This window comes from Malus sylvestris, chromosome 9, assembly GCF_916048215.2.
Source record: "Malus sylvestris chromosome 9, drMalSylv7.2, whole genome shotgun sequence".
Lineage (NCBI taxonomy): Eukaryota > Viridiplantae > Streptophyta > Magnoliopsida > Rosales > Rosaceae > Malus > Malus sylvestris.
Genome location: NC_062268.1, coordinates 28,720,904 through 28,792,992, shown reverse-complemented (window position 1 = coordinate 28,792,992; position 72,089 = coordinate 28,720,904). Strand labels below are relative to the sequence as shown.

The following is a 72,089-nucleotide window of genomic DNA, read 5'->3' as shown; positions in this document are numbered from 1 at the left end:
ATAATGATAGTACTCAGTAAGGCAATTTATATCATCCATTGGTATTGAGTACATATTTTATGTTTTACCCTTCAGAGGCTTACTTCAAGCAATTTGAATCCTTCAAGGGTTTTCTACATTTCATGACACATTTTCCTTTGGAATTTATACAGAGCAATTTGCTCCCATGTATACTTGAGGGATTTACTTATGGAGATATAATGTGGGCGACTCACAACCCTTCGTATATAATTCTTCATTTATATGAACTCGTTTACAACCTTGTGTCATATCATGTGAGTGTATTTCACTGTATTACAAATGCCCAATGTAACCTTCTTGGTTCAACATCCTTTGGCTATTTGTATTACATTCAAATATATAGGTCCATTTTCCCACGTTCTTACAAAATTGTAATGGAATTGCCTTTCTCCATCTTTGTTTTTCGTTGAAAAGAACGAGACTCAATATCAACACAGCTCATTGATGATTTTTAGTAGCTACTTGTAAAAACCAAAATTACCATTGGTTATCATCAATCCGTGATCCCATATTCTTATGTGCATGCGCATGCATAAAAGCTTTTTATTTCTTTAGATATCCATTGCCTCTTCAAGGGCATGACGCTATCTCTTCCAGGATAGTCATAATTTAGAGAATGTGGATCATAACCTCCTCTTGAGCGTTATAGAGCTTGGATTTTAATCTCCACTTCCGGGAGTTGAGTCATTGGAACCTATATGTCTATTATGCTCTATGTATGAGACATCAACATTCCCATGTCTGTGGATTGTCCTATCTGGGACGTGTATCCATGCGGCGACTGTCATGCTTCTGGCATGCAACAGTTATGCTTCGAGAATGCAATAGTTCAGTAGTGCCATATTATTCTTCTTTCGAATAACTGAACCTTTTGAGTCTAAAAATCTGCCACGCTTCAGGCGTGCAACAGATAAATCATTTACTGTCTCATTATTTTATCCAACAGAGACATCAATTCTTATAGGCACATTTGCAGTAAGTATATATGATTTCATCACTTTCGTTGCATCATTCAATTATTCATATTTCATTTTCTCATTGATTGCTTCGTGAATCAAAATAAGACAAATTCTCTTCGTTCTTCTGGAACGGTCTTTTCTCATCATTCTTTTGGAATGATATTTTCTCATTGTTCTATTGGAACGATATTTTCTCCCCCTAACAGCGGAAAAATTGTCTTATCAAAATGACAGTCCGCAAACCAAGCGGTAAATATATCCCCAGTCAAGGGTTCTAAATATTGAATGATAGATGATGTTCAACATCAATGCCCATTTCAGTACGTTGTGGCAGTGCAATAGGCACATAGATAACACAACCAAAAACTCATAAATGTATAATGTTTGGCTAGTTCCCAAACACGAGTTGTACTGAGCAATATTGATGGTTGGAAACTGGTCTCATCCGAACTTAATAATGCGTCATGTAAAATGACATGTCCCCATGTAGAAAACTGGTAATTTCGTTTTCATGAGCAGAGCGCGGGTAATCAATTTCATCCGCTTAATAAATACTTCTGCTAAACCATTTTAAGTATGGACATAAGGAACTTCTGGTCCTTATTAAATAGTCTATGGACTGAGACTTTTATGACCTTTATTATAATTAAGTTGAGGCACTGTGGCACTTCAAACTTAAGGTACTTATCAAGAAACTTCATGTCCGATCTTGAGGATCTAGGGACTTCATGTTTGATCCTTTTGCATGATGGAACTTCGGGTCCTATCATTTTATGTGATGAGGATCAAGAAACTGCATGTTCTGATCTAATCAAGGAACTCTGGGTCCTTGTTATACTCATCGTAACAAAAGATAAGTACAATAAATAAATTAAAGCAATAGGCGGTAATTCCAGCCATAGTAAATAAATTGAACAATAAATAAATTAAAGCTTGTGACAAGGGCTTTAATTCAGCACCATTCACATAAATCAAAACTTAAAGCAGTAGGCGGTAAAACCGTCCATGATAAATAAATTGCTGTAAAGTAAATAAAGCTTGTGACAAGGGCTTTAATTCAGCACCATTCACATAAATATCAAAGCTTTAAAGCAAAAGGGTAATAATTCTACCCACTGTAAATAAATTACTTTAAATAAATAGAACTTGTGAAAGTGTTTTAAGCCAACACCATTCATATAAATAAATATATATATATTTTCTTCTTTCGTTTCAGATGGTGTAACACCATCCAAAAAACTTTACCTTTATTTTATTTTTATTATTTTCTTATTCAATCACATTCTACACCATTCCAAAAAAACATTGCCTTTTCTTTCATTTTACATGGTGCAACGCACCTTTCCAAATCATTGGCCCCATTTCCCCTTTTCTTTGTCTATCTCTACCAGTCTCGAAACCCAGTACCAGCTGGGTTGTTGTGGGGGTTACACAAAACCAATTCAATCCAAAAAGGCTACCAGAGACTGGCGTTGTTCTTGCATGGCCCAAAGAACATGGCATCGCAAAGCAAGAACCTCTCCATATAGACATAGATGACAGTGAGGTTGACGAAGGCACAAGAGAGGGAGGCCTGTGTGGAGTCAGTCATGCCATCACCATCTCAGACAACTAAGGATTCATGGAGGTCCTCGAGATCCATTGAGAACGATACGATCTGGGTTTCCAAGTCTAATGAGATTCTTCTGGATCTCTGGAAACCAGTTGTCAGGTACGAGTTTTCTTATCTCGTGACGACTTCAGGTCGTTGGAAATTTCAATTCGCACCGGAATTCGGTGGGGCGCTTCTGGCGCGGTGGGAGAAATGAAAAATGGACATACCTTTGCTTGTTTTGCTGCACCTTTGTTTGTCTGTAAGATCTCTCCATCTTTCTTGTCCACAAGAGAAAAATAGATTGCAGGTCTAGCAGGGATAAGGATTAGCACATCAATAGTTAGAGTGATAAAAGAAAAAGTGATAAAAGAAAGGTTGATGGATTTTTGGGACAAGATGATCTTCCCTGTTTGTCGTGTCTGGCTTGCCGTCTCTACTCTGTGTTTATCCGAATTTATGGCGTTATGCTTTCCACTGACATGAGAGCTTCTCGTGCTGATAACGTGTTGTGAAATCGACTGTGGGTGCAGTGGAATAAATGAAACAAGACACAAAATTTACGAGGTTCCTTTACAGTCAGTGTGACTGAAGTACGTCCTCGGGGCAGCAGTGGTATTTTCATTATAATTTGAAATAATAGGAGTACAAAGATAACTCTCTTTAAATCTCCCCCTCATCTTCCTCTTCTTCCTCTCTTCCTCTTCTTTCCTCTCTCTCTCTCTTCCTTTCTTCCTTTTCTCTTTTTCTCTTTCTTTCTTTTCTTTCCTCTTTCCCGTGAACTTCTAACTCTCTTGGTGTTGTGTGGGCTTTGTATATATATAGAAAATAGGAATCGTATGAAGCAAGTTTTGGTAGACAATGGAAAGGCCACTTGCCCATTATTTAATTCTCATGAGTAGACATCCACTGTTCTACAACAAAATTAAATTTCTTCCTAATTTTCTCTTTAATTATTTCTTCTTATTTCATTTTTTTTGTTTGTTTATTATTTCTTGTTCTTCTTCTTCCTGCTCTAAACCTCATGTATACATGGTGCAACAATTTTGTCCAGAGTTAAAACGTTTAATCTTAAAACATTGATTGAACGTCAAGGGACTTGGGACGAAGAAGTGGTCCAAATGTGCTTGCTTTTTGAGAAGCAATTGGAAATAGAGAAAGAAATGTTCGATTTTGATATAATGAGGGAGGACCTCAACAAATACACTCCATGACACACCCCGACCTGGAAAGGTCGAAGCATGATGGCCATCATCGTGAGGTGACGTAACCATAATAATATAATCATGTGATAAACAAGTATAACTAAGTGCTCATCCATCAAAGCTGACACACGAGTTCGAACAGATAATTTCTGACATGAACATGACGGGGTGTAATCAATATGCTCTAGTACTACGATCACGTGAAGACTGGTGCAGAAGCACGTCACATACAAGTCGGATTGCCTAATGCAATCTACCCGACAGGACTGGCACCTAACTTGGATGTGTGATGTGAACATACACGTGAAGGACTGGCCCTAGACCTGGGGCGAGTACTAACACCAGTGCAGCAAGATGAGCATGTACAAATATGTATGAATGTCATGACAGTAATATCTCAACCATATAGCAGCATTTATCACAATTATATCGCACTTATCAATTATTTGGCAATATGAGCGTAAAAGTGAAGTAAATACGCATTTATGGAAACTATAATTATGTATAAGTATAAAAACAAACTGCCTACTCACAAGTACGTCGCTAGGTCGTAACCCCCGAGCCTAGCTTGGCCTCAAACGTCCTTAGGATACGTTTCCCCTATATGTGAAGTAACTAAAATAGAATTAATTAAAGCACATATACAGAAACCTAAATAAAACCCCCATAGTTTGCTCAAACATAGGGTTTAAATATACCATCGTGACCTACTCGACGTCACGAACATCCCCAAATTTTTAAAATAATTTTTGGACTGCTCACGCGCCCCCACACGCAGGCCAGTGCTGTCAGTTAGCCTGACGCAGTCAAAATATTCCACTAAATATTCTGTTAAAAGCTAACAGAAGTTAACGGCGTTACCTAACGCCGTCAGGAATATTCCGTCAGCTCTGACGAAATATTCTGTCTCCTTCTTCGGTTCTCCTCGCCGTCACCGCCATCCGCAGCCGTCTGCAACTTGGTTTTTTGCCAGATTTCTGGAAAATTTTCAAACTCACTGTTCTCATTCATTTCTCAACCATTTTTGACGTACTTTATATGGATATGAAGCCCGTGAAGAGTAGAATCGCGTTATACCTGTTTGGAGTCCAAAAAGTGGACAGAGGTCGTCGGAAAAAGCCTCGAAAGTTCCGCCCAAAAGTGAATTCTTCGAAACTCGGTCGTTTCACCTCCAAATTTCTCCCAAATTGCTGTAGGAGCCTTAAGGAGTTGCGTAGAAGCTTCCCTCAGCTTCAAAACTTCCTAAATCGCTCGAAAACACGTCGAACTCAATTTGCCCGAGTTCGGACCTCACGAGTTCGACGTTGAAAACTCATCCATTGTTTTAAGAACATGGTTATGTTCGTGAGGATGAGATGAACACGAAAATGAGATTCTTGGGTTCAATCCGTGAGCTTTGAAGCTCGTTTGAGGGTTTGCAGAGAAGAAAAGAGTATACGGGAGAGAGAAAAAGAAGAGAGAGAGAGTTCATTTTCTCTTTTTTCTGATTGGGGTACAGAAATGAGGGAATGGATGAGATTGGTGAGAAAGTGTAATAATAGAGGAGGGTGCACGGGATGGGCTAAATAAAAGTTAAGGATACGGTTTTGGATTTTGTATAGAAAAGAGTATCGAAAATCTATCCTGAATAGTGTTTTCACACTGATAAAGTTTACGTACACTCGCAACAACGTGTACAATTTAAATACGATAACGAGAAATAAAATAAAAGTGATATGAATACGCCCACGTCACTTGCCAATAAGGGCATATCCGTCAATACACATACTAGGGGAGAAATTACATAGGAGAATTAGGGACGAGTCGTCACAACCTACCCCTTTATAAAAATTTCATCCCCGAAATTTCAATACTGACTACAAATCAAACCCATAAAATAGACCTGGATACATATCTCGCATAGGCTCTTCGGTCTCCCAAGTAGCTTCCTCGACCGAGTGGTTCCTCCACAAAACTTTCACCATCCGCACGGTCTTGTTCCTAAGAACTTTATCCTTCCAATCAAGGATAGTCACTGGAACCTCATCATAGGTCAAATCTGGATTGGTCTCTAATGGCTGAGGAGGGATCACGTGTGACGGATCAGAGACGTACCTTCATAACTGTAGACATCGAAATTTCAGTGAAATAAATGTTGACCAATGCATTAAAATTACTACCTTTATTCATTTCACCAACATCATACACTCACTTCACCTACAACCTTCACTCATTTCACCAACATCATACACTCACTTCACCTACAACATCCACTCACTTCACCAAAAAAATGGATGGTGGTGATTCCTTCCCAAAGCCTATAAATAGGTTTCTCCATCAAGAGATAAAAAAAAAAAAAAAAAAGACCAATTCACATCACACCAAAATCTTGAAGCTTTGAAACTCCAAAGCTCCCAAGCAAATCCTGAAGGATCAAGAAAGCTCTCTTCGTTCTTTGTCAAATATTCCTTCAAGATCAAGCTCCAACGGTCCTCGAGGAACTTCGTCAAATCTTTCTTCAAGATCAAGCCCCAACGGCCTTTGAGGAACTTCCACCAAATCATCCTTCAAGATCAAGCCCCAACGGCCCTTGAAGAACTTCCACCAATTCAAGATCAAGCCCCGACAGCCCCTTGAAGAAAGCATTCATCGTTCATCACCTGTTCATCCTAAGATCAAGCCTCGAATGCCCTTTGGACCAACAGCACAATCCATAAATCTACACATTACGAAGATCAAATATTATTTTGTACACATGTCTCATTTATCGCAGAGAATGTAACCCCTAAATCATTAATACAAATATTATTTTGTACACGTGTTCTTGTCTCATTTATCGCAGGAATTCCTGTGTTTACAAATTTGGCACGGCCAGTGGGACAATCTCTACCTCTCATCTCTATCTTCGAATCCGTAAAAAGCACAAATGGCATAAAAAAAGGTTCAAGCTGTTCTCGCAACCAATGCAAAGAACAAGAGCGTCATCACCGCATGTGGTGTTACTTCGGGCGTCACAACTCAAGGCAAGGCAAGAGCTCTTTTTACCGCCACTTCCATCCTTGCATCAAACCTGCTGAAGGAACAAGAGCACCCGAGGCACGAGTCCGTGATCACCCTGGCCTCGCTAAAGGCGCCAAGAGAGGAAAGCCTGAGGAAGTACTCAGAGCCCTTACTTTCCGATGCCGACTCAAGCAGCAGCATAGCCATGCAAGTCATGACTACCGGAGCAACTTTAATCGAGGAGCAGCTGGCTCAAATGAATGAAGTGATCGTAAAACTCACACAGACTATGGAGGAGAAAGACTTGCAAATCGTCGCACTCGTTAACCAACTAGATGTGAAGCCCGACGTGAAAGTCGAGCTAGAGGTTAACCCACTAAAGAAGGAAAACGACGAGGATAAGGAGCCTCCGGTGGAGAAAGTCGATGTGAAGCCGGAGCCAGACCAAGCAGCGGCACTCATGAGATTTCTTTCTATCCAGCAACTGCAGGAGATGATCGCTAGCACCATCAAGGCGCAGTAGCCCACATGACTCCGTACTATACTCAAAGCCTTACTCCAAGAAGATTGACACTTTGAAAATGCCGAGGGGCTATCAGCCGCCAAAATTCATGCAGTTCGATGGAAAGGGAAACCCAAAACAACATGTCACCCATTTCATTGAAACCTGCAACAATGCCCGGACGGATGGAGACTACCTCGTTAAGCAGTTTGTGCACTCACTAAAAGGTAACGCATTTGACTGGTACACTGACCTTGAGCCCGAGTCTATCAACAGTTAGGATCAGCTAGAAAAAGAATTCCTCAACCACTTCTACAGCATGTGTCGCACCGTAATCATACTAAAGCTGACCAGTACAAAACAGTGGAAGGATGAACCTGTCGTCGACTACATCAATAAATGGCGTTCGTTAAGTCTGGATTGCAAAGATTAGCTTTCCGAAACCTCCGCCATTGAGATGTGCGTTCAAGGCATTCACTGGGGGTTACATTACATCATTCAAGGCATAAAACCGAGAACATTTGAAGAGCTAGCAACTCATTCCCACAACATGGAGTTGAGTATCGCCAACCACGGGAAAAGGGAGCCGATCACCGATTTCAAGAAGGATAAGGTGTTCTCCCCAAATGTAGACAAGACTGGGAAGAAGCCCCCCAAAGAAGCGTTTATCGTCAACATTGCACCCATCAAGACCTCCTCTGAGCCTATCAAGATCTCTTCCAAGACCAAAGTAAAGGAGATAAAGAGAGGTGAGCCTTCTCATACCCAAGACAGGTACAAAAATACCTTGAGGGAATTGGAGTAGAAGGTGTACCCTTTTCCTGACCAGACATGGATGCAATGTTAGACGACTTACTAAAAAAAAAGGTGATCGAGTTACTGGAATGCAATCTCCCTGAAAAGATGAATCGCGTAAACATTCCTAGGTACTGCAAGTACCATCGTATTGTGAGCCATCTTGTTGGCAAGTGCTTCGTCCTCAAAGAACTCATTATGAAGCTAGCGCAACAAGGGAAAATCGAGCTCAACCTTGAAGACACGACAGCAACACATACTACTACAATTGCATTTGGATCATTCGATCCCGTGCCTTTCTAAGTGACACCTGACCATTTCTGTCGATGCTCAAGCTGCACTGCACCTTCTGCACAACCATCACCAGAGGCAAGCGACCAAGATGCACATACCGATAATGAAGAATAATGGACATTGGTGACCTACAAAAAAAAAAAAGGAAACCAAAACCACAAGTTAAAAGGCCAAAGGTGGAATAAGGGAGAAAGCACCGTCGCCGCAACAGTAGGAAGCCCAAAAGAAACGCAAAAGCTGCTAAGCCAACGTATGCTGGGAACCTATGGAGCAAGAGCCATGCATTCCTGTCTTCTTGCATGAGTACTTCCCGAATGACTTCTTCCAACAGTGCAATATCGCTGAATGTCACATGGTTGAAGTAGAAATGGAAGAACCTTCAAAAGGCAAAGCCATCGCCATCGAGGGAGAAATTGCCCTCACACCCAAAGAAGGCCTGCCGATACACTTTAGCATCGAGGAAGCGCTAGAAGCGGTCTTGGCGAGTCCCAATGACCACGAAGCGCAAGAAAGCAAGGACGAAGGCTTGAAACTTTGACCACATGAGTATGCCACTTGTTGTGCTGCCCAGAACGTAATTCACATCACCGACGAAGACTTGCTGCTAGGATCCAAGCCCCACAACCGTCCTCTCTTCGTCTCTGGGTACATAAGGGAACATAAATTCAACCGCATGCTTGTGGATGGTAGATCAGCCATAAACATCGTGCCAAAGTCAACAATGACCATAATTGGCATCAAGGTGGATGAACTATCCCTAAGCCGTCTGCTGATCCAGGGTTTTAACCAAGGAACACAAAAGGCGATGGGCATGATCCTATTGGAAATGACCATTGGTGAACTCAAATCAAGAACAATATTCCACGTGATTGATGCAAGAACCTCCTACAGCTTGCTCCTATGAAGGCCTTGGATCCACGAGAATGGAGTAATGCCATCCACCCTCCACCAATGCTTAAAATTCTACTGGGAAGGAGTAAAAGTGATCCAAGGTGATACCAAGTCATTCACCTAAGCCGAATCACACTTCGCAGATGCCAAGTTCTACATGGACGAAGACATAGTGCCCGAAGCTCTTCCAGAAGAGATCAAATCCACGGGCAAAGCAACACCTAAAAAGCAGAAGTGGCAAGCCATGCCCAAAAAGCAAGAAGGAGAAGCCACGCCATCTTCAAGCAAAAATAATGATGAGCCTGCTAAACCTGCAACAACCAAAGGGAATAGGACGTCCTCAAATGGACCAAGCACACCCGTCTTCCGATACATCCCGATATCGAGAAGAAAGAATGGTTAATCCTTATTTGAACTGGAGTAAGCAAAGCCGATGCACAACGGCACAAGGATAACGTAAAGTTGCTCAAGACGAATGCAATTTTTCCTCTGACACAACTAAACAACGCTAAGGTGCAGGATTACCACAAGGCTTCATAAAAGCTCCGCCAAAAGGGGTGGAAACAAGCTTTCTTCCAACCAAGAGGACCGAAGAAGGTTTTGATCCAAACGCCTACAAACTCATGTCTAAGGCTGGGTACGACTTCACCTTCTCGTCAAATCCTGGAAAGAAATTTTCAGACACCGTCAACGGTAAAGAACGTAACCTCACCAAGACTCAAAAGAAGTTGAATGAGCATGGTTACGGAGTTGATAATAACAGACTTGGCTTCACACCAAATGCACCCTTGAAGATTTCAAGCAAAGCAAAAAATGCTAGCACTTAACACATCAGCGTGAGCATTAAACAAGATCAAGAGGAACCTAAATCTACCCCTTGGACGTCAATCTTCGATAGGATGAATCGTTCAAGGCCCAGAATTTCGGCATTTAATCACATTGGTGGTCAGGATCAAACCTCCGTGTTCAAGAGGCTTAACGCGCCAACATCCCAAAGCTATGTTTTTGAAAGATTGTCAAAACCTAAGAAACAAAGCAACACGGCTAGCTCTCCTCTGCGACGGTCATCTTTAGAAAGACTTAAAGATAATAAAAAGCCTTCAGGAAAGAGGAAGACAACACCGAAGGAAGAAAAGCTTGACGGGCTAGCGGAAAAAGACGACATTCGAAGCTCGATTCCTTCAAGGATGAAGCACCAAGCAATTTTGGAGGTTGACACAAATGGACCATTGAAAGTGAGAAGGCGCACCATCATCCACACTGGACAATCTTCATACCAACAGGCCCAAGAAGACGATACTAAATGGAAGGTCCAAGACATCTTCCCCATCACGATCCAAAAAGACAAAGAAGATGAAATCCCTAAGGAAAACGTCACTTCTGGCTCTTTCGACTCAAAGTCTTCACCACGATTGCCTAGGGTATGCTCCAAGTCAAGCAAAGTTAAAGGATGGACTCATGTCGCTCCAAAGAAATTGCACATGAAGCCTACTTTGCATCCACAAATTCACCGGTCAGAAAGAGGGCAATAAACCATTGTTAATACACTTTCAAGCGTAGATGAAGCTAAGATTGTCAACATGATCGAAGCTGATTTAATTCAAGAGGTCATGGACTTAGGACGGAACTTAAATGTTGCCCTAAAAAAATTAGGGCAACTCCGTGCTTGCATAGAGTTTCGTAACTCAAAACAATATAACGCTTGAGGAGGCGGCACGATGCTCCTTGTTCGCACGAGCCTAAACTGCACGAACCAACGCTCTTGGCCCACAAGAGCATAAACTATGTACGGCAAAATCATCATCAAAATCACCACTAAAACCATAAAAAAAATATATTCATCGCTCATTTGAACTACGTCATGACTTGATCCCTCCTCAACCGAGGGTACGTAGGCAATTTGAAACTTCAAAACTTCGAGTACAGTCACATCACCAACAAAAACACAAACACTTTGAAGAATAAAAAGCAAATTCAAAATATGAATACTTTATTTCTTTAAAGGAATGATTTGGTTATAAAGCCGTATTACAAAGGTGAGCATCACACCAACGTCATCACCGAGGAAAGTTGTGACCAAAAGGCACTACACAGCATAAACTCGTTGCAGTCTTTTGCACAACCCCACACTGTAAAAGTGACGCACTGGAACAAGCTCTAAGCAGCAACGGCAACGTGCACGGCAACGTCACCACCAAGGGAAAACTATGACCAAAAGGCATTACACAGTGAAGCCTCGTTGTAGTCTTTTGCACAGCACCACATGACAACGCACCACCGAGGGAAAACTGTGATCAAAAGGCACTACACAGCGAAATCCCGTTGCAGTCTCTTGCATAAACCCTAGGCAGCAGAAAACACAGGTACACCCACGTCCTGCTCACTCCGCCACCAACTACCACTTCTCTGAAAGCTTCGTGAAAGTCCCAGCATCCTGCTCTGCCTTCTAAAAATTAAAGAATCCTAGCATTACAACAAAGAAATCCATCAGTGGGGTACACATATATCATATACAAATAAACACATTATATATATATATATAGTATATAATATTATGTGCACGGTGATGGGCGATGATAAGACAATCACCTTTTCTATATATATATATATAAGACACACACACACACACGGTGATGGGACAATCTACGTCCGTGCATATATATATATATATATGTGCATGTCAAAATCATCCTCAGATTAAAATGAATAAGCCTCACCAGATTGAAGGCTTCCTAAAAGAGTTGGCTGGCTTTCCCTTTCCCCGACCTTCACCGATGGCAGTGCAGCAAGAACGGCAAGCAGTGCAACGGGTGTGCAGCGAGTGGAGAAGTGATGGTAGAGCAACAAGAGATGCAGTTGCGGTGTAATTCTATATATATGTATATACAATGGTCCACAGATAAACAAGCTGCATGCTAGAATCTCTGAGAGGGCGAACAGCAAGGCAGCACGCAGCGAAGAGCAAGCCGTAGTTGTCGAAGCACAGCAAGAGACAAAGACAAAACCCGATGCTGCATTACTTAAATCAAAGTCCCCCTACCCTCCCTATATAGAGAGTGACTACACTAATACTCAAAGCCCATTTAAAATGGTGCCTCTACTCTACAGGGAGGAAGAAGACAATCGGTTACTGAAGTAAAAGAAGGCAACAAGCAACGCAGTCGCAGTGCAATGGCTGCGCAGTGATGATTCGATCCCGTATATGTACATATATATATATATATATATATGTAGAAGAATGCAGTGCGTAGACTGTGCTAACAGTGATCCGCATGCAGAGATGAATGCTATGCGGTGACTGTATGAATAATAGTCTCCAGAGAATCAAGTGAAAAAAAAAATTAAATAAATAGTCCGCATAAGAAGAAGAATGCGGTCCAGTGAGAAAGCCCATCGAATAAACCCAGCAATGTTAGTCTACCGTACTCATCATCAAAACACATACACACATAAAAAGAAAACGCATGCTACTGTTAACAAGTCAAGAAGGGAAAAGGAAATGGGTGGTGGCAACAGAATGATGCTTCCAGTCACCATTTAAAGGGAAATGGGTGCACTAGTCACCATCTAAAAGGAAATGGGTGCATCAGGCACCATCTAAAAGGATAACAAAAAATAAAAATAAAATAAAAAGGGGAAGTAACACATCTTAGTCATATATACGTTTTATTTGTATTTAGCACAACATACTGAATAAAATAAATCATGTCCATTCATATCTCTAAAACGTTACAAGTGTGTACAAAAAAAAATGGAAGAGAAAACGAAAGAAAAAAAGAGGGAGACTTCACAAAGGTTGCTCACGTGAAGCCTCAGCACTCGGCAAAACCCTAGAAGAAGAAGGCACTAAAGATTGATCATGTGGCGCCTCAATACTTGGTTGAACGCCAGATAGCGAAGGAAAAAGGTGCCTCTGGAATAAAGCCACAAACTTCTGATGGTCGCTTTGAATCCGACATTCAAATTCCTGTAGATGATCAAGTTTTCTCTTCATGCTCGTCGAATAATCATATACAAGCATGTGCATCTCTCGATTCTCGTGCTTGAGACGTTTGATCTCTCGTCCAAGGCATTCCACCTCGGCCGTCAATGATTCAACTTGGCAAGTTCGAGCCAGTAGGCGTTGGCCCATGTTGGACACAAAGCCCGCACACTAAACACTGAGAGCTCGGGAGTCTTGAACAGCTAACTCATCGGACCGCCTTGAAAGTAGCCTATTATCTCTAAGAGTGAAAAGGTTCCTAGCTACAACTGTAGTCGTTGTTGCATCCCTCATCACAGAGTCTTCAACTGTAAGAGGGTCATTAGAAGAAAAGAAGGACAGGCGCCATATATTACCCTTACGTTGCGCACCTGTGTCACTATCGAGACTCAAATCTAAGCAAATGTTAGACGGGTATGCCATTTTCAAAAATGGTAAAAGAAAAGGGTTGGAAGGAGTAAAATCTCATAAATACAGCAAAGACAATTTTCAAGGGCAGGTAATCTTCAAAGTGTGCATGTTGAATACAATTAAAAGGAGAGGCAACACAACCACTTGTTCAAAAATCAATGAGACACCACTCTTCGAATTTTAAAAGTCCGATTTTCCTGCATAGAGTCCATCAACACTTTTCAGACGCAATCTCAGCATTTCGGCTATCACGTGCAACTTTGTCAAAGATCTCTGACAGAGTTGAAAAAACATGAAGTCACTATTCCAACCACCACACTTTTACCGACAAGCGTGGGTGACAAGGCCGCATCCACACTACCACCTACTATTGGGAAATCACTATATAGGTCGACCTCCATCATCTATGGCAAGACACATATCCAAAACGCCTGACTCTTCTTCCTTGCCAAATGCATCTGCAACCAAACCCTTCAACATACTCAGTTTTCTTCCTCTCTGGAAACACCTCTTCAACCAAGTCACACCAGAGCAAAAGTATCTCATATCATTAGGATTGAAAGCAAGAGTATCTCATAGCATGCTTTCTCCCTATCATTTTCTTTGTCCTTGTTCTTCTTTGTAGGGCAAGGAGAAAGAGAGCAATTAGTCGGCGCTTGGAATCAGCCTTTCGATTTAGAACCGACTGCCTGGAATCCCTTCCCTGATTGCTCACCTAGCACTGCTCTCAAGTACTCATCTTCAACTGTTGATGCACTGCCAAAGAAGATACCAGATACCTGGAGAACAGATGAGGCAATTGAAAATGATGCATCGAAGCATATGGAGACGAGTGCAACAAATACATGCATTGATCATCCGCTACTTCTTCAAAAGCAAAAGTATCTCATATCCTAAGGGTCGAAAGCAAAGGTATCTCATATCATGCTTTTCCCTTGTCCTTACCTTTGCCCTTGCTCTTGCCTACAGGACAAGGAGAAAGAAAGCAACCAGTCGGAACCCGAAATCAAACTTCCGATCGGGAACTGATTACTGGAAACCTCTACCTGGTTGCTTACCTAGCACTGCTCTCGAGTGCTCATCTCCAACTATCGACGGGTCTCGAACTTCCTCAGCAAATACTTCAGGACAGTTGATATGATGTTGGCTCTTTACACTGAAGCTGCCAAGCATAGATGAGTCGCTGAGAAGTGATGCTATGAAGCACCATTTAAAGGCAAAAGGTTACGCACCACTTCTGCTATGCAAAAGAAATAAGCAGAGAATAATGCAACACGATGAGTTGGAACAAATCACTGTAGCAGGACACCCTTCCCAGCAGAACTGCATAATCCAGACGGATGAGTCTAAGTCAAATCCAAGCCCGCCATCGTTGCTATAATCAAAGAACTCGAAAAGCTTCAACAGTCTTTCGCTAGCACTGTCGCCGAAGAGCAAAGTCTCGACAACCCTTGAAGATCATACCGTTAACCAAACTGCTCGAGGTTCATATGAAAATGCCGCGAAGTTCCTTGATCTTTCAAGAGCAAATCTTTTGTAGCCTCTGACCTTATCCCCTGGCCTTCTCCAATATGAACTGGAAAGATTGAACAAAGAAACAGACCATAACCTTCATCTCGTGCCTACCTGCTATGTGTCCAAATCCTGAAACCGCTCGTAGTCATGTTTAAGTTCAAGATCAAGCCCCAGTGGCCCTTGAAGAAATCACAAGTCCGATTCAAAATCAAGTATCCTCCACCCTTGAATCAAATTCAACACCAGATAAAATGAGTAAGTTTAGATATTTGGAAGAAACCAAAAAAACCCTCTAGCCCAGTTCAAGATTAAGCCTGTGGAAAATCAACAATTGGAGGTAACCAGAAAATCTTCCAGCCAAATTCAAGATCAAACCCTGACGGCCCTTGAAGATATTACTAACCAAATTCAAGATCAAGCCTCAATGGCCCTTGGATCGACATCTACATTAAGGGACTTCAAAACGCATCTCCTACACGTGACAAGTACATGTATACGAAGCGCCTTGAAGTAGGGGCAATTGTAGACATCGAAATTTCAGTGAAATAAATGTTGACCAATGCATTAGAATTACAACCTTTATTCATTTCACCAACATCATACACTCACTTCACCTACAACCTTCACTCATTTCACCAACATCATACACTCACTTCACCTACAACATCCACTTAATTCACCTACAACATCCACTCACTTCACCAAAAAAATGGATGGTGGTGGTTCATTCCCAAAGCCTATAAATAGGTTTCTCCATCAAGAGATAAAAAAAAAAGACAAATACACATCACACCAAAACCTTGAAGCTTTGAAACTCCAAAGCTCTCAAGCAAATCCCGAAGGATCAAGAAAGCCCTTTTCGTTCTTCGTCAAATCTTCCTTCAAGATCAAGCCCCAACGGCCCTTGAGGAACTTCCACCAAATCCTCCTTTAAGATCAAACCCTAACGGCCCTTGAAGAACTTCTACCAATTCAAGATCAAGCCCCAACGACCTCTTGAAGAAAGCGTTCATCGTTTATCACTTGTTCATCCTAAGATCAAGCCTCGAATGCCCTTTGGACCAACAACACAATCCACAAATCTACACATTACGAAGATCGAATCAGAGGCTAAATTTGTAGAAGACATTGTAACCCCTAAATCATTAATACAAATATTATTTTGTACACGTATTCTTGTCTCATTCATTGCAGGAATTTCCGTGTTTATAGTAACATCGTTCCATGAAACACATTGTGCACTCTCGCCAACTCTGGTGGCAAAGCAAGTCGATAAACAACTTCACCAACTCGTTCAACTATCTAGTACGGTCCAATGTACCTAGGGTTGAGCTTCCATTTCTTTCCGAATTGTACAACACCTTTCCACGACGATAACTTCAAGAATACCCAATCACCAACCTTATAAACTTTATCGGTAGAATGTCTGTCTGTGATACTCTTTTGTCGATTCTGGGCCGCTTTCAGGTTATTCTTTATCACCTGAATGTTCTGTGTCATCTCATCCACGATCTCAAGGCCCACCAAAACTCGTTCACCGACCTCAGACCAACAAAGTGGAGTACGACACGGTTTCCCATATAACGCTTCAAATGGTGCCATACTAATACTATAATGGAAGCTGTTGTTGTACACGAACTCTATCAATGGTAAGCGCTTATGCCAAGCGTCGCCAAACTGTAGAACTGACGATATCAACATATCTTCCAATGTCTGGATAGTTCTCTCTTACTGCTTATTGATTTGAGGATGATAGGTGGTGCTATAGAGTAATCTTGATCCCAAAGCTTCCTGAATCGCTACCCAGAACTTCGAAGTAAATCGAGGATCCCGGTCAGAAATAATACTAACTGGAACCCTATGGTACCTAACCACTTTAGAGATAAACCGTTCGGCTAACTGACTTAACGAGTAATTTTCACAAACGGGTATGAAGTGCACTGACTTGGTAAGCCGATCAACTACCACCCAGATACCATCGTTGATAGGAGCATATTTATGCGCCTTAGTTAGCTAGTTCTTATGCATTTTCGTTATGTTTTCTTAGTTAAAGTAGTCTTTTAAGCTAGTTTTATGTGTTTTCAGGTTTTAAGGGCAAAGTATACAAAAAGATGCATTTTGGAGCCTTTTGGAGCAAAATGGAGCTTGGAATAAATGTCACATATTTGGAGCCAAAGGTTTGGACGAATTTAAAGACTTGAAGATGATGATTCCTACTTGAACAAGGTTTCCTAGTTGAAGTAGGAAAGTGCTTACATGAAGAAGGATTCCTAATCGACAAAGGATTCCTAGTTGAAGATGGATTCCTAGAAGAATGAAGATTCCTACTCAATCAAGGTTTCCTACTTGAAGTAGGAAAGTTAAACCTAATTGGCCTTGAGTTTCAGCAACAAATAAGTTTTCCAAGTCAAAGAAGGAAAAGGAATCCAAAAAGAAGAAGGATTGATCTAGACAAGCTTTCCTATTCCTAATGTGCAAAGGTTTCAGCTACAAAGAGGAGTCCTAAACACTTTAGGACACCTTAGCCTTATCCTAGAGGAGTGCCACACCAATTTCAGCAAGGAGATCTATTTTCCTTACCTTGCAAGGCTTTCTAGAAGCCTTATCCATTGTTTCCCTTTGCTGCCGCAACTATTGGACCTTTTCCCCTTTTAATTCTGATTTCTAAGCCTTTTTCCTTGTGGATTTGGGTTATCCAAGTCCATATCTGATTACCCTAGGGTTTTAAGTGCCTATATATACTCTAATTCACCCCTTGGCTGAATTATCACCCCTCATAATACATCATTCACGCCAGAAACATACACCCACTTTCTGCCGCAGCCTTTCATCACCATTCTCCCTAATTTCTGCCAAAACCTGTCCACAAACTCTTTGCCGTAGCAAGGAGGAAGAAGGAACTTCGTGGATGCACTTGCTGTCCAAGTTAGAGTATCTAGGTGTTTTCTTTCCTTGGATTTCAATGTTTAGACTTATTTATCTTTGCTTTGTGCGTATGAGGAACTAAACCCCCCCTTGGCTAGGGGGGATTCGAAACCATGTTTATGCTTGCTATATGATTTGATTACTTCTAATTGCGTTTCATAAGTTGTGAATTCAATTTACTTATCTATATGAATTAAAACTGATTTGTGTGTGTTGGTTGAGAGTGCACGCTTAATTTTCATGCATAAGTTTGATGCTAGGATATAAGGGAATTTAACCTAATCGTTATGAACTTATATTCGAAAGTAGTAAAGGTTGTTGATCACAATCGTGTTAAGTAAATTCTTGGCATAAGTTTCATGCAATTCACTATAACAAGTGCCTCGCCAATGCTTATGATTTTCACAGAACTTAATGATCTTTGCTTGTATCTTTGTTATGCAATTCATGCAGGGAACTTGTGAGGAATGCTTTGGGTTGTCGTATGCAATTCAACCAATTTGATAACTTTAGGAAAATCTGAGGGTTAATTAGTGCAATTCACGATTAATCTGGGGCGTTGGGAATTCATAATCTATTGAAAAGCAATTGGAAATCGTTTCGTATGCAAGTGTGACATGTGTGGAGAAGAACCCCTTAGCTAGTTTTCCATCCATTCACTTTTATCAAATTCGTTTTAGAATCTGTTCAATTTACAAAGTTTTGTTTTTGTTTTCAATTTTCGTCAAAACTAAATCCCCATTTATTTTGAAGTGTTAGATTAGTTAGAATTCAATTTAGTTTGTGTTTTTAAGTGTCTTGAGTCAAGTTATAACCTATTTTCGTCCAAATTGTGTTTTGTGTTCAAAACTGCCCAGAAAGTGTTTTTAAGGCAGTTTTGAGTGTTTCTGGGCTGTTTTGAGTCTTTTGGTTTGTTTTAGTGTTTTAGAGTTTAGTTTTGCATTCTTTGAGTCTAGTTTAGTGTTTTAAACTTTGTTTTTGCGTTTTGAGTCACTTTTCAAGTGATTTAGCAATCCCTCCTAATCCCCGGCCTAGAACGATCCCTACTTACATACTTTGCTACAATTGATAAAAAAAAGGGTTTAATTTGTGTGCTTAACTTTTATCACATCAATCGTAACCATTTCGCGTACGAGGTAATTTGTACACGAAATCCATTGTAATATCTTCCCATTTCCACTGAGGTATCGGGAGTGGTTGTAGCAATCCAAATGGCTTTTTCCTTTCTGCCTTAACCTGCTGATAAATTGCTCAACGACTAACATACTCTGCAATTTCTCTTTTCATACCTGGCCAATAATAGAAGTGTCAGATGGTATGATACATCTTGGTACTCCCTGGATGCATCGCATAAGCAGAAATATGTGCTTCATCTAATATGTCTCTCTTTAGTTCCGCAACATTAGGTACATACATCCAATCACCTTGCATAAGTGCCGTCAGGATCCCTAATCCAGAGGTCCTTCTTTTTCCCGTCTGACACTGCCTGTATCAATTCCTGAGATTCTGTATCGTTCCTATGGGCTTCAAAAACACGATCCAACAGAACCAGTCTGACCTGAAAACTGGCAATTAGAGCACCCTGCCGCATACCTCTTTTGACCGATCTAAGATCCACTGGAGTAGCATTGAAATGTGACATCTCACATCGCCCAGGGGAGTGGATCATGTAAGCCTTATATGTATATTCCCATCTCTACATAGCACGAGGCCTTTTGGGAGCTCACTGGCTTTAGATTCTGTAGGAACTTCAAAGTTAAGCGAGTACACGCGAGAGCAATCCTAGGATGGGTGACCTACTGGAAAGTTCTCATGTGAGTTCCCAGAAACAAAATCGTGAGGGCGTGGTCGGGGCCCAAAGCAGACAATGTTGTGCTACGGTGGAGTCGAGCCTGAGATGTGGTAGGGGCCCGGGCTGAGATGTGAGAATTTGGTATCAAAGCCAATCCTTGGTCAGAAGTGTGCCGACAAGGACATCGGGTCCCTAAGGGGGGTAGATTGTGACATCCCACATCGCCCAGGGGAGTGGATCATGTAAGCCTTATATGTATATTCTCATCTCTACCTAGCACGAGGCTTTTTGGGCGCTCATTGGCTTCGGATTTCGTAAGAACTCTGAAGTTAAGCGAGTTCGCACGAGAGCAATCCTAGGATGGGTGACCTACTGGGAAGTTCTCGTGTGATTTCCCATAAACAAAACCGTGAGGGCGTGGTTGGGGCTCAAAGCGGACGTGCTACGGCGGAGTTGAGGTAGGGATGTGGTGGGGGCCGGGCCGGGATATGACACTCTAAATAGGAAGAAGTTCTTCTATGATAAGCAAAAGAAAATTATACGAACGAATGCCGCTAGAAATATCTTTCAAGATAATGATCCATCTCATGTCTATCGTCTAAGTCCACCAGAAATCCACCACCAAGTCAAGGCGCAAGTCAAGCAAATGATGATGTTGCATATTATTATGATTAGCAATTGTTGTATTAACTTTTATGTAATTTATTAATTATCGTTTGTACTATTTTTGTGTAGTTTATTTATTATCATTCATGAGTTTCATGATGTTGATTTAGTGGTTTTTAAATATTTATCAGAATCTATTATTTTTAGGTTAAAATGTTCATAAAATTAAACTAGTATAATCTACACAATTTTTATCTTTAAAAATTTACTTTAAAAAAGTATAGCCTAAATTCATTCTTTAATAATCTCGGTCTAAAAATTTAACCTAAAAGGGTGGGAGCAGAAAAAATGTTTATGAGTTAAAACCTAAATTTTTCTGGGTTAAAATAATTTATGTTTTAATCCAAGGGTTAAAGATTGTCTAATCAACCTATATCACATGTTAATTGTATTTATCTACCTATATGATAGATTTTTTTTTATAATCAACTTGTATCACAGATTAATGTGTCTTGCTTAGGTTCATATCTCACTTATAGGTATAATAGACATTCATGTATTTTTTACTTGAGTAGGGTCGTATGTTTCTGTAGATGGATTTATATTAGTATATTAGTTTTTTGTTAAAAGATATTAAGGAGATTTGTTGAAATCAGAAGATGTATGAAATTAAAAGACTAATATTTAAAAAAAATGTAAAATGAGTATAAAAGTGGAAAAGATAATACTAGACTTAACCTAGTAGCTATGTTGATTTTTTAGACCCAAATCTAAATGCCCATGAATAGAATCTGAATTTATAATCATTAATTCATAATCTAAATGGACCAATCCACAGTGTTTCCAAATTTGCAATAGCGTGAATGCATAGAGCTTGAAATAGTTCATATTTGACCATGCTATGCGCTTTCTTAGTTGAACTAAGAATCGGTTGAAACGTGACAGTGGTGGAAAGAAGTTGTGCCTTTGTATGATGATGTGAGTTCAAACTCCTCAACGATTAATCTAACACCTAATATAACAAAACTTATTGTTTGACAAAAATAAAATAAAAAATTCGGTTGAAACGTGCACTGAGTTTGAGCCCAATAATCGCTGTTGGGCGTGGCATACTGTTGACGCTGGCCCAAAGTTAAGCTAAATCCATTTAAGAATTATCCCATGCGTGTCACCTAGAACCTCAGAGAAAACCTTGGACCGCACTCGTCAACTTTTCTTTTAATCTCTCCTTTGTCGCCATGTCGGTATATGTTGAAGAAAATCTTGTGTTTTTCTCTACAAAACAAGGCAGCCCACCGCCGCCAAATTTGCTAAGCCAGCAGCCACCAAGGTCGTCACCTATAAGGGGATAACCCGAGGTTGAAGCCGGAGATAGCATCGTACACCACATCAACCCCAAAATTGAAAAACCACCCTAGCCAAAAAGTAAAATTTGGCAGTGTTGAGCCAAATCAAGATCCTATGAGCCGCACCATCCACAACTACAGCTGCAAGGGAGGTCAGAAAAGTAACAAAAGGAAGGAAAGGACAAAGGGGGTGTGTAAAACACCCTTGTTAAAACTTGGGTAGTACCACACTACGCCTAATTTTACCGGCATGCCGGTTCAATAGTAGGCAGGGAGGGATGGGTATTTTGGCAAGATCGAATCCAATACTATAAAATTTAAGTATTGGTTATGAGAGGAGAAATATGAGGTATCGCAAGGGAGATAATAGAAAAGGGGTACGCTGGGGATGGGGAATGCAGTTAGTGGGTAGGGATTTGAAAATTGAAATTAGGGCTTGGAGAGAGGGTGGAGGAGATGAGATGGAGAGAAAAAAGAAAAACTTAGGAAAGGGAGCGGCGATGAACGTAGAGATATCTTGTCATTGACTCTCAAACCGCAACGGAGTTGGCAGTGGTGAGTGAGGCTAGGAAAATTGAGAGTTTCTAGAAAGAAGAAAGAGCTTTCGCTTTGAACCTCACGGGTCACAACTGATGTCAACCACTACATTAGTAGAAGTAGTGGTTGCCTTGGCAACAGCAAGGCCAACAATTGAAAGCATGGTAGTCAAGGTTCAAAAAGAAGTTAGACGGTAGTCGGGCAGTGGATTGGGGTCTAGCGCCTAGGTGCCTAGGCGAGCACTTAAATGGTCTAGGCAAATTTAATTAAATTTATTATTGTTGTAGGCCTATTTGACTGAATTGTATAAAAGACAGAGAGGAAGAAGGGCCAGCGGCAATAGAGAGAAGGGAGATATGTAATTTTGAGGTGTGTATTGTATCACCCCCTTAGTCCTTTATTTATAGTAATAGGATAGATAGAATTCTTACCCTAATAGGATTACATCTCTAATAAGAATTAAACTACTAAAGGGAATATACAAGATACTCCTAGATACACTAGGATTTACATAATCACATTCTCAATCCAATAAGACTGCAATACTCCCCCTTGAGTGTGTAAATACTCAAACAAAACGTCGCATCAGATTTTCAGCAGATAGTGGTGTCTCCAACGATAAAGACATAACCCATTTGAGAACGTACCTATATGGGTCAGACAGATAACCAGCATCTGCGTAACTAACTAGGCAAGAATCAACCCCGAGGATCGAGAAGGGTGGTGGCTCCTATCGAGGATTCATGGGTGTAAAACAAGCCCAAAGCCATCGTACCCTTGAGGTAGTGGAAAATGTCTTTAACACCATTCCAATGTTTGCATGTAGGCGTATTGTTGTATCTAGACAAAAAATTAACAGCAAAGGAGATGTCGGGTCTAATGCATTAAACCAAGTACAATAAAGCACCAATCGCACTTAGGTATGGAACTTCAGGCTCCAAAATCTCTTCCTCGTCCTTCTTTGGACAGAAGGGATTTCGTTTAGCATGTAGAGTCTGAACGACCATAGGAGTGCTCGAAGGCTTCGTTTTATCCTCATTAAAATGTTGCAACACCTTTTGGGTGTAGTTCGATTGATGTACTAAGATTCCATCCGAACAATACTCGATCTTCAAGCCGAGACAATATCAAGTTTTCCCAAGATCTTTCATCTCAAATTCTGATTTTAAGTGAGCGGTAATTTCCTCAAGCTCTGTAGAAGTTCCGATGAGGTTCATGTCGTCAACATAAACTGCAACGATCGCAAATTCAGAATTTGACTTCTTAATGAACACATATGGGCATAGTTCATTGTTCACATAACCCTGACTTGTCAAATATTCACTCAGACAGTTATACCATATCCGCCTCGATTGCTTCAATTCCTAGAGTGATCTCCTAAATCTAATTGAGAGAGTGTTCCGTGGTCTAGAATTATTTGAACCAATCAATGGAAGTCCTTCTGAAACTTTCATGTACATTTTCGTATCTAAATCCCCATAGAGATATGCGGTTACCACGTCCATAAGCTGCATATTCAGTTTTTCAGAAACTACCAAATTGATAAGGTAGCAGAACGTTATAACCTTCATTACGGAGGAAAACGTTTCCTCGTAATCAATCCCAGGGCATTGAAAGAAGCCTTGCTCTATGAAGCGTGCTTTGTATCACACTATTTCATTCTTCTCATTACACTTCCTCACGAAAACTCATTTGTAGCCTATAGGCTTCACATGTGGTGAAGTATGAGTTACAGGCCCAAACACTTTACATTTCGCAAGCGAATCGAGTTCGACCTAGATTGCTTGTTTCTAGTTTGACCTATTCGTTCTACGTCGACATTCATCAACGAAACGTGGTTCAATGTCATTGCTAAGCATGATGTCGGAAGCAATTATATACGTGAATGCATCATTGACAATCATTTCATTCTGAGTCCAAACTAGGGCTGGGTTCGATTCTTATCGGTTCAGTTTTTTGCCAAAACCGAAACCAAACCGAAATTTCAGTTCAGTTCGGTTCGGCCCAAATTTTTTTCGGTTTTTTTTTGTTCGGTTTCGGTTTTTTTCGGTTTTTTTTTTTTTTTTTTCTCTTCCTCCAAAAAATGCAAAACAACCACAACATAAGATAGATCATTGATACATCATTGATTAAGAAGAAAAAGAAAACAAAACATATCCTGTTTGGCTTCTGCATAAACATGGGAAACACTTTTGCTTTTTCTAATTCGGTCTTTCCTTCCTCTCTTGTTGATGAGACGTCACGCAGGGATTGGTAGCAGTTTGACGTTAAATTTTTATGTTAGGCAACAACACCATATTTCGATTTCTCTTTCGTGAATCAACTTAATGTGCATCCATTTCAGATGATATAATTGAAATTTCCAGCAACTATAGTACATAGTTACTAGCGAAGAAAACAATGACACCTTAGTTCAAAGTATCTGGATCTACAAACTAAACATGCAACGAGAAAAAACTCTCACATACTTCCCTTAAAGGTTCATCTGTTGTACTGAAAAATTAACTAATGAACCATGTTAGAGCAAAAACGCAACAGTTTGTATTATTTATAACAAAACGTAAACAAGCCTTGTGACTTGAATAAGCTAAAGACAGTCCATGCCATGGCAAAATTTGACAGATTTAAGACAGCATTGCTAATGACTTCAACTCTTCTTCCTCACATCCTGTGTAGTACTAAAATCTTATACAAAACATCTGCAGAACCCATCTCCAGTGACTTAGATGGAACGAGTTCATAGTCATAATGCTGAAAGGTTGCTAAGGTGAAACTTAAGCAATTACAGCTCGTATAGAACCAGTCTCCCACGAGGCTCACGAGCAAGCAACAGACCCGTAGCGTCTGTAGACATGACTCCCTGACAAAACATGAACACAACATGCAAGCACTTGAACACAAAATAATCGACTTACAATTGACTCCATCAAAATTTGAAACCCCGATGTTTATCATTTTACCAAATTAAGACAAATGAGTACAACAAAAATGGAGGTAAAGTAGAGCTGCAAGCAAAACAAGCCGAGGGAAGGGACATATCGAAAAGACAAACACAACACAACACAACAAAAATTAAAGAAATCAATCACAAACCATTTACGATATAGACAAATGATCGCAATCAATTCAACAATCCCTACAAACCATTTAAGTACAACAGTAGACTGGAGCCAATATGATAGCGGGTCATATATGTTGACGGAACCAACGAAATTGAAAAAAAAAATCTGCAAAACGCATCATGGGGTGAGAGACTAACCTTGCAAATGAGGGAATTTGTGGGTCGAGACTTGAGCCTTGAAACGGCGAGAGGAAGTCGTGGGTCGCAGGGGTGACAGATTCAGATTGAGAGTGAGACAGCGACGGCGAGTGAGAAGGATAAGAGAAAGGTCGCTGAGACGGGGATGGCGAGTGAGAGACAGGTCGCTGAGATGGTGAGAGAGATTTGGAATGACACCGTTCAAGATAAAGGGAATAGGAATGGGTTTTCGGTTCTATTTGGTGTTTAGGGTTTCAGACAGAGTTCTTCAGAGACTGAAGAATGATTGAATTGAAGGAAAGGAAGGCAGGCGCGATTGGACGAACGAACGACACCGTTCAAGAGAAAAACGACGTCGTTTTTCCTTACTTCGGTTCGGTTCGGTTCGGTCTGGTTTCTAAACCCCAGAAACTGAACTGAACTGAACCAGTTTCGGTTCGGTCCGGTTTTACACTTTCGGTTCGGTTTTTTTCGGTCTCGGTTCGGTATTCAGTTCGGTTTTTTTTGGTTTTCGGTTTTTTGAACCCACCCCTAGTCCAAACCTTATCCAAACTACATAATGGACTAAAATCTCACAATTCTCGGGAAGCCGGTATGTCTCATCTAAAACATCACCGTAATGTAGAATAACCTCATGTGTTGGAACAGATGAGTAAGCAATGGTCAGATTCAGAATAAGGTCACTAGTTTGTGCCATTTTCCTCTTCCAGGGTTATGAATCCTCTGAACCAGGGGACCTGCCACACTTCAGGGTTGGAGCAGGTGATTAGCTAGTCGTCAATGTACCTTGCCGTGTGGGAAGTGCGGCTGCCCCACCCTTGGGGATGGTCCAGCCTTCCACGACAATGTTACGATATACGTTAAGTACGTCCATCCTTACAGGTGGTTTACAGTAAATATATGCGATCTCATCACCTTTGCTAGATTATTAAAAGCATTTAGCATGCTTTGAGCGATGCTTTGAAGATTTAGAATACGTCGCACTTCAGTTTCAAATTGAGGTGTGTGGGGATCAAAATAAGACATAGTGGAAGTAATCCATGACAATTCACGGCGTTCTACAGGAACGTTAGTGATCTTATCTCCCCCTAACAAGGGGAAGACTGTCTCATCAAAGTGACAATCCACAAAACGTGCGATAAAAAAATCTCCTGTCAATGGTTCTAAGTAGCGAAAAATAGATGGCGAATCATAACCGACATAGATTCCCATTTTTCTCTGGGCACCTATTTTGGTACACACTGGCAGTGCTATTGGCACATAAACTGCGCACCCAACCACACGTAAATATGAGATTTCAAGCTCGTATCCAATAACCAACTGTAACGATGAATGAGGTTGGGTAGCGGTAGGTCTCAGGCAGACTAACATAGTTGCACATAGCCCTAGGCCGTTATGGGTGTGAATATGTGACGTAAACTATCTAGCATTATCCTGTCGAATTGACTTGATCGAATAATTAAGGTGGTGAGCCTTAAGCTTAATCATTTGTGCTAGGAGTTTCGCAAATGCAGCATTGTGTGTGAACAATAAGCAGACATGTGACCATCGTGTCAATGCATCAACCAACACCGTAAAGTATCTAAATGGTCCGTATGTTGGTTAGATAGGTCCACAAATATCCCGTTGAATCCTCTGAAGAAACTTAGGGGGTGTGAATAATCTTTGTAATTGAGGGTTAAATGTTCAACTTCCCCAAGGAGCATACTTTGCAAAGCAGATGGCCGAGATAAGATATCAAGTGATGCCATTCCATATCTAGATCCCCATAGAGATATGCGGCTACCACGTCCGTAAGTTACATATTCAGTTTTTCAAAAACTACCAAACTGATTAGGTAGCGGAACGCTATGACCTCCATTACGAGGGAATACGTCTCCTCGTAATCAATCTCAGGGCGCTGAGAGAAGCCTTATGCTACGATGCTTGCTTTGTATCGCAATATTTCATTCTTCTTGATAGGGATTTTACTACTCATGTGAATGGGCTAAAAACTCCTATTATACTTGCAAGAATCACAAGGTGGTTGTAGTATAAACGAATCTCGCAAGGTCATTCTCCACAAGGATTATTAAATAATTCGAAACAAACTAAATTTCAATTAATTATTGTAAAGTAGAAATTGAGGTGATTGATTTTATAACCTACTTAAAATAAAAACGAAATTAATTAATTAAAATAAACATTCTGCAATATTTGAAATTAGAAGGAAAAGAAAACAATTTTGGGAGAAATCAAATTAAGAAAACCCTAGGGTTCTACCATCACCTTGCAATCTTATGAATTTTTACCAATTACTTATGATCTATACGTGCCACTTTGAAGGTTAGATTTTCCTAATTCATATTCTACTTGGAATCTCCAACATAGAACGTATATCTAACATGCAACCCGTCTGGATGTTCGGATCAAATCTGAACATGAAAGACTCATTATGCTTTATGAAAACCTTTTGAAAAACCGTGCAATCCTTAAGACGTGGTGTTCATCCTAAGTGAAATTACAATTATTAATCACAAGAAGCCAACGTCAATTTCAAGGAACCTTCTGACCAAAATTGCATCAAATTACTTTTCTAAAGATCCTAATGGTGATCAGGCATTAAGACAATTAGAAAGTTTTTATCCCGGTGATTAACAATTCAAAGTATGCATGCAATCAATCATAAGCAATTAAATAAAAATCACATATTCATGCTAAGGCTCAGGCTTCGCCCTTGCAAAAGAAATTAGTTACGCACATTCATAATTGAAATCATAGAAAATATTATTAAGAAAAGGATTGAAAACACCTTCAAGTAGAAAATCTCCAAAACCCTAGTAATTCTCTCTGTCTCCAAAATCGCATAAAAAATGCGTAGTGAAATATGGTAGATGGCCAAATAATATATATGCTAAACCCCCACACAAATGCTAAAAACAGGTCCTTTATTCTCCCTAGGAAACTAAAATAATAATTAAATAAAATAGGAAACATAACCCTAAATTAAATGGTAAAATTCGCCTAAAATCTGAACAACCACGTTTTGGACCCATAAGCTGCTCTAAAACTGGCCCAATATAGCTGGATTTAATGTTTGGAATATTCTGAACACTTCTCCAAAAGGCCACGAACCCATCCAAGGTCATCTTGGGCTCCAAAAACGCAATTAAAGCCCAGAAACGTCATTTTCCAGCACTGCACATCGCTTCTTTATTTTATCGCCAGAAAATTACCGCTGGGTGGAAAATTTCCAAAGTTTGATACAATCAAGCTAAGTGGAACGTCCTCCAACTAGAATTACTCCAAAATTCGTCCATTTGGTCCTATTTTGCTCCAGAGGAAATCGAAAGTCCTATTTTGAAAATACAATTCAAAGTATCAAAATTCTTCCAAAATATTAACCAAAATATACTAAGATTAGGGTAAAATATATAATATAAAATCTACTCATCAAAATACCCCCAAACTTAGCTTTTTGTTTGTCCTCAAGCAAAACAAGACTCAAACAAAAATAAAAACTTAACAAACTAGACAACTAGCTAAAACTCAACCAAGACAAAACTTCCACCTTCAAGTTGCAATCCATAGCAAATTTTAAAAACTAGAACATCTTTTCAAAGGTTCCAACCAATCACACCATAGAGTCTAAACCATTTAGAATCAATTGGAAAAGAATTCACAAACTTTCTTTGGTGTAAAGTGAACCAACATAACTAGAGAGACTCGACTAAAACCCTCACCTCTCGTCTTCTTTATTCATACTTCACACATACTAACTTCACATATTTCTTTTTCTTTTTCTTTTTCAAATTTTTTAATTCTCATGTATAACATTTTTTTTTCAGTAACAGTAGTGGTTGTGCAATGTCAGTTTACTTAGATCCAACCCATGTAGCGAGCTTTAGGTCAATGACTCCCAAACCACTAGGGCTTTAGGGCACTAGGTGTAAAACACCCCTAAGGACTTATTAATCCGAGCTGAAAAGGCTACGAAACCAACTAACCACCCTGCCCCATGCCAAAACTCTACCGTTTGACGCGAGAATCACTGCTGATTAGGCAAGACTGGCCCGATTACTAGGCAAAACCTCAGGTGAGACAATTATTACTTTATTCACAATAATAACTGACTTTACTTAAATAAAAAAATAAAAATAAACTTAGACTAAAAGCAAGTGTTTCAATCTCACTCCCCACAAACCATGTTGGTGTGATGTGCAAAGTTCAAAGTATAATTCATGAATTAGTGTCTAAGCGACGATAAATAGAAAAGACTCTACTATGGGATTAATCTTTACCATGTCCATTTGTTCTAACATTTAAAATAATCTATGGATATTAATTTAAAAAGAATGAAAATTTTTAAACTGACACAATAATTAAAAAAAAAACTAAAATTTACTTTCCCACCCCCAAACTTATTTCATAAATTGTCCTCAAGGTGTGAAAATAAATAAAAATAAAATAAAAATGACTACTTACGACTAGAAATTCGTAAGAGCCAAAAACAAATGAATCTAGACAAATAAAAGACAACTAAAATGAACTAAAACATAACATAGGCAAAGAAACAGCAAAAAAAAAAAATATATATATATATATAAAATAAAACAAATAAAATAGAAAAACAAGAAAAAGAATGAGCTGACCTGGAGTCGAACTCGAGACCTGGAGGCATACACACGAAGCCACACGTGCATCCCTCACGTGTCAAGTACCCTATGCTACGATGCCTGCTTTGTATCGCAATATTTCATTCTTCTTGATAGGGATTTTACTACTCATGTGAATAGGCTAAAAACTCCTATTATACTTGCAAGAATCACAAGGTGGTTGTAGTATAAACGAATCTCGCAAGGTCATTCTCCACATGAATTATTAAATCATTCGAAACAAACCAAATTTCAATTAATTATTGTAAAGTAGAAATTGAGGTGATTGATTTTATAACCTATTTAAAATAAAAACGAAATTAATTAATTAAAATAAACAATCTACAATATTAGAAATTAGATGGAAAAGAAAACAATTTTGGGAGAAATCAAATTAAGAAAACACTAGGGTTCTACCATCACCTAGCAATCTTATGAATTTTTACCAATTACTTATGATCTATACATGCCACTTTGAAGGTTAGATTTTCCTAATTCATATTCTACTTGGAACCTCCAACATAGAACGTATATCTAACATGCAACCCGTCTGGACGTTCGGATCAAATCTGAACATGAAAGACTTATTATTATGCTTTATGAAAACCCTTTGAAAAATCATGCAATCCTTAAGACATGGTGTTCATCCTAAGTGAAATTACAATTATTAATCACAAGAAGCCAACGTCAATTTCAAGGAACCTTCCGACCAAAATTGCATCAAATTACTTTTCTAAAGATCCTAATGGTGATCAGGCATTAAGACAATTAGACAGTTTTTATCCCGGTGATTAACAATTCAAAGTATGCATGCAATCAATCATAAGCAATTAAATAAAAATCACATATTCATGCTAAGGCTCAAGGCTTCGTCCTAGCAAAAGAAATTAGTTACGCATATTCATAATTGAAATCATAGAAAATATTATTAAGAAAAGGATTGAAAACACCTTCAAGTAGAAAATCTCCAAAACCCTAGCAATTCTCTCTGTCTCCAAAATTGCATAAAAAATGCGTAGTGAAATATGGTAGACGGCCAAATAATATATCTGCTAAGCCCCCACGCAAACGCTAAAAACAGGTCCTTTATTCCCCCTAGGAAACTAAAAATAATAATTAAATAAAATAGGAAATATAACCCTAAATTAAATGGTAAAATTCGCCTAAAATCTGAACAGCCACGTTTTGGACCCATAAGCTGCTCCAAAACTGGCCCAATATAGCTGGATTTAATGTTCAAAATATTCTGAACACTTCTCCAAAAAGCCACGAACCCATCCAAGGTCATCTTGGGCTCCAAAAACGCAATTTAAGCCCAGAAACGTCATTTTCCAGCACTGCACATCGCTCCTTTATTTTATCGCCAGAAAATTCGTCCATTTGGTCCTGTTTTGTTCCAGAGGAAGTCGAAAGTCCTATTTTGAAAATACAATTCAAAGTATCAAAATTCTTCCAAAATATTAACCAAAATATACTAAGATTAGGGTAAAATATATAATATAAAATCTACTCATCACTTCTCATTACGCTTCCTCACGAAAACCCACTTGTAGCCAACGGGCTTCACATGTGGTGAAGTAGGAGTTACAGGCCCAAACACCTTACGTTTCGTGAGCAAATCGAGTTCGACCTAGATTGCTTGTTTCCAGTTTGACTAATTTGTTCTACATCGGCATTCATCAATGGAACGTGGTTCAATGTCATCGCTAAGCATTATGTCAGTAGCTACTGTGTACGTAAATGCATCATCAATGATCATCTCAATCCGATTCCAAACCTTATTCAATACTGCGTAGTGGACCAAAATCTCATGATTCTTAAGAGACTGATTTGTCTCATCTAAGACATCATTGTAATCTAGAATAACCTCATGCGTTGGAATGGATAAGTGAGCGATGGTCGAATTCAAACTAAGGTCACTAGTTGGTGTCGTTTTCCTCTCCGGGCTTGTGAATCCTTTGAACCAAGGGGTATGTTATGCTTTAGGGTCAGAGTAGATGATTGGCTAGCCGCCAATGTACCTGGCCTCGTGGAAGGTACGGCCTCCCTACCTTCGGGAACAGTCTGGCCTTCTTAGGTGGGATGATGACGTACACGGGGTACATTTATCCTTACAAGTGCGTTTGCAGCGAGTATATGTGATCTTGTCACCTTTGCTAGATTAGTAAAAGCATCTAGGATGCTCTAAGCAATGCTCTGAAGATCTATAATTCGGCACACCTTAGTTTTAGACTATGCAGTGTAGGAATCTAAATTAGACATAGTGGGAGCATACCACGACAATTTGCGGTGTTCTCTAGGAACGTTAGCATGCTTATCACCCTCTAATGACGGGAAGACTATCTCATCAAAGTGACAATCCATAAAACGTTTGTGGTGCAGTGAAGAGATCTCATGTCTAGGGTTTTAAATAGCGAACAACTGATAGCGAATCATAATCAACATAGATTCCTATTTTTCTCTAAGAACCCATTTTGGTACGTAATGATGGTGTTATTGGCACATAGACTGTGCACCCAAACACACATAAATGCGTGACGTCATGCTCGTATCCAGTAACCAATTGTAACGGTGAATGAGGTTGGGTAGCGGTAGGCCTCTGGTGGACCAACATAGCTGCATGCAATATTGCATAGCCTCAGGCAAATACTGGTTGTTTGGTTCACACAACCAAAGTCCGAGCTATCAATTAAAGGCGTTTTAGGAAAGTTTTTGCCAAGCCGTTTTGGGTGTGAACATGGGGTACATGATGTCCCACTTCAATTCCTACTGACATGTAATAATCGTTAAAAGTCTGTGACGTAAACTCTTCAACATTATCCAGTCGAATCGACTTGATTGGATTCAAGGTAATGAGCCATTAGCTTAATAATTTGTGCTATGAGTTTCGCAAATGCAACGTTGTGTGTGGACAACAGGCAAACATGTGACCATCGTGTCAATGCATCAACTAACACCACCCCCATGTTGGTTGGATAAGTCCACAAATGTCCCCTTGAATCCTCTGAAGAAACTTAGGGGGGTCATGAATAATCTTTGTAATCGAGGGTTGAGTATTCAACTTCCCTAAAGAACACGTTTTGCATGGCGGGAATCCAACGTATGGAGGTAACTGAGGCCCATGAGATGATTTGAGGATATGGTGCATCATGTCCCATCCAGGATGTCCCAAACAGTCATGCCAAAGTAGCAAAATGCTCTGGAACTCAGGCATAGGGCCAACCACATGGTGGGCTTCTATGCCGCAAATGGTTGTGATGTACAACCCACTCAGGAGACATTCCAACTTTTTGTGAATATGTTTCTAGCTATATTTGTACGAAGGGACACAAAGAAATTCAAAACCATTTTCTTCAGTGGTTTCAATATGATATTGGTTATCTTTAATATCTCTAAAACTCACCAATGTTCTTCCGAAATGTGGAGAATAAGGGGCCTCTTTAATGGTTAAGATGGTACAATTGGACAACATGATACGAGTCTTTCTATATCCTTCAATCAGGTTGGATGGGCTTGAGAGAGTTGTCAGAGGTGCTTTCTTAGGTACAAAGTTAGTAAAATAGTGTAGCTCACGCAATATGGTGTGTGTGGTAGCACTATTAACCAGACAACTAACTTCCCCACAAGACATATACCTAGAAATAAATTGATTAAATTGGTCACATGCATAAATATAATTCCATTCATTCAATTAATCAATTTGAGAAATAATATCCATAACATAACAATCCATAATTCAAAACAAACCAAAACCAAACAAATTATTCCAAATACTTAGAAAAATTATTCAAAATTAAACCATAAACATAGAAAAATAGGGGGGAAAGTCCGGCCACTCCTAGTGGGTTCAGCTACCAGAGGTAAAACACCCTAAAAACATGTCTAAAATTTATTCGTCCATAGGAGCTGATGCCTCCTGAAAATATGATATCTCAATGGATGTAGTAGTATCCTCCGGAAGATCCACATGTGTAAAGTTAGACTCACGATGGGAATGATACTTAGCAATAGCCTCCAGGGTAGCTCGGCATACGCATGACCAATGATCCCTTGATCCATAACGGTAGCACATGTCCATTTTCAATGGAAACCGACTGAACGAGAGTTTTTCCCTTGTTCTTAAAGTTTGGGGCCTTAGGGGCAAGGGGTTGGCACTGCTAGGTCATATTTCCTCCCTTGGGTGGGCCTTGACTATATGGACCTTAGGCCCGTGATGGGGCTTGCCGCCCATTGCGACGGCCACGATGATTCTTGCGTTATTTGTGGCTGCTAGAATTGGTCGCATGCGCTTTAGGCGCGGTGTTCGAGCCAGTCGGTCAAGCTTGATGATTCTTCATCAAAATATGGTTCTGCTTTTCAGCAATAAGTAAAACAGAGATCAAATCCAAAAATTTGGTGAACTTTTGTGCCATATATTATTGCTGCAGGACAATATTGGTGGCATAGAAGATCGAATAGGTCTTCTCCAGGAAATCTGATTTAGTTAGTTCCACTTTACAGGAGTTCAGAAGTTATCGAATTCTATAAACTTCAGAGTTGTATTCATTCACAGACTTAAATTCTTAGAAACAAAGATGATGCTAGTGGTGTCTTACTTCAGGAAAGTAGATATCTTTATGGTGATCGAAACAGTCGGCTAGAGCAAGCTAGAGGGTGTGTAGGTCATCTTCAGCGAGGTATTCAGTCTGCAGTGCATCATAGATGTGTCTTCAAATAAAGATCATTGCATTACCTTTCTGAGCTTCGTCGACAAGTTTGTCGTCAATAGGTGCCTCGATGGTGGCTCTAATACCCTTTGCAGTAAGATAAAGCTTCACGTCTTGAACCCACTTCATGTAGTTTCTTTCAGATATTTCCAGAGCAGTGAAACCGAGCTTGTTCAAGTTCAATGCGTCCCTAAAACGGAGTGTACAACAAAAACGTGGTTAGTCATATAGTGATCCATAGACATATATAGTAGAACATTCAGGTTCTATAAACATGTATTGGTTTAATTTATGCATGAAAGCTACAGGTTTCATGTGGTAGGTTTTAAATGAAAACTTTAGGTTTCAAAGGCACTAAATATGAAACTATAAGTTCAATTTAGTTTTATGAACGATTAGTTCATAAAGGAGAGATTCCTGCAAGAAACACATAATGCAATATGCTTGTTTAAGTATAGTAGATTTGAGTTGCTTCAAGAACTCAAGTGTGAGAGCTTCGAGACTACGAAATTCAAAGTATAAAAATAAATTATTGAATCGTTAATGTCCAAAAGTGATCTTCAGGTTAATAATTTTGGATTCATTATCAGATAAGTGGACTGCATGTCACTTTTAATTAATTCAATAGATCGAGACCAAACGAGGTCTATCGTGGAAGCAAAATAATATGGGAGAAGAGCCCTGCAAGTTTGGTTGCAGGCTTATTGGGCCTTAGGGAAGGCTGCAGGCCTCGGGCCAAGCGTTCTGGGTGAGCCCAGCAACCAAGGCTGCTGGCTTTAGGCTAAAATTGGACAAAGGTGCAGGCCCAGTGAAAGTGACCTTTTGGTTGGTCCAGGGAAGCCTAGCCAAAGCTAGGTTTCAAATTTTGGGTTCGGGGCAGGTCAAGCCCAACAGCAAAGGCTGCGGGCGAATGGGCCGAGACCTGGGCAAAACCCAGCAAGCAACTCGGGGTTGCTGCAGGAGAGCCAAGAATGCAGGACCAGACCCAGCAACATATGGGTTGTAGGCTATGGGTGTGAAGGCAAAGCCCAACAAACGGTTGCGGGCTATACTGGTAGTTGAGCTGGGGTTGCAGGCCCAAAACAAACCCAGGCCAAAGAGGTCAGTTTATCTTTGCTCGTGGCTAGCCCAACGGGCTACAACCATAGGTCAGACATCAAAATGACGTCATCCTGGTGACATGCTGGACGTAGCTGGGCTGCAGACCAACATGAAAGTCAATTGTGGTGGTGCGGCAGCCATGCTTCATAATTCCCAGAATTTGTCGATTTTTTTTTCCGACTTCTCTAGGGTTTGAAAAACCCTAACATTCTTCTAATTTATTTATATGCTTTGACTCACAATTCCACATAGCAATATAATTGCGTAATGCATGAAACATATATATATATATATATATATATATATATATATATATATATTAACAAATATATGAAACATACACAATATATATAACGGAAGTAAAATATAAACATAGGGGGTTCATGCATCATGGGGATGTTTTCATGCTTCATGGTCATTTCAAATATCTTCCTTTATTTTAAGCATACCTAATTGGCAGAAAACAAATAAAAGCCTTTGAATTTTGTGGAAGATAGCCTCCTCCTACGATCCTGTCAGTTCCTCAGCTTCTGACAAGAGCGTGCTGATAACCTGTTGTAGGCCTATTTAACTGAGATATTCTAAGGGAATAGAGAGAGGGGGGGCAGCATTGAGAGAGAAGAGAGAGATTTAATTGTGAGGTGTGTGTTGTATCACCCCATTGTGCCTCTATTTATAGTAGTAGGATAGGTAAAATCCTTACCCTTTTAGGATTACAACTCTTAATAGGGATTAGACTACCAAAGGGAATATAAAAGATATCCCTATATTGACACACCCCGTCCCGAAGGAGGGCATGCTGGCCGTCACGTGAGAGTGACGTAACCATTTGCACAGTACGGAAGCTTTAATTATACAATTTATAAGTTGATACACCCGAAGGTGAGTCCTAATTTTGTCCAATCTGTCAGAACACCGTCGAATTCCTCGTAGTCACCACACCTTTGTGATTCCTGAACCTGGAGGGGCGCAAAACCAAAATTGAGTGGGTCAATAAAACAATTCTTTTCCAAATCCAAACATTTCTCAAAACGTTGTAACCCCTCTCCGTAAAACCTGTATACTTTCCCAGAAATGTAAAATATAAATATACATATATATTCTCAAAACTTCATTTTTACTATCTCAACATTATCTCTTTATCAATCATGCCATGCCATGTCATCTCAACATTTCTCATATTAATTATGCCATGCCACATCATCTCAACAGTAATAAGGTATGAATGCATCAACATAATCATATCAGGTGCAAGAAAGTAATCAACCGTAGGCCCTCTAATAGCCCTATACGGTTGAACCTAGAGCTCAAAATCTATCATTATCACTCTACCGGAGTCACCTCTGTGACCCGTCCGGCCTTCTGCACACAAGTTACGCTCTAGTGCTTCTCATAAATCATCTGTGCACATAATCTAAGGTCACCCACCAGTCGGAATCTCACTAACACTCTCGCGACTGGTCTGTCGTACCCACTCCGCGTGGACTGTACGACTAGCATCTACTTGGATCCAAGGCGAGCGTGCGATGCGGTGAATACTATAAGCACTAAACCATGGTGCAGGATTTGAGCTCAATATATATCATCATCATCATAACAGTAATTAAATACTCACCTGTGCGTCCACCGCACCATTTCATACATATGCATCATAAATCAATTCTTACCTGTGCGTCCACCGCACCAATTCATACATATGCATCATAAATCAATTCTTACATGTGCGTCCACCGCACCAATTCATACATATGCATCATATATTAATTCATGCATGGCATTTCAACTCACATTTCTATATACTTTTCATATCAATTCTATGCATGGTATTTCACTTCCCGTTTTTCCACATAACTCATATGCATTTCATTTTAAACATAATTTCATGCATTTTCAATTTCTGGGAAAACGTTAAGTATATATATATATACGGAAAACAAAACTGCCCACTCACCTGGAGTTCATCCAACAACTCCCTAGCACCACACATCAAGGCGTCACGACGATCGCCGCCTAGAATAGTAATCAAATCCAACCTCAGAATTCATATCGATAGAATATTTAACTTATATAAAATACGTCACTACGTAGTTCGATCCGGAAGATCTGCCACTCAGATTTTAAATCCATAACTTCCAGAGGTCCACATTATACCTCTAGGACAACATCCTAAAATTTCATTACCATCCAACGGTTGGATTTCCGTCAATTTCCAAAACTAAGTGACGGTTAACATTTTATATTATGGACTTACAATTCCAATTCCGGAAGATCCGTAACTCGGATTCCCAATCCGTAAGTTCCAATAATCCTCAATTATTACGTATTACTACGTATCAAAGTTTAGTGACGATCCAACGGTCGGATCATCAATTCACATTTTCACCTAAATGTGAAAACTACAAAACGTTATTCGAACACCTAACCAACAATCCTTAATAACTTTCTCATACGGTGTTCAATTTAGGTATATGAATATACCACAGTGATCTACTCGACGTCACGGACGTCGACATATTTTTAAAATAATTTTATTTTTATTTTTTATTTTTACTGTAGCACCTTCTTCTTCCTTGGGTCGCCGGACTGGTTTTTCCGGCGGCCGTTTTCCGGGCAGTTTTTCAAATTGCCATAACTTTGTCATTTCTCAACGAAATCAAGTGATTCAAAAACGAAAGTTGTAGCCCTTGAAGATACAAAGAGAATGGTACCTTGCACAACACCTAGTTCGCCGTGTTTTTCCCGGAAACTGCCTCGAAAGCCTCGGAGGTCGCCGGAAACTGGGTATTTTTCAAATGAGTATTAACTTCTTCAATACTCAACGAAATTGAGTGAAACAAAAAGGAAAGTTGTAGTACTTGACGAGACGAAGAGATTGATACCTACCTCGACTCCTAACTCGCCGGGGATTCGCCGGAAAAAGCCTCGAAAGCTCCGGCCAAACTTTGAACTTGTTGATCTCCGTGTTCTTACGTCCAAAAACTTCCAACGAAGCACTCCGAGCTTCCTTGGGACCTCACTAAGCTCACTATGAGCTTGGATTGTCCTAAAAATCAACCAATTCAAAGCTCATGAACAGTACACTTTCATGGGGAGTTTAGAATCTAGGTTTTCCGAAGTAAAACTTACCTGAAATGGATACCAACGTGATCGTGAAGTCCTCAGGATTCCAATGGTGGTCTCAAACTTGACGTTGGTATAGATTTAGGGTGGTTTTGGTGGTGGTCCGTGTGAGTTCGAAGGAGAGAGACAGAGAGAGTGAGAAATCGTGAAGGAGGAGAGAGAAAGACAGTGAACGGGAAATGAGGAGGGTTTTGAGGGATGTGGGGATCCCACGTGGTCCTTATTCCAATCTCCAAACACCAAACTTTAACATTTTAACCTAAAAATCTAAGTTCCATCCTTATTAAATTCCATTTTATTTTCAAACTTAGGAACCTAGATAATTAGCAACCTGAGCTTCACAAATTTAGTATTTCTTAAGGGCAATTTCGTCCATTCACAACCACGAATATAATAATTTGGAACGGGCTGTGACATATATGCACTAGGATTTACACATCACATTCCTATTTCAAATATGACTGCAACAAAAACCAAATTGTACAAAATAAAAAGATTAGGAGCATCTATTGGTTGAGTACAAAAGAAGAATCACACGATGAATTTAGCTCAACTGAAACAAAAACTCAAAAAAATAAATTTTACATGGTGTGTGCTGATAACTTGTTGAAAATATATGACTACTAAGAACAAGAAAGAAATTAGGAGAAAATCTAACTGTATATTATTCTCATTAGAATGCTTATGTATAGGGCTTAGGGTTTATATGGAGCCAAAGCTCAAGTTTTCTTATTTACACAACTCAACTATTAATATATTACATAATGGTCCAAGTGAATAGCCACATAATTAACAACATTTACAACAAGTTTTAACTTGTAGAATTTCACATAATTAACAACATTTACAACAAGTTTTAACTTGTAGAATTTCAATCTCATGACATTCTACATTCAATTGGAGATGCTCTTACCATATGTTTTTGAACATTTGTTTCTAGATTTTATTGTTTAGTCATTGCATATAGGAGAAAATTTTCATTATGACGGGAACACGGGTGGTACACACCAAGTTTTTATGCAAGTAGTGAGAAATTTAATTTTTTAAGTTATTAACTTTTTAACACACATATCCCACTATTTATATAGTGACACCTGGTGTACCACCCTTATGTGCCGGTCACACTAAAAAATCTCTCTTGCATATAAGATACGTGAAAATATATATCGAGACTTTTCTCATATAATCTAACATACACTAGCTAACACCTCTTTTTCTTCACTATTAGGAAGGTATTTATAGGAAAACAATATACAAGACTAAAAAATTAGGAAAATCAATCATAATTAGACAAATATGTTGTAAACTTTCCTAGTTTAAGTGATTGTGTAAATCCTAGATTAGATTTTATTCCAGTTATTCTTTCCTATTACAACTTGTATTCCTTGGGGATGAAGAAATTTCTTCTCTCCTTTTTACTACTAGAAATAAAGGCACTATATGGGAAGGATAACATGCACATTCCCCTACAATTCTACAAACATATCTCTCTCAATCTCTCTACCTTTGCCCCCAGCCCCCCTTAACCTTGTCAAATAAAATAGGCTACAACACGTTATCAGCACGTTCCTACCACTGCGCTTAGGAATTTGACGAGGAGATTTTCTGCACTAAACCAGTTCATCCATATCATCACGCAATCAGGTTCTTTCAAGACAACAGTTTTTATCTCAATATTTTTGTAGCCCTGATAGCATGAACATTCACCATAATGCATGACCTAACTTTAGGTTTTTAGAATTTTAGATTCTACATAAATTGTGTTTGCACTATATTCATAATTGTTGAATTATGTGAATTTGATATTTGCCATGAATTGCATCAAATATATGTACATGCATTAAAATTATTGAATTGCATATGCATCAAATTGAATTATATATGAATTGAATTGAAAAAAAAATTGAAATCCGGAAACAACGGGGTTCTTTGAACCCCCGACCTTGCACCGTGCAAGCCGCCAGCACCTGGCAAGCCAAGCCCAATATCGAAACCCAGGCCATAAGCCTGAACCAAAAACGGTGCGTTTGAAGCACCTTGTCCCAACCCACGGCCTAAAGCCCAGGTTCTCCCCGTCAATTTTTTCGACGAAACACGATCGACAGTCGTGTAAATTGGACAAAGCCCATCGTTTTCACCAACAATTTCTCAGTTAAATTCCTTCAGTTCCCCCTCCTCGACGTTAAGATTTCATCTCCGCCAATAAATATTTGGCTATCCAATGAACCATAAGCTTGCACCGACCATGGAAACGTGGCCTGAAGCAACGTCGTCGACTAAATCTGGCTGTTCCCCACACCCAGCGCTGCTGGGGTGGCCTGGAAATCACACCTAGGCCCTAAAAGGCCTCGATTTCCTCTCAGTTCATTTGCACAGCACCCACGACGTTGGGCCTTGCTTGTGCCGTTGGTTTTTCGATCCACATCACCAGCCCATTGGGCTTTGGTGATGATCTGACCCACAGACGTAGTCGAGCCCACTGGGCTTCTACCGTCTCTCATGCACCATATCACAAGCGAGCCTTGCCCTTTATGGGCCTTCCTTTTATTTTTTTAGGTTTGCACATCCAGCCCAATTACCTTATGATGCAAAGACCTGCATGCTCGCTTGACCTGAAACCAAACCCAGCCCATTCTTGGGCCTGGGATGCACGACACCCATTTTATTAAGCCACCCGTGGGCTTAGGCCTTCTTTTGGGACCTGAGTCTATTTGTCTAATTATTTTAAGCCCAATGAGTTTTATATTTTTCACCCACACTTTAAATTTGGCCTAAAGTCCAAATAATTAATCCAATTATAATTATAGACATGAAGTTCTATTTGCATATATTCTTGTTGCATATTAATGTGTATATATTTGTGTTTGCCTGCAGGAACATATGAACCTGAAGTCAATAATTATTTGAAGACATATCCATGACGCCTTGCAAACTGAATACCTTGTTGAGGAGGATCCACGTGCACTATGGGTCGCTTTGGTTAATCGTTTTGATCACCAAAATGACATATTCTTGCATGAAGCAAGACATGACTGGCAGCATTTGCGTTTCCAAGACTTTAAGTCTATGAATGAATATAATTCTGAAGTTTGTCGAATCCGATCACTTCTCAAGTTTTGTAACAAAACTTTGATGAAAATGATCTCCTAGAGAAGACTTATTCGACTTTCTTTATTTCTAATATTGTCCTACAACAACAATATAGAGTTCATAAGTTCACTAAGTTTTCGAATTTGATCTCTGTTTTACTTCTCGCTGAAAAGCAGAACCAGCTGTTAATGAAGAATCATCAAGCTCGACCTACTGTGGCGACTGTTGTGCCTAAAACACATTATAGCACAAATCAATGCCAAAAATGCCAAAAGAGGTGTGGTAGGGGCGGCCATAAGCCACCCCACGAAGGTCAACAGAGTCAAGGCCCATCCAAGGGAGGAAACAAAGCTCAGAAGCACTCAAACCTCGCTCCCAAGGCCCCGAACTTCAAAAATAAGAGTAAAGCACCTAAAACCATGAATGCAAACATGTGATATCGCTGTGGTTTAAAAGACCATTGGTCCCGTGTTTGCCAAGCTCCCTAGAAGGTTGTAGCTGAATATCATTCTCATCGTAAAAAGTTTGAATCAAACTTCATGCAAGTGGAAGAACCGAAGACTACAAAGATGGAGGTTTCTAACTTTCAAGAGGTACCACCCCTATGGAAGATTAGAATCTTAGACATAAACAATTTTAGTTAGTTAAAATTGCACAATGGGGCCGAATTCCACCTAATGGCGGAACCCCCTCCCCCTTTTTTGTTTTTGGTTGATTTTTTAATAATTTTCCTTTATGTTTGGAGTATTTGTTGGTGATTTGTTTCTAGATATTAAGTTTTAATTAATTACCATCCTTGAATACATGAAATTATTTTGAATTGCTATTTATTTTTAGAACTTTTACATATATGGCCGATTCAAATTAATTTTTCATTCTATGTATGACTAGTGGGGAAGTTAGTTGTTTGGCAGATAGTGCAACCACGCACATCGTTTTACGTGAACACATCTATTTCACTAACTTCAAACCTAAGAATGCACATCTAACAACCCTCTCAGGCACATCCAACCTGATAGAAAGATACAGTAAGGCACGTATAATGTTGTCCAATGGTATAATCTTAACCATTGCTGAGGCACTCTATTCTCCATGTTCCGTAAGAATGTTCTTAAGTTTCAAAGATATTAGAGGTAACAATTACCACATTGAAACCCACGTAGAAAACGGAGTTCAATTTATGTGCATAACTTTCTACGAATATGGCCAGAAGCATATTCTAGAAAAGATGAAGCGTATCCCAAGTGATTTGTATACTACGCCCATACGCCCCATAGAATGCCACTATGTGGCCGGCCCTACTACTGGGACTGCGCATGAAATTACACTTTGGCATGATCGTTTGGGACATCCTGGACGAAGAGCGATGCGCCGAATCCTCAAATCATCACACGGGCATCCACTAACCCAAAGCTTAGGTTTGATCCAAGGAATCGCATGTCAAACATGTTCTATTGGAAAACTTATTACTAAGCCTTCTTATGACAAGATTCGTTCGAATCCTCCTATTTTTCTACAAAGAATTCAGGGGGACATTTGTGGACCGATTCACCCTCCCTGCGGACCATTTAGTACTTTATGATTTTGGTTGACACTTCCACACGTTGATCACACGTGTGCTTATTGTCCACAATGAACGCTGCATTCTTCAAACGGTTGGCTTGGGTTATCAAGCTTAGGGCCCACCACCCTAATTATCTAATCAAATTTATTCGATTGGATAATGCTAGATAATTCACATCTAAAACTTTTGATGACTATTGCACGTCGGTTGAGGTTGAAGTTGAACATCTCGTACCCCATGTTCATACCTAGAACGGCTTGGCAGATGCTTTCATTAAGCGCTTACAAATGATTGCTCGATCATTGGTCATACGTACCAAGCTCTCGATCACTGCTTGGGGCCATGCAATATTGCACGTAGCAAAGTTGGTCCGCCTGAGGCCTGTTGCGACACAACCATATAGTGCCTTTCAGTTGGTTATCGAATACGAATCTGACATATCGCATCTGCAAGTTTTTTGTTGTGCGGTATATGTACTGATCTCGCCGCCCTTATGTACAAAAATAGGGCCTCAACGAAGGATGAGAATCTATGTCGGATATCATTCTCCTTCGATTATTCGTTACGTAGAACCTTTTACAAGCGATTTATTTATCGCTTGTTTCATGGATTGTCACTTCTATGAGACAGTCTTCCCATCGTTAGGGGAAATAAGAATGTCAATGTTCCTGAAGAATGACGTGACTTATCGTGGATGACTCCCAATTTGTCTTATTTAGATCCCCACACTGCTCAGTCTGAAACTGAAGTGCAGGGCATATTAGATCTCCAGAGCATAGCTCAGAGCATGCCAGATGCTTTCACCGATCTAGTGTGAGTGACAAGATCACATATTCCAGCTGTGAATACACCTGCAAAAATGGATGTACCAAATCTACGACGGACTTCCCTCCAAGGGGCCCGGGGCTCCAATCTTGGTTATCCACGTGCATTAGCGGCTAGCCAATCATCTGCCCCTACACAAAAGCATGGCAGACCCCTTAGTTCAAAGGATTCACACCCCTAAAATAGGAGACCCACGACACAAGGTCCTGAAGAACCTACCGTAAATCTGACTATCGCTTACTCATTCTATCCAACTCATAAGAAAATTCTAGATTATGGAAGTGTCCTTGAAGCGACGAATCCTCCTTCCGAGAATTGTGAGATTCTGATCTATTATGCTAGCTTAGATGATGTGTGGCGTAGAAATGAGATGATCGTTGACAATGCATTATCATATGCAGCAACTACTGAGATCATGTTGAGCAATGACATTGAACCGCGTTCCGTTAATGAATGTCGACGTAGAACGGATTGGTCAAATTGGAAACAAGCAATCCAAGTCGAATTCGCTTGTGAAACATAAGGTGTTTAGACCTGTAGCTTCTACTCCTCCACATGTGAAGCCCGTTGGCTACAAATGGGTTTTCGTTCTGAAACTTAATGAGAAGCATGAAATTGTGTGTTACAAAGCTTGTCTTGTTGCACAAGGTTTCTCACAATGCCTTGGGATTGACTATGACGAAACTTATTCACCCATTATGGATGTGATTACTTTTCGCTGCCTTATCAATTTGGTAATTTCTGAAAAACTGAGTATGCAGTTGATAGACGTAGTAATTGCGTATCTCTATGGCGATCTTGAAATGAAAATTTGTATGAAAGTTCCCGAATAACTTACATTGACTGGTTCAAATATTTCCAAAACCTGAAACACGCTCTCAATTCGACTGAGGCGTTCACTCTACGGTTTGAAACAATCTAAAAGAATGTGGTATAACCGTCTGAGTGAGTATTTGACTAGTTAGGGATATGTGAACAATGAACTATGCCCATGTGTGTTCATTAAGAAGTCACATTCCAGATTTGCGATTCTTGTAGTATATGTCGATGACATGAATCTCATCGAAATTCCTGAATAGCTCTCGAGAACTGTCACGCACCTGAAGTTGGAATTTGAGATGAAAGATCTAGGTAAGACTCGATATTGTCTCGGTCTAGAGACACTATTCGGATAGAATCCTTGTAAATCAATCGAACTACACCCAAAAAGTGTTGCGCCGTTTTAATAAGGATAAAGCGAAGCCTTCGAGTACTCCTATGGTCATTCGATCGTTAGATGCAATACGAGATCCCTTCCGTCCGAAGGAGGATGATCAAGAGATTTTGGAGCCTGAAGTTCATTATCTAAGTGCGATAGGCGCTTTATTGTATTTAGCCCAATGCATTAGACCCGACATCTCCTTCGCTGTTAATCTTTTGGTAAGATATAATAATGCACCAACATGCAAACATTGGACTGGCGTGAAAGACATCTTCCGTTACCTGAAGGGTACTATGGATTTGGGGTTGTTACATCCCTACGGATCCTTGAGTAATTCCGCACCCTCTGTTTCTCAAGTCGATTCTCACCTTGTTGGCTAAGCTGACACAGGATACTTGTCTGATCCGCACAAGGCGCGTTCTCAAACAAGTTATATCTATACCATTGTAGGCACCGCAATCTTTTAGAGGTCAACTAAATAGACACCTTAGTTGTCACTTCGTCTAACCATGCTGAAATTCTTGCCTTACATGAAGCAACTCGGGAATGCTTTTAGTTGAGAACAATAGTGGGCCATATTCGAAGCTCATGTGATCTTTATCCCATCGTTGATGTCCCAACAACGATATTTGAAGACAACGCAGCATGCATCGAACAGCTCAAGAAAGGTTATATCAAAGGAGACAACACCAAGCACATTGCGCTGAAGTTCTTCTTTTCACATTAACAACAAGAGCATCAAAAGATTGAAGTCATGCAAATCTGTTCACAGGACAATCTGGCCGATCTCTTCACCAAATCACTACTGAAGACGACGTTTCAGAGACTTGTTCATGGAATTGGTATGCTTAGACTTTCTGAGTTGTAACATTGCTATTTCTCTTTGGAATTATGTCAAACTGAGGGGGAGTATCCTGAAGAATACTTGCTTGATCTTAATGTACTCTTTTTCCCTACAATTAGGAGCATTTTTCCCACTGGGTTTTTGCTACCTAACTAGGTTTTAATAAGGCACCTACCTTGGGCTGGTCATATCCCTGATGATGTCTCGTAGACGTTTCTTTTGACTTTGCATTTCTCACACATTTTTCCTTAGACTATGAATTTTGTCCCTACTCGGGTTTTTGCCATAGCCTTGGGGTTTTTTAGTGAGACTTACTTACTTATGCAAGTTCCTACTTTGTTAAGAATAAGCGTTGTTCCCTTGAATCAGTGCCGATGAGTCGACTTCCTCAACTTCTGCATGATACTAAATCTACCTTGAGTATTTACACACTCAAGGGGGAGTGTTGTAAACTTTCCTAGTTTAAGTGTGATTGTGTAAATCCTTGATTAGATTTGATTCTAGTTATCATTTCCTATTACAACTTGTATTCCTTGGGGATGAAGGAATTTCTTCTCTCCTTTTTACTACTATAAATAAAATCACTATGTAGGAGGGATAACATGCACATTCCCTTATAATTCTACAAACACATCTCTCTCAATCTCTCTACCTATGCCGCCGACCCCCCTTAACCTTGTCAGATAAAATAGGTTACAACAAAATCAACTTAAATTCACCTGATAAGGAACCTAGATATTACTTCCTATTAAAGGTAGAAAATAAAATACAATCCTTAAACCTGAGAAGAAAACCCAAGCTCATCTGCCCCAACTTTATTCAAACAATATCATTCATATTTGGCAAAAACAGCGAACATGATTTTAGATCTGTATTACTTTAGATCATAAGCACAAAAAAACTAGTGGAATTCAATTTAGAGACAAGAAACCCGATGAGTGGGATTTATGAGCAACCAATAACAAACAGCATTAAGAGCAGTAGAACAAGCATGGCAAGGCAAGACAAACAAGTAAAACCCCATGGCAAAGCAAGGAAATGCAAGACAGCAAAATTCAAAAAAGGCAAGACAAAACTCTAAAATTTAGGACCATAACGATCGTAGTACTAAGTGTCGAAGTAATTATACTTAATACAGAATATAATATAGGCAGTGGAAATTTTTCTCCAAAATGAAACTCATGCACAACTCCCTTCTTGTAAAACAAAATAAAAAACAGGCATCAAGTAAGAAAGTCGACAGAGGGTAGAAAAGCTATGTACCTTTGATAATATTTTCATATCTTGTTGGGATTATATTTTAGGATTAAAGTAATATGTATACTCTTTTTCTTGTGTTAATTATGAATGGATTCCAATTCCATACAATGGAAGAGCATCCAAATGATCCATGCAATGACGAGGCATTTTGTGTTTGAACAGTCTAGTCATATCGTTTGTCTCAATGCGTAAAATTGGACGGTGGTTAGACAAATAAATTAAGGGGACATCTTCCATACAGATTTGTCTAGTTGCCTCTCACACCCACAGTCCCATGTTGAAGAATATTTGTTACGAGTCGCCTCGTACAAAAATTGACCTCAATGAGTCATTTTCCATATGAATTTATATATATGTGTGTATTGTATATTCAAAAGCAATCCCACTTTTTTTATAATTGCGCCTGTTTTAGTTCATGTTAATTGGTATAATTAGTCATTGTACATAATTGGAGGTGGCGAATCTCAATGGTAATTATAAAAGGACCTAGACAAATTTAGGGTTTAGCAGTCGAACATACACACATGGAAAACAAAGATTTAGACAAAACATATTAGCTATACATCTATTAACCATGATGCAGTTAACTAAACTTTGTAGAGTTAAGATCACATGGTTACAGGTTATATAGAATTAGAATAAAGAGTAAGGATCGCCTAATTGATATCAAGAACAATCGGCCTTTTATATCGACCATTGGTTGTTGCTGTTTAACTATTTCTTAGAGCTAGCAATCATCGATCCATGCATGAGTCTGAACTGGCCTCGGCGTAGCGGCACAATATACTCTACCTCCGACCCGCAATTGAACGCAACAAATTCTGCTCTCTTATGTACCAAGTTATTAACTAAAAATCCCTATCAGATTTTGAACTTCTTATTTTTACCCTAGCATATTTTGAACTTCTTTACTTTTTCTTCTTTTTGATAAAAACTCTATACTCTTTCAGAAAAAATGTAGTAAATTAGATCCAGGTCCAACAACCTATGTTGTTGTTTAGATTTAATCTTTATTTTTTTACAAGCAACAATAAAGTGACTTCATTAATAAGAACCAAACAAATGCACTAGTGACCAATTGCTCAATCTGGACAACCAACAAATAACTTAAAACACCTACATGGCTCCCACAAAACGACCCCAAAGTGCAAAGGGTACAGATTTTTCACAAAGACGATAGAGGTGACAAATCTAGCTCCGGAAGCACACACAAGACCTCTGCTAAAAGCGAGGCCACATGAAACCACCGTTAAAACAACAAAACCACAGCAAGCTTGTCGGAGAGACATAACCTCGCTAAGCCGCACAACACAAAACAAATACAACCTAAAACTAAAGAACTACCTAATCGGATTAGGACCACCAACCAACTCGTTTTCATCTTGAGGACCGCACCACTACTAGAAAGATCCATAGTATCCGCCAGAGAATAAATATTTCTCTAAAAACGTCTGAAAGCCGAAGGTGGTGGAATCGACGGATCCGGTCCCCCAAGGCCGCGCAAAACGCTAGATCTTATTGCATGGGGCACAGCATATCTGTCAGTAATGGATGTATAACTAACAGATTGACTAACGGATATATAACATTGCAATAAATTCGTAAGTTCGAGTAAGACATTGTTATGTTTTAAATTTGAAGTAGGGAATTTCAATGCACCCAAACTTAAAGGTGCAAAATATAATTTATTTATAATTTTAAAGGTAAAAGGATAATAGCACCAACTGATCAGCCCTAATAAACGAGAATCGTCATGTAGATTTGTATCTATAGCTACAAACAAGGTAGGGCATTTTACCTTTCTTTCAAATTAAAATGATAAAAGAAGAAGAAGCAAATGTTAGATATGTGTGATCTGTATCTAAAGCGACAAACGAAGATTAAACCTCTTTCTTTTATAGGATTTGACTTTTGAGATTGAAAAGTAGACAAAGTTACGAAGTTATCTTATTCTTTAGATTAGACACTTGAATCTTCCTTGATCACTTGGGTTGGTTTGGATATAGCAGATGGAAATTAAAGTCAAACTTTGTTGCCTCTCTAAGCCAGTCGGATTTTTTTAATTATTTTAAACGAGTACAAAAAGTATTAAAAGCATTGCATGATAATTAAACTTGAGAGTTTCTAACATTGGAAAAGAGAAATATCACTAGGCTATAAGCTATAGCCTGGTTGAGATTTTCTAGGAGCTTATAATAGCCAATTTTTACTCTCAAACATTAGATCGATCAATATTTTAGTGGTGCTGAGGATCTGGTCCTGTTGGAGAGCGTCTATCAGTATCCAGCACTCTTCCACGATAATGCACAAGCAACTGCTGCAAAAGCTGTTGGCTATCTAGGACTTGTCGTTTATGCAAGGTTTGCTGCTGCCGATCAAATATATGCCGCCCTTCGGCAGCGATCATTAGAGCTAAGAAGATCACCAAGACGAGTATCGGTAATGTGGGACGTGCCATTTGCTGCTAGGTATAATATTTCAAGATATGGGAATAATTAGCAAAGGAAAATTAAAGGGTGCAATAGCTAGCCTTGATCTATGCAATTAGTAGAAGAAATTAAGGGAGAGACGAGTGAGTAGCTCAAATGGTTTTGAGTAGCCCTAATTTATAGGGGGATTAGGGATAGTGCGTCGAGGATAAAACATATTATGGTTGTATTAGAACGACAAATTGGCATCACCACGTTGTCTTCTAGTCATACATGGTGTAGCTTTTAGCTGTGGATTATTTGTGTTTTTTTTTATTTTGACTCTCCCTTTAGCTTTTGTTTTGTCCTCTCTCTATATCCTCATTTTACAATGCCCCTTCTCGTTCTCGACCTCGACCTCCCTCCCCAAAACGATCGATATAGGTGCAGCTTAGTCATCATCTCCTATTATTTAGTTCCACGCTTGTACAATATTGATTTTAAAATACCAGAGAATAAGAAATAAATCCCAGGAGTTGTATAAAAACGATTCCGCATATATCCAAAGTTGCAAAACATTTTCTAGCTATGGTTTTTTTTTTCTTGCTGGTTATCATTTCATATATATCAATATGGTCATTGCAACATGGTCCGATCACGGATCTGGAATAAATCTCAAATCTCTTGGTTATGAAAAATAAGAACAATATAGTTTCAAAACGGTTTTAGTTTGTTGTGTGGATTCTTACTCAGTGATTCAACGAACCTTTTTTTTAGTCTTTTATTCATTTGTTTAATTTCTCGGCTATTTTTATCTAGATGTATATTTCTAATTTATGCATTAGACCATCATTGATTTGTTGATCTCTCTCTCTCTCAACAAAATATAACTTGATATATGTTTCTGAGGCAGCCGTAAACAATCATTAGATAGCACCATTTCAAAACAAAAAAAAAGATGACCACTTTTCTCTTCATATCGAGTATTTCGCTAACTATTCCTTTATAAACACTTTCATTAGTCTTCTTATCATCGGTTGTCTCGCTTAATTTATCTTCGTCGGTCAAAGTGTCTCAAACCGACTAAATTTTAATAGAATCAACAAAAACCCCTTTTAACCGACCACCTTATAGCAATAAGTCGAACATCGATCTCCACTGGAGGAGCCACTTTCACGGTGGGAGCAGCACAGTTAAATTCTTAAAGGAAATTTTAAACAGGGCTGGGAATCAAATCATTGATAGTGCACCAATCTTAGCATGTTGTATATATACATATATATATATAGTTTCATCACGCACATTGATATCCACCATTTGAAACCAATTCTAAAACTCTAGCCTTTCGAAGTTGATGGCATCTATCTCATATTTTTAGTTTTTAATATTGAACAGTGCGAAATTTCCAACTATTGTTCAATCTACCATATGAAGTTTCGACATACGGCACAAACAAATTTGAACTCCAAACTAGCAATGCAAGGCTCCACTAAGGATATAAGGTTACAATGTCAGGTTCTAGACATCAAAACGTTCCATTTTCCGATTAAACGTAAAGTGATTTGGAAACAAATGTTTGTTTTATAACATAAAATAAAATATAATTTAGTTTGAAAATAATATAACAGCAGATTATTTTGAAGTTAAGCAAATTTATAACTTTGCTTGTAAACAAGAATACAACCATTAGATAATACATTTGTGATACTAAAAAAATAAGAATTTTCAGAGAAAAAAAAAACACTAGTTGAAATTGAATGATAAAGTTGTGAACACGGAAAATTCCTGAAACGAAAGAGACAAGAACAACGTGCACAAAATAATATTTTGTGTTTTGATGATTTTGGGTTACAATCTCTCTATCTTGATTTGATCCGATCTCCGTAAGGTGTTGATTTGTGGATGTTTCGTTGATCCAAGGGCCGTCGAGGCTTGATCTTGGATGAACTGTTGGAAGTTTCTTCAAGGGGCCGTGGGCTTGATCTTTGAAGGTGGATTTGAGCGGATCTTCAAGGAGCCGTTGGGGCTTGATCTTGAGGATGAGTGTTTCTTCAAGGGCCGTTAAGGTTTGATCTTGAATAACGGTGATGAACGGATCTTCAAGGGCTTTTGGGCTTGATCTTGAAGAACGGTTGGATGTGTGGATTTGTTGATGTTTGTTGATCCAAGGGCCGTCGGGGCTTGATCTTGGATTGGTGGATGATTGTTGGTGTAAAGGGCCGTTGGGGCTTGATCTTTGAAGGTGGATTTGAGCGAATCTTCAAGGAGTCGTTGGGGCTTGATCTTGAGGATGAGTGTTTCTTCAAGGGCCGTTGAGGCTTGATCTTGAATAACGGTGATGAGCGGATCTTCAAGGGCTTTTGGGCTTGATCTTGAAGAACAGTGATGAACGGATCTTCAAGGGCTTTTGGGCTTGATCTTGAAGATGGATGATTGTTGATCCAAGGGCCGTCGGGGCTTGATCTTAGGATGAACAGTTGTGTGGATTTGGTGATGTTGTTGATCCAAAGGGTCGTCGGTGCTTGATCTTAGGATGAACAGTTGTGTGGATTTGTTGAACACTTTCTTCAAGGCCCGTCGAGGCTTGATCTTGAATTGGTGGAAGTTCTTCAAGGGCCGTTGGGGCTTGATCTTGAAGGAGAAATTTCTTCAAGGGCCGTTAGGGCTTGATCTTGAAGGAGGATTTGACGAAGAACGAAGAGGGCTTTCTTGATCCTTCGGGATTTGCTTGAATTTGGGAGGTTGGATGCTTGAAAGCTTTAGAGTTTCAAAGCTTCAAGGATTTTGGATGTGTGGGGAGTATTCTCTTCCATTTTGGGAGTAGAGAAATGTATTTGTGAATTGGTTCTTTGATTTTTTGATGGAGGAGCCTATTTATAGGCTTTGGGAATGAATCACCACCATCCATTTGTTTTGGTGGATGTTGTAGGTGAAACTTGGTGGATGTTTGTAGGTGAAACTTGGTGGATGTTGTAGGTGAACTTAGTGTATGATGTAGGTGAACTTAGTGTATGATGTAGGTGAAGTGAATGAAGGTTGTAATTTTAATACAATGGTCAACATTTATTTGACCAAAATTTCAATGTTTACAAATGTAATCTTAATGCAATGGCTAACATTTATGCCACCGAAATTTCAATGTCTACAAATGCCCCCACTTCAAGGGGCGTTGTATACATGTGCTTGTTACATGTAGGAGATGCGTTTTGAAGTCCCTTAATGTAGTTGTCAATCCAAGGGCCATCGAGGCTTGATCTTGAATTGGGCTGGAGATTTCTTCAAGGGTCGTTGAGGTTTGTTCTTGGACTTTGTTTGAAATTTCTTCAAGGATCGTCGAGGCTTGATCTTGAAGGTTGAAATTGGACCACAAGGAGCTTTATGTGGTAGATGATCTTTGGCTTTGGTAGTGGATGAATCGGCACGTATTTGTTTTTGCGCTTTGTTGACTTTCCACAGCTTTGATCTTGAACTGGGTTGGAGGATTTTTTGGATTCCTCCAATTGTTGATTTTCCACAGCTTATTCTTGAACTGGATTTGATTCAAATATGGTGGACGCTTGATCTTGAATCAGACTTGTGATTTCCTCAAGGGCCGTCAAGGCTTGATCTTGAATTTGGCCGGAAACTTCTTCAAGGCCGTTGATGCTTGATTCTTGAAGGTTGACTCGAACACATGGCAAACAGGCACGAGGTGAAGGTGACGACTTGTTGCTTTGTTCAATCTTTCTAATTCACACCTGAGCAGTTTGGTCAACGGTATGATCTTCAAGATTGATGGGCTCTTCTTCCAATTGGTGACTTGATCTTTAAGGACTTGATTCAAGGGTGGTGAAACGGCACATGCAGCCCACAACGCCTAGCAAGGCGACCCAAGAATTTGAGGGTCAAAACGAGTCCTTCACCCAGAGTGATTGCAAACCTGATGATATGAGATACTTTTGATTTTGAAGAAGTAGCGGATGAATCGACACGTGCTTTGTTGTGCTTGTTTCCACATGCTTTAATGTATCATTTTCCCTTGTCTTATCTATTCTTCTGGTAGAATGTAGCATCTTCTCGAGTTCTTCAGCTCAGACTCCTTCTGCTGAGCTGACTGTGCAGGCTGCATTCTTCTCTGCTTGTTTCTTCAGGCAGATGTGGCAGCTTCTTGAGTTCCTCAGCTCGGACTCTGCTGAGCTGACTGTGAAGACTGCATTCTTCTCTGCTTGTTTCTTCTGCACGTTGTCTCCACATGCTGCAAGGTATTATTTTCACTTGCCTTATCTGTTCTCCAGGAAAATGTGGCATCCAAGTTTGAGTGGAGGTTCCGGCATATTGTTTTCTTTATCCTTGTCTTTGTAGGTAAGAACAAGGAAAAAGGAAAGGACAGGGAGAACGCATGATATGAGATACTCTTGCTTTCTACCCTGGTGATATGAGATAGTTTTGCTTTGGTGTCATTTGTTTGCAGAGGTACCCCAAGGAATAAGAAACACTGAGTGACTCGAGAGGCTTCGTTGGGAAGGCATTCTCAGAGATTAAGAAAGGTTCTCGGAGATGAAGAAAGGTTATGTATGTCTGCCTTGCTATGGAGGGTGAAGGTGGACAGTTATAGGTACTATTCTTTTACTCGTGTCGGCAATCAATGCATGATTGATCAGTATGGCTTCACGTGCTTTCTTCTTTATCAGAAATCTTCGACAAATTGTCCGTAATTTTCGTCAAGCTGAGTGTGCATGTGACATGTGTTGACGAGGCTGAAAAAGACTGGCGCCTCTTCGATATCTGGGATCGGCGCTTCGACAAATTGCCCATGATTTCCGCAAAGCTGAGTTTGCGTGTGACGGGTGCTGACGAGGCTGAAAAAGACTGGCGCCTCTTCGATATCTGGGATTGGCGTTTTAACAAATTGCCCGTGATTTCCGCAAAGCTGAGTTTGCGCGTGACGGGTGCTAACGCGTCTGGAAAAGCAAGATGCTTCTCCGATTTCTGAGCTTGCCTCTTTGATTTTTGAATTGGCCTCTTCGAATTCTGAGCTCGCCTCTTCGATCTTTGAAATCCCGTCGAGTGTTGATCTTTATAGAGGCACGCAGTTCGTTTCAAAGCACACTTGAATTTTCGCTTGTAGAAACTCCCTTCTTGCACTTCTAAGATCTTGATTTGTCCGACCTCTTCTTTCTTCAACACCTTTGAAAATGTCTGGACCCTCCGACCGTCGTTTTGATTTGAACCTTGGTGAAGAGGTAGTCCCGTCTTCTCCAGATAACATATGGTGCCCATCCTTCATATCCCCTACTGGTCCTCTTACCGTTGGGGATTCGGTGGTGAAGAATGATATGACCGCTGCGGTGGTAGCCCGAAACCTTGTCACTCCCAGAGATAACAGACTACTTTCCAAACGGTCTGATGAGTTGGCTGTTAAGGATTCTCTGGCTCTCAGTGTGCAGTGTGCAGGTTCTGTGTCTAATATGGCCCAACGCCTATTTGCTCGAACCCGTCAAGTTGAATCATTGGCGGCTGAAGTGATGAGTCTCAAACAAGAGATTAGAGGGCTCAAGCAGGAGAATAAACAGTTGCATAAGCTCGCACATAGCTATGCGACAAACATGAAGAGGAAGATTAACCAGATGCAGGAATCTGATGGTCAGATTTTACTTGATCATCAGAGGTTTGTGGGTTTGTTCCAGCAACATTTGCCTTCGTCTTCTGGGGCTGTACCGCGTAATGAAGCTCCAAATGATCAACCTTTGGCTCCTCTTCTTCCTGCAGTTCCGCCGAGTGGTGTGGCTTCAAACAGTCAACCTCCGGCGCCTCTCATTTCTGGAGCTCTGCCGAGTGGTGAGGCGGCACCTGATCGTCCTTGAAGATCCCCTCTTGTAAATTTGATTTGATTTTTTTTTTTAAGTATGTATAATGCAAATTTATGTAAAATTTCCAGAAAAAATAAATAAAAAACGGACTTTATTTCTCTCAATGCATTTGTTTTGTTTTTGTTTTTTTTTTTTTTTTTTTTGTAAATACATAATAACATATGTATTTATTTATTTATTCTTTTGTAATAAAATTGACTTTCTTTAATAAAACTTTTATATTTTTTTTTTATTTTGATATGACTGAACTCGAAATTGAATGTTCGAGCCGCCTACGTACCCTTCCAAAGAAGAGATCAAGCCATAACGTAGTTCAAATGAGTGATGAATTTAACAGTAATTTTGATGATGATTTTGCCGTACACAGTTTATGCTCTTGCGGGCCAGGAGCTTTGGTTCATGCAGTTTAGGCTCGTGCGAACAAAGAGCATGAGTTGTCGCCTTTCAGGGGTAGTAGCGCTTCAAGAATCTGCCATTGATAGGGCCGATCTTCAATCTGTCTTCCGTCATGATTAAGTAGGCGCCATTGGTGTAGACTTCTTGTATTACGTATGGTCCATCCCATTTTGACGTGAACTTGCTCTTTGTCTTGTGAGTTGTGATGATAGGCCTACGCAATGAAAGGACGAGATCTCCCATTTGAAAAGAACGAGGGAAAACTTTCTTGTTGAAGGCCTTGGAAAGTCGTGCTTGATAACACTCCAAATGTTGCTGGGCTTCGAGTCTTTTCTCATCCAGGGCTTCCAGCTCTTGAAGGCACAACTTTGCATTCTCTTCGTCAGTCAAGCCTTCTTGTAGAGCCATCCTTAGCGAGGGGATTTGACTTTCGAGCGGTAGAACAGCTTCCACACCATATACGAGAGAATAAGGTGTAGCTTGGGTAGGCGTTCTATATGTCGTCCTGTATGCCCAAAGTGCTTCGCCTATTCTTTCATGCCAGTCTTTCTTTGTTCTGCCGATTACCTTCTTCAGGAGGTTGCACAATGTCTTGTTAAATGCTTCTGCAAGACCGTTGGCCGGAGCATGATACATGGAAGATTTGTGCTGCTTGAACTTGTATTTCTCGCAGAGCTCGTCCACGAGTCGGTTGGAGAACTGTTTTCCGTTGTCAGTGACAATGTAGCGAGGCACGCCATATCGGTGGATGATATGTTCCTTGATGAAACGGACGACAGTTTCCTTCTTGACTTCCTTCAAAGGTATGGCTTCAGCCCAATTGGAGAAGTAATCTGTTGCAGCCAGGATGTAAGCTTCTCCTGCAGATGACTTTGGCGCAATTGGTCCTACTACGTCTAATCCCCATGCATCGAATGACCATGAAGTAGCTGTAGGGTGTAATGGTTCAGGCGGTTGATGTATGAAGTTGGCATGAAATTGGCAGGCTTGGCACCTTTTGGCGTGTTCTAGGCAGTCCTTTACCATGCTTGGCCAGTAGTAACCCATTCTTTTGAGCTGGAAATGAAGCTTCGATCCGGACTGATGCGCTCCACATATTCCTGAGTGTGCTTCTTCCATGGCTTGATTGGCTTCTTCCTCGCCTAAGCATCTCAGAATTACTCCTTCAAAAGATCGCTGGTAGAGTGTCCCTTTGTAATAGAGGAAGCGATGCGCTCGTCGACGTACTTCAGAACGGTGTTTTGGATCATCTGGGAGTATTCCATGCTCCAAGTAGTTGATCAGCGGCTGTCTCCATTCTTCAACGTTGACCGGAAGTATGGAAATAACATTTGTATCACTTAGTACCATTTCAGTGACAGGCGGGATTACCCATCTTTGGCAGACTGGCACGTTTGTGGCTTCGTCTTCTCCTAACGTTATGCTCGAGGCTAGGTTGGCGAGAGCGTCTGCCATTTGATTCTCTTTTCTTGGCACGTGTTCTAGTGTTACGGCCTCAAATCTTTGTAGCAATTGCGTTGCCAGCCGGAAGTATGGGACGAGATCATCTTTCCTAACCTCATATTCAGTCAAGAGTTGATTGATTATGAGCTTGGAGTCACCATATATCTCAAGGGCTATGATTTCCATGTTGATTGCCATTTGGAGCCCGATGATCAGTGCTTGATACTCAGCGACGTTGTTGAAGCATAATTCGCTTAGTTGGAATGAATAAGGTAGTATTTGCCTTTGTGGCGACATGAATACTACTCCTGCCCCCACTCCGTCTGCTCGTGCAGATCCGTCGAAGAACATCGTCCATGTCGGAAATATGTCGATGTAGAACACCTCTTCGTTAGGCAAGTCGTCTGAGATTTTCCAATCGGCTGGGATTGGATGGTCGGCAAGGAAGTCTGCTAGCGCTTGTCCCTTGATGGCTTTAGCTAGGACGTAGATGATCTCGTATTGATTGAGAAGCAATGCCCATTTAGCTAGTCGTCTTGTCAAAATTGGCTTGGACATGACATATTTGACCGGGTCAGCTTTAGCAACCAAGTGGATGGTGTAAGCATGCATGTAATGTCTGAGCTTTTGGATGGCAAACATCAAGGCAAGGCACATTTTTTCTATTGGGGAGTAGTTCAACTCAGCGCCGGTGAGCGTTCGACTGAGGTAGTAGAGCGCTCCTTCTTTCTGGGATTCGTTTTCCTGTGCCAAGAGTGTTCCAACTGAACTTTCCTGAGCAGCGATGTACAATATGAGCGATTTCCCTGGTACAGGTGCCCCCAGGACAGGTGGACTTGATAAATACTTCTTTATGCTTTCAAAAGCATTGTTGCATGCTTTGTCCCATACGAATGGAACATATTTCTTCATGAGTCGACTGAACGGTTGACAACGCCCTGCAAGGTTGGAGATGAAGCGTCTGATGAAGGCTAGCTGTCCTTGTAGACTTTTCAACTCATGCAGGTTTCTTGGCTCGGGCATGCTTTGAATGGCCTTGATCTTTGATTGGTCCACTTCAATGCCACGATGCTTGACAATGAAGCCGAGGAACTTTCCAGATGTGACGCCAAATGCACATTTTAACGGGTTCATCTTGAGGTTGTATTTTCGCAACCTTTCGAACACTACTCGCAAATCCTTCAAGTGATCTGGTCTTTTCTTTATCTTGACCACCACATCGTCTACATAGCATTCTACATTCTTGTGTAGCATGTCATTGAAGATCTTCTGCATTGCGCGTTGATATGTAGCTCCAGCATTCTTCAGGCCAAAAGGCATCACCTTGTAGCAATAGATACCTTTTAGAGTGCGGAAGGCTGTTAGTTCCTCATCTTCAAGAGCCATACGAATTTGATTGTATCCAAAAGAGCCGTCCATGAATGATAGTGCCTCATGGCCAGTGGTCGCGTCCACCATGATTTCAATGATTGGCAATGGGAAGTCATCCTTTGGGCAAGCATCATTGAGGTCTCAGAAGTCTACACAAACACGTATTTGTCCAGATTTCTTAAGAACTATGACGATGTTAGAGATCCACTTAGGGTATTGCACCTCTCGAATGAAGCCTGCTTCAATCAACTTGTCAATCTCAGCCTCGATTTGTGGGATGAGATCGGATCGATAGCGTCTTTGAGTTTGCTTTATTGGTCACGTTCCGGGCTTGACTGTAAGATGATGCACAGCAATGATCGGGTCGAGGCCGGGCATTTCCTTGTAGGTCCAAGCAAAGACGTCCTTGTACTCTAATAGCAGCTGGTAATACTTCTCTATCTCGTCTGCACTTAGTAATGCACTTACGAAGATAGGCTTTGGTTCCTCACTTGTGCCTAAGTTGAGTTTTTTGAGATCGTCAACTGTGGCTTGCCCCCCATCTTCGAGTTGTGACGGTGCTGCAATGACATCTTCCTCGAGGATTTCATCTTCTTCACCTTCTTGGATTGTGATGTGGAAGACGTCTTGGGCCTCTTCTTCGGTGTTGACCTCTCGAGTTTGTTGGTATGAAGATTGTCCAGTGTGGATGATGGTGCGCCTTTTCACTTTCAGTGATCCAACTGTGTTAACCTCTAAAATTTCTTGGTGCTTCATTCTTGAAAGAATGCAACTTCGAACGTCATTGTTTTCTGCCAGACGATCGATCCTTTCTACTTCTGGTGTTGTCTTTCTCCTTTTGGAAGGCTCTTTGGCTTCTCCAAGTCTTTCCATAACTGACTGTCGTGGAGGAAAGCTAGTCCTATCGCCTTGCTTCTTAGGTTTCGATAACCTTTTGAAAACAGAGCTTCGAGATACTGACGTGTTAAGCCTTTTGAAGATGGAAGTTCTGTTTTGACCACCAATGAGTTTAGGTGCCGAAACTCTGGTCCTTGAACGATTCATTCTATCGAATACTGACGTCTGAGGGGCAGTTCGAGGCTCCTCTTTATCTTGTATAATGCTCACGCTGATGTGTTGAGCGCTAGCATTTTTTCCTTGCTGGAGATCTTCACCGGTGCATTTGGTGTGAAGCCAAGTCCAGCTTTGTTGTTGTTGACCCCGTAACCATGCTCTTCCAACTTTTTCTGAGTTTTAGTAAGATCACGTTCGTTGTCTTTGATGGTGTTCAAATCCTTCTTTCCCAAATTTGCAGAGGAGGTGAAGTTGTACCCAGCTTTCGACATGAGTTTATAGGCTTTTGGATCAAAACCTTTTTCGGTCCTCTTGGTTGGGAGAAAGCTTGGTTCTACCCCCTTTGGCAGGCCTTTTATGAATCCTTGTGATGGCCTTGCAACCTTAATGTCGCTTAGCTGTGTCAGAGGCAAAACTGCATTTGTTTTGAGCAACTTTACATTGTCTATGTGCCGTTGTGTATCGGCTTTGCTTACTGCAGTTTCAAACGGGGATTGACCATTCTTTCTTCTCGACGTTGGGATGTATCGGAAAACGGGTATGTTTGGTCCATTTGAAGGCGTCCTATTCCCTCTGGTTGTTGCAGGTTTAACAAGCTCATCGTCGTTTTTGCTTGAAGATGGCATAGCTTCTTCTTCTTGCTTCTTGGGCACGGCTTGCCACTCCTGTTTTTTAGGTGTTGTTTTGCCCATGGATTTGATCTCTTTTGGAAGAGTTTCGGGCACCATGTCTTCATCCATGTAGAACTTGGCGTCTGCGAAATGTGATTCGGCTTCGGTGAATGGCTTGGTGTCGCCATAGATCACCTTTACTCCTTCTCGGTAAAATTTTAAGCATTGGTGAAGGGTGGACGGTACTACTCCATTCACATGGATCCAAGGTCTTCCTAAGAGCAAACTGTAAGAAGTTCTTGCATCAATTATGTGGAATATTGTGCTTGACTTGAGTTCACTAATGGTCATCTCTACTCGGATCATGCCTATCGCTCTTTGTCCTCCTTGGTTAAAACCTTGGATTAGTAGACGGCTTAGGGATAGTTCATCCACCTTGATGCCGATTGTGGTCATTGTTGACTTTGGCATGATATTTATGGCTGATCCGCCATCCACAAGCATGCGGCTGACTTTGTGCTCCCTTACGTAACCAGAGATGAAAAGAGGTCGGTTGTGAGGCTTGGATCCTAGCAGCAAGTCTTCGTCGGTGAAGTGGATTGCGTCCTCGGCGGCACAACATGTGGCACATTCATGTGGTTGAAGCTTCAAGCTTTCGTTCTTGCTTTCTTGCACTTCATGGTCGTCGGAACTTGCCAAGACCGCTGCCAGTGCTTTTCGCATCTTTTTTGGCAACCGGAACGCTCCCTCGATGCTAAAGTGTGTTAGCAGACCTTCTTCAGTTGTAGGAGTCTTTTCCCCCTCAGTGGTGACAGCTTTGCCTTTTGAGGGTTCTTCCATTTCTACTTCGACCATGTGACATGCAGTGATAGTGCACTGTTGGAAGAAGTCCTCCAGGAAGTATTCGTGCAATGAGACAGGAATACGTGGCTCTTGCTCCATAGGTTCCCCAGCATATGTTGACTTAGCAGCTCTTATACTTCTTTTAGGCTTCCTATTGTTGCGGCGACGATGCTTTCTCGTTTGCTCCCCCTTTGGCTTTATAGCTTGTGGTATTGGCTTCTTCGTCTTCTTATAGGTCACCAATGTCCACCCTTCTTCATCATCGATAGGTGCATCCTGGTCGTTTGCCCCCAATGATGGTTATGCAGAAGGTGCCGTGTAGCTTGTACATTGATAGGAATGGTCGGGTATTTCTTGAAGAGGCACGGGATCAAAGGACCCGAACACGATCGTAGTGGTATGCGTTGCGGCTGTGTCTTCTAGGTCGAGCTCAATCCGCCCTTGCTGTGCCAACTTCATGATGAGTTCTTTTAGGATGAAACATTTGCCCACATGATGACCCACAATACGATGGTACTTGCAGTACTTGGGATCGTTGGTACGATTCATTTCTTCAGGGCGTTTGCATTCAGGCAACTCAATCACCTTCTTCTCCAGCAAGTCGTCCAGCATTGCATCCATGTCGGAGTCCGGAAAAGGGTATACCTTCTGCTCCAGTTCCCTCAAAGTGTTTTTGTACCTATCTTGGATGTGGGAAGGCTCACTTCTTTTTATCTCCTTTGCTTTGTTATTGAAGGAGATTTTGACGGGTGCGGACGAGGTCTTGATAGGGATGGTTTTTGTGGTAAAAGCTTCCTTGGCGGGCTTTTTCCCATAATTGTCTGCTCTTGAAGTAAACATCTTATCCCTTTTGAAATCGGTGATTGGCTTCTTCTTTCCATCGTAGGCGATGCTCAGTTCCATATCGTGGGCACGGGTGGCTAATTCTTCAAAAGTCCGTGGCTTAATACCTTGAAGGATGTATTGTAAACCCCATTGCATGCCCTGGATGCACATCTCGATTGAAGAAATCTCGGAGAGCCTATCCTTACAGTCGAGGCTTAGATTACGCCATCGATTAATGTAGTCCATGACTAGTTCTTCCCTCCATTGTTTCATGCTCGTCAGCTCCAGCATGCTCACAGTGCGGCGGGTACTATAGAAGCGGTTGAGGAATTCCATTTCCAACTGTTCCCAACTGTTGATGGACTCGGGCTCCAGGTCTGTGTACCACTCAAAGGCATTTCCTTTTAACGAGCGCACAAACTGCTTGGCGAGGTAATCTCTCTCCGTCCCTGCATTGTTGCAGGTTTCGACGAAATGTGTGACATGTTGCTTTGGGTTTCCCTTTCCGTCAAATTGCATAAACTTCGGCGGTTGATAACCCTTCGGCATCCTTAAGGTGTCAATCTTCCTGGAGTAAGGCTTCGAGTACAACGTGGAGGCATGAGAGCTTCCTTCATATTGTGATGATGTTGGTGATCATCTCTTGCAGCTGCTGGATAGAAAGAGATCTCATGAATGCCGATGCTTGGTCTGGCTCCGGCTTCACATTGATTTTCTTCACCGGGGGCTCGTCTTCTTCGTCGGCTTCCTTCTTCAGATGATCAATCTTCGGGTTAGGTTTCTCGTCATCCTGCGCCTCCAGTCGGTTGACGAGTGCTGCAATTTGTAAGTCTTTTTCTTCCACAGTTCGGGTTAACCTTGCAATTGCTTCATTCATCTGAGCCAGCTGCTCATCGATTGAAGTTGCTCCGGTAGCCATAACTTGTATGGATGTGCTGTCGCTTGAGTCAGCATCGGAAAACAAAGACTCGGAGTACTTCTTCGGGCTTTCCTCCCTTGGTGCCCTTAGCAAGGCCAGGGTGATCACAGGTTCGTACCTCGGGTACTCTTGTTCCTTTGGCAGGGTTGATGTAGGGGTGGAAGAGGAGGCAACAAGAGCTCTTGCCTTGCTTCGAGTTACGATGCCTGAAATGGCGCCGCCTGCGGCAAGGATGCTCTTGTTCTTCATGTTGGTTGTGGGAACAGCTTGAGCCTTCCTTGATGCCATTGATTTTGGAAGTGTGCTCGAATTTCTTGAACGGAGAAAGAGATGAGAGGTAGAGATGGTCCCACTGGGCGTGCCAATTTGTGAACACGGAAAATTCCTGAAACGAAAGAGACAAGAACAACGTGCATAAAATAATATTTTGTGTTTTGATGATTTTGGGTTACAATCTCTCTATCTTGATTTGATCCTCTGATTCGATCTCCGTAAGGTGTTGATTTGTGGATGTTTCGTTGATCCAAGGGCCGTCGAGGCTTGATCTTGGATGAACTGTTGGAATTTTCTTCAAGGGGCCATGGGCTTGATCTTTGAAGGTGGATTTGAGCGGATCTTCAAGGAGCCGTTGGGGCTTGATCTTGAGGATGAGTGTTTCTTCAAAGGCCGTTAAGGTTTGATCTTGAATAACGGTGATGAACGGATCTTCAAGGGCTTTTAGGCTTGATCTTGAAGAACGGTTGGATGTGTGGATTTGTTGATGTTTGTTGATCCAAGGGCCGTCGGGGCTTGATCTTGGATTGGTGGATGATTGTTGGTGTAAAGGGCCGTTGGGGCTTGATCTTTGAAGGTGGATTTGAGCGAATCTTCAAGGAGCCGTTGGGGCTTGATCTTGAGGATGAGTGTTTCTTCAAGGGTCGTTGAGGCTTGATCTTCCAGTAAGAGGGAGAGATGCAGTGAAAGGATAAAAACCATTCCTCACAAGACCTTTAAAAAGCATCATCTCCGAATAAAGATCCTTCACAGTAAAGTGAAAGTGATAAAGGTGAATAGAACACCAATTATTGATGGTAAACTGATTTGCAGAGAGTAAATCTTGTTTCAAATCAGGAACATGCAATACACTATTGAGATTAAATGTATGAGCAAGTGTATGAATTGTAGAAGAGCTAGAATTCAGAATAGGCAAACCTTTGCCATCGCCAATATAAACTTGTTCTGGACTAGTGTATGCTTTTGGATTTTGGAGATTGGTATATGAATTTTTCATGTGAGAACTAGCACCTGAATCAAGAAGCCAAGTAGGAGTACTACACTGAAAAGACTTGGCACTGGCGCACATAGCAGACTGAGAATATTTGATGCCAAAATTAGGATTCATGCGCTGAGGACATTGAATGGCTTCATGATCATATTCTCGACATAGTTGACAGTAAATTCTTCGACCAGAACAGCCTCCACGATTGTAGGTCCGGCGTGAATTGTTTAGGCGAATGTAATTATGGCGCTGATTGGTAGATCGATAATTGGCGAAATGTCGATCCATTCCACGAGGTTAAGACTGCCTAGGGTTGGAAGAAGCACGATCTATGCCACGCCCTTGGTGTGAGTTGACAGTGTTAAAATTCTAAGCAACAAACGCCTGAGAATTAAGGTTTGGCAATGGCATAGGCAGAAAACCAAGAGAAGATGATCCATAAGCCAAATGAAATGCCTAAAATGAAGAAGAAGGCACTAATTGCTTTCGATTAGCCAATTGGATTACTTTACTCAACAATAATCCATGGAGCTCATCAAGAGTGGTAAATCTAAGGAGAAATTAAATCGCATCGATGAAGGAATCGAATTCAGGAGGCAGACCATGAAGAGTCACCAAAATCAATTCAGAATCCTCAACTGGAGCACCAGCATTCGCAAGAGCATCACCAATAGCTTCAATTTGTTGAACGTCGACTGCAGCAAAAGAATCGCCTTTTGTACTATTACGAAGTCGAGACCGAAGTTCATGAATGTGCGATTGAGAAGCTGCTGCAAGACGCGATTCGAGTTTGGACCAAAGATCACAAGCAGATGTGACTCCCACCTTGTACGGAATCAAGGACTTAGAGATAGTATAATTAATCCAAATGAGAATGTTTTGATCATTCTCAAACCAGGCGACATACTCTGGATTCAATGTAGTTGTGAAATTTCTAGCGGAATCACGAAGAAACTTCGGTGAAATAGTCAATAATACCAGTAAGATTGTACCGGCAGAAGATCGGAGAAACGAGAGCACTCCAAGTGAGGTAATTTGTTGTAGTAAGCTTGATCGGAACAAGTGATCCAATATTCTGAATCGTGATGTGACATACCCCGACCGAGATCAAGGCATGCTGGCCGTCACGTGAGAGTGACGTAGCCATATGCACAGTGCGGAAGCGAAAAAGATAAGAAATATACGAATAATCAAAAACCAAATTACTAGAGTGCATGACTAAACAGGAAGTGATAGGAGTTAGTTACAAAAGTAAACACTCCTAATCAGAGCATAAAAGTCTAGGTGCAGTTCAGTAGGACAAGTACTAGTTATACAGTCAGGAATGTCCTACTATTATTTAGATAAGTCAGAACTGCCGACGTCCTCAAGCCACCAACAGCAAGCTTACTTAAAACCTGGAGGGGCGCAAAACAGAAAACGTGAGTGGACAAAAACAAATGTTTTACAAAACCATTTCATTTATCAATATACTAACCCCTCGCTGTAAAACATGTATAGTTTTTTCCAAAACCAAGATATATATTTTATATATATATATATATATATATATATATATATATATATATATATATGTATGTATATGAAATCATATCAATTCAATTCATGCTTCACATAATCATATTCAAATGTATGCCATGCCATATATATATATATATATATATATATATATATATATATATATATGAAATCATATCAATTCAATTCATGCTTCACATAATCATATTCAAATGTATGCCATGCCAAGATATAACAGAGTAAGCAATTCAGGTAAGAATAAATTCATAGAAATATGATATGTTAGCTGGAACCCCTATGGTAGTCTGTACGGCTGAATTCATATCTCAAAAGCCAATCTAGCCGGAGTCGCTACAATGACCTATACAGCAATATATTGCACATAAGTCGGAACCATTAAAAAGGGGTCTCTACAACAAGATTGGGTGTAATATAATTATGCTCAATTTTTTTCTCTCATAATAGCCGGGCGATAAATCGCTAGTCACCTACGAGTCGGAACCATAAATAAGGTCTGTACGACAAGACTGTGCACTTAAGTTGGATCCAATATGAGCATATAGTGCTGGAGGTGACATAAATAAACAGGCTTGTACTTCATATCTCTGGCTAAATCACAATCACCCTAGGTGCAGTTTTATGAGCTCAACATTATTCAACATATCACATCATCGATGATTCACATAACCAAACATAACTTACCCGAACTTACCTGTGCCTCCATAGCACCACATTTATATATATGAAACCATGGAATGCATATTCAGAATATAAAAGCATTTGGCATATTATTTCAAAGCATACTTTCCCAAAAAAAATGCATTTCTGGGAAATATATCAAGTATATAAATATATACTGAAAACAAAAGCCCACTCACTGGTATGTCGACGGGTCGTAACCCCCGAGTCACCCATGGATACGCTCGTCCTCGGGATAAGTCTCACCTATATGCGAATTAACTATAAAAACGTTAATTTAAAGCACATAGGCAAAACTAGCTAATAACTGCTCATACATAGCTCAAAATGGGTATATGAATATACCATAGTGACCTACACAACCTCAGGATCATCCCCAAATTTTTAGAAAAATTTTTGGAAGCCTCACGCGCTGACAATGGCACGGCCAGACGCGCCCCCCAAGCACGGCCATGTGCCAGGCACACTGACTGCGTCAGTTAACGCCGTCAGGAATATTCCAGGAATATTCCATTAGCTTCTAACTGTTACCATTAAATCTAACTAACGGCATGAGAATATTCTGTCACACTTGACGAAATATTCCTTCATCTCTTACCTCCAGCTTCGGTAACCGTCGCCGACGTCAGAAACTGGGCAATTTTTCAAACTCCTTAATCTCGCTCATTTCTTCACCAAAACTTATGAAATTGTTGACCCTAAAAACTACCAAGCCTACGTGGCGCGCAGGCCGAGTAATTAATAAGCTAACTACGTCCTTCGGTGAATGCGGGGTGTGCCAACTCGTCGGCCGAGCTCGGCCGATGAGTAAATTTTGTTGACGTCTCGGCCTCTTGGGCTCTCGAACCTGAAGACAAGGTTACTATTCTTACGAAGTTCAATATCAAATTCAGCTTTCAATGTGCCGAATGTAATAACTGTAACACCTCACTTTGCCGAGAAAGCTGATGAGATGACCTTGACCAATAAGGATTCAGAAATCCTTCTCGACCGAGACTTGGATAGGTAATCAACCGTCCTCGCCGCAGTGCTGTTGATGCCAACGGAAGATGTGTCAGCGAAAAGAGAAAATAAAAAATCTCAAAGTTGTTGAGAGAATTTGCGCAGGGCAGTTGTGTGTTGAATTGGAGATCCCTGAATATTGCAGAACATCTTGTATTTATAGTATTTTGTACTTGCTTGGCATGGCTGGATAACTGTGTAAAGTTCGACTGCAACTCTGACTCTGTAAAATTGATCCGTGTGAAATGCCAAAGCCTATCCTCCAGCTTTTGTGACTTTTCAAACCTAAAAAAATTTAGGCTTTATCATATCTCATAAAAAGCCTAGCCTACCTAGACTTCTTATCATCAAAACTCCATCAATAAATTTTAAACCCATCTGACAACATCCATCACCATGTAAAAAGACCTAGTCTACTTAGGTTCCTTATCCCATCATTATCCAAGACCATGACTTTAAAATCATTAAATCCTCAAGCTTTTCAATCTGCACGTTCATTGCTAAACATCCAAATTAATTTGAATTGTACCTCCTACTTGAGGATATAATCTGCATCCTACCCATCCCGTTTAAGAATATGCCAAGATAATTCAAATTAAAAGATGATTATGATAAAAACCATAATATTATCTTTTAACAAAAATATCTTCATTTTTTCATCCGACGGTTGAGAACTATGTTTACTCTACGGCCTTGATTACACGGGCCGATGGTGTAAATTTGGGTCCAAACATTGCCCCACAGTTTCCTTAAGCTTCGGCTCGTAAGCCGAATGGTTAAGGAAATTAACTGTTCGTAGCCAACAACATTCCATCATATCGCCGAAAAAGAAACTTTGTTCCTCGGCAATAACATGTATGTTCTGCCAATGTTGCAGCCTTCCTCGACTGCCACGACTCCATACCAAGCTCGGCAGCTTTGCCAGAAAGTCGAGAAGAATTTGGGAAAGGGTAGAGAAAAATTGAGGCCGAGGGTAAAACGGGCTGAAGCTTAGAAAAACTAAACCAAGGTCGATTAGAATTTTTCTTGGCAGCTCGGCAACTTTTATATATATACACGGCATCAGACTATATATCTAGTTCCTCGAATAACTCAAACTTTTGTTTGCCCAATTGTAGTCTGACATGACATGAAAGTAAATCATGTCTCCTTACTCGCCTGGGACCTTGAAGCAACCTGATTCCTCACGCCACTATAGATATATGATGATGATGATGATGACTAACCACCTTAGCTCCCACTTTTACTGTCAAGGCGCCCTTTTCCAATTCCCATTATTGTCTCCAGCATGCATGGTTTGACAAATTGGGTCTACAATTTGAATGACCCCACTTTACTGCAGCCCGAATGATCTTATGGTAACCTGTGCCGAGCACCAGTCCCGTGCTAGCCGCACTCGGCCAACAGTTGCCCACCAAGCTGCAAGCATGCATTGTATGGCTCGGCCTGGTAATCTTTCGGTCGAGACTCCAATTTGCATGCCACTCCTGCTTCGACGTCGAACTATAACACTTCATGCTGGAACAATTCATGCCATGATTAAATTCTGCATGATACGTTATATGCCGAATAAATCTCAAATCTGAACACAAAAGGGTCGACACAACACTGCCCCCTTTATTTTTATGCATCAGCTTAATTAGCCAGATGATTAAGAAAATAATAAATTATTTTTCTTAAAAATAAAATGAAAATGGCCGAACTAATAAAGAGGAGGATGCCAACGATACTTTATTCCAAGCCGAGATCTTAGGCCGAATAAAGAATTTTCTCCAAATATTTTTAACTTAACGAAATATTTTTCATTTTCGGCCGCCGAATGTGTTGAACAATTATTATGCCCCCCGGGCATAATTATTTCACCAATTTTGGCTTTTAACTCGAGCAACTTAGCCGAACGGGATTTCTCCATATCTGTTTTATCACCAATAATCATATCAATTGGCGTGAGTTTTTCGGCTAGGCCTATGTCTTCAATTACCATATCAATCGATGTGATTTTATGGTTTGAAGTCGTGTATTGGTCTTGTTCGTCATTGGAGCACTCCTCTGACGAATCATTTTCTGAGTCAATTTGTGGCTCAAAAACTTGAACATTTTCTTCTAGGCCTACCACACTTTCAGTCTCGACCGAAAAAATAGGTGGCCTTTGTTCTTCGGCCAAATTAACAATTTTCTTAGGCCGAATATTGGTTGTGGCCGGGGCGGAAATTTGCCCCCCGGCCTCTTGCCTTTCAGAAATTCTTCCCAATTTCTCGAAGAGTTGTTTTTGCTTCTTTAATAGGCGATAACACTCATCCCGTGAAGCCTGATGGAGATAGATCGTGTGAACTTCGTAGTTTTAGCACTGGGTCCCACTGGGCGTGCCAAAATGTTGACCCTAAAAACTACCAAGCCTACGTGGCGCGCAGGCCGAGTAATTAATAAGCTAACTACGTCCTTCGGTGAATGCGGGGCGTGCCAACTCGTAGGCCAAGCTCGGCCGAGGAGTAAATTTTGTTGATGTTGCGTTGGGCGCGGGGCTGACTTCTGCGTCTTGCGATTGCGGCCGAGAAAGGAACACGTCTCGGCCTCTTGGGCTCTCGAACCTGAAGACAAGGTTACTATTCTTACGAAGTTCAATATCAAATTCGGCTTTCAATGTGCCGAATGTAATAACTGTAACACCTCACTTTGCCGAGAAGGCTGATGAGATGACCTTGACCAATAAGGATTCAAAAATCCTTCTCGACCGAGACTTGGATAGGTAATCAACCGTCCTCGCCGCAGTGCTGTTGATGCCAACGGAAGATGCTGCAAGACCGGCTGATTCTACAGTGACAGAGCTATCTATGCCGACTTAAGATATCACCGGTTGCTTTCAGAGTGCTGTTGATGCCAACGGAAGATGTGTCAGCGAAAAGAGAAAATAAAAAATCTCAATGTTGTTGAGAGAATTTGCGCAGGGCAATTGTGTGTTGAATTGGAGATCCCTGAATATTGCAGAACATCTTGTATTTATAGTATTTTGTACTTGCTTGGCACGGCTGGATAACTGTGTAAAGTTCGACTGCAACTCTGACTCTGTAAAATTGATCCGTGTGAAATGCCAAAGCCTATCCTCCAGCTTTTGTGACTTTTCAAACCTAATAAAAGTTAGGCTTTATCATATCTCATAAAAAGCCTAGCCTACCTAGACTTCTTATCATCAAAACTCCATCAATAAATTTTAAACCCATCTGACAACATCCATCACCATGTAAAAAGACCTAGTCTACCTAGGTTCCTTATCCCATCATTATCCAAGACCATGACTTTAAAATCATTAAATCCTCAAGCTTTTCAATCTGCACGTTCATTGCTAAACATCCAAATTAATTTGAATTGTACCTCCTACTTGAGGATATAATCTGCATCCTATCCATCCCGTTTAAGAATATGCCAAGATAATTCAAATTAAAAGATGATTATGATAAAAACCATAATATTATCTTTTAACAAAAATATCTTCATTTTTTCATCCGACGGTTGAGAACTATGTTTACTCTATGGCCTTGATTACACGGGCCGATGGTATAAATTTGGGTCCAAACAGAAATTTAAACTAAAACGAAGCTAAAGACAAGTAGAAACACGATATAACACTTTGGATCATTGAAATTCACGAGAACATGTCGGAAATTACCTCGACTTTCCGGCCAAATTTAAAACTTGTTGATCTCCAGTTTCCGACGTCCAAAATCCTCAAACGAACTATCCCTAGCCTCCTAGGGACCTCACAAAGCTTCCTATAAGCTTTAAATTCCATAAAAACAAGTCATAAATTTTTGCATGAACAGTACCTCATTCAGGGTTAGGGTTTTCACGTGATTTCGAAGTAGTTCTTACCTGTAAGTGGTATGCATGTGTTTGTCTGAGCTTCACGAACACAATGGTGTCATTTTCCACTTTGATCTGTCG

General features: G+C 40.4%; 3 long non-coding RNA genes across 4 annotated transcripts; all 3 read right to left on the bottom strand.

The window, feature by feature from the left end:
• Positions 1-1,225: 1,225 nt before the first annotated feature.
• On the bottom strand, positions 1,226-3,437 carry LOC126583378 (uncharacterized). Its single transcript, XR_007609731.1, has 2 exons — positions 2,802-3,437; positions 1,226-2,673 (listed from the first exon to the last, which is right to left on the bottom strand). It is a non-coding gene; the product is annotated as an uncharacterized LOC126583378 (long non-coding RNA).
• Positions 3,438-25,242: 21,805 nt separating this feature from the next.
• On the bottom strand, positions 25,243-25,731 carry LOC126583379 (uncharacterized). The gene is made up of 2 exons (XR_007609732.1): positions 25,611-25,731; positions 25,243-25,487 (listed from the first exon to the last, which is right to left on the bottom strand). It is a non-coding gene; the product is annotated as an uncharacterized LOC126583379 (long non-coding RNA).
• Positions 25,732-36,820: 11,089 nt separating this feature from the next.
• LOC126583377 (uncharacterized) lies at positions 36,821-39,567 on the bottom strand. 2 transcript variants are annotated; one of them, XR_007609730.1, is made up of 5 exons: positions 39,178-39,567; positions 38,935-39,094; positions 38,760-38,828; positions 38,003-38,061; positions 36,821-37,010 (listed from the first exon to the last, which is right to left on the bottom strand). It is a non-coding gene; the product is annotated as an uncharacterized LOC126583377 (long non-coding RNA). The 2 variants fall into 2 exon arrangements; XR_007609729.1 differs by having other exon boundaries at positions 38,935-39,567.
• Positions 39,568-72,089: the final 32,522 nt, after the last annotated feature.